Genomic DNA, 72,089 nt, shown 5'->3' with positions numbered 1-72,089 from the left:
TCTAGATTTTATATGAAGATATTCCCGTTTCCAGTGAAATCTTCACAGTTATCCAAATATCCAGTTGCAGATTCTACAAAAAAGTGTGTTTCCAAACTACTGTATCAATAGAAACATTCAACTCTGTTAGTTGAAGACACACATCACAATTAAGTTTCTGAGAATCCTTTTGTCTCCTTTTTGTGGGAAGATGTTTCCATTTTCACAATAGCCCCGAAATGGCTCGGAATGTCCACTTCCAGATACTGAAGAAAGATTGTTTCAAACCTGGTCTATGAAAGGGAATGTTCAGCTCTGTTTCTTGAATGCACATATCACAAAGCAGTTCCTGACAGTGCTTCTGTCTAGATTTTCGATGAACATATTCCCGTTTCCAGTGAAATCGATTGAGCTATCCAAATGTCCACTTACAGATTCTACAAAAAGAGTGTTTCCAAGCTGTTCTATCAAAAGAAAGGTTGAACTCTGTTAGTTGAGGACACACATCACAAAGAGGGTTCTGAGAATGCTTCTGTCTAGTTTTTTTATGTAGATATTCCCATTTCCAACGAAATCTTCACAGTTATCCAAATATCCACTTGCAGATTCTACAAAAACAGTGTTTCCAATCTGCTCTATCAAAAGAAAGGTTGAAATCCGTTAGTTGAGGACACACATCAGAAAGAAGTTTCTGAGAATGCTTCTATCTAGATTTTATATGAAGATATTCCCATTTCCAAAGAAATCTTCACAGTTATCCAAATATCCACTTGCAGATTCTACAAAAAGAGTGTTTCCAAACTGCTGTATCAGAAGAAATGTTCAACCCTGTTAGTTGAGGACACACATCCCAAATATGTTTCTGAGAATCCTTCAGTCTCGTTTTTATGGGAAGGTATTTCCGTTTTCACCATAGGCGTGAATGCGCTCAAAATGTCCACGTCCAGATGCTACCGAAAAACTGTATCAAACCTGGTTTATGAAAAGGAATGTTCAGCTCTGTGACTTGAATGCAGATATCACAAAGTAGTTTCTGACAGTGCTTCTGTCTAGAATTTTTGATGAAGATATTCCCGTTTCCAAAGAAATCGTCAGAGTTATCCAAATATCCTCTTACAGATTCTAAAAAAAGAGTGTTTCCAAACTGCTCTATCAAAAGAAAGGTTGAACTCTGTTAGTTAAGGACACACATCAGAAAGAAGTTTCTGATAATGCTTCTGTCTAGATTTCATATGAAGATATTCCCGTTTCCAATGAAATCTTCCCAGTTATCAAAATATCCTCCTTCAGATTCTACAAGAAGAGTGTTTCCAAACTGCTGTATCAAAGGAAAGGTTGAACTCTGTTAGTTGAGGACACACATCACAAAGAAGTTTCTGAGAATGATTCTGTCTAGATTTTATATGAAGATATTCCCGTTTCCAATGAAATCTTTAGAGGTATTCAAATATCCATTTACAGATTCTACAAAAAGCGTGTTCTCAAACTACTGTATCAAAAGAAAGGTTTTACGCTGTTAGTTGAGGACACACATCACGAAGAAGTTTCTGATAATGCTTCTCTCTAGATTTTATATGAAGATATTCCCGTTTCCAGTGAAATCTTCACAGTTATCCAAATATCCAGTTGCAGATTCTACAAAAAAGTGTGTTTCCAAACTACTGTATCAATAGAAACATTCAACTCTGTTAGTTGAAGACACACATCACAATTAAGTTTCTGAGAATCCTTTTGTCTCCTTTTTGTGGGAAGATGTTTCCATTTTCACAATAGCCCCGAAATGGCTCGGAATGTCCACTTCCAGATACTGAAGAAAGATTGTTTCAAACCTGGTCTATGAAAGGGAATGTTCAGCTCTGTTTCTTGAATGCACATATCACAAAGCAGTTCCTGACAGTGCTTCTGTCTAGATTTTCGATGAACATATTCCCGTTTCCAGTGAAATCGATTGAGCTATCCAAATGTCCACTTACAGATTCTACAAAAAGAGTGTTTCCAAGCTGTTCTATCAAAAGAAAGGTTGAACTCTGTTAGTTGAGGACACACATCACAAAGAGGGTTCTGAGAATGCTTCTGTCTAGTTTTTTTATGTAGACATTCCCATTTCCAATGAAATCTTCACAGTTATCCAAATATCCACTTGCAGATTCTACAAAAACAGTGTTTCCAATCTGCTCTATCAAAAGAAAGGTTGAAATCCGTTAGTTGAGGACACACATCAGAAAGAAGTTTCTGAGAATGCTTCTATCTAGATTTTATATGAAGATATTCCCATTTCCAAAGAAATCTTCACAGTTATCCAAATATCCACTTGCAGATTCTACAAAAAGAGTGTTTCCAAACTGCTGTATCAGAAGAAATGTTCAACCCTGTTAGTTGAGGACACACATCCCAAATATGTTTCTGAGAATCCTTCAGTCTCGTTTTTATGGGAAGGTATTTCCGTTTTCACCATAGGCGTGAATGCGCTCAAAATGTCCACGTCCAGATGCTACCGAAAAACTGTATCAAACCTGGTTTATGAAAAGGAATGTTCAGCTCTGTGACTTGAATGCAGATATCACAAAGTAGTTTCTGACAGTGCTTCTGTCCAGAATTTTTGATGAAGATATTCCCGTTTCCAACGAAATCGTCAGAGTTATCCAAATATCCTCTTACAGATTCTAAAAAAAGAGTGTTTCCAAACTGCTCTATCAAAAGAAAGGTTGAACTCTGTTAGTTAAGGACACACATCAGAAAGAAGTTTCTGAGAATGCTTCTGTCTAGATTTCATATGAAGATATTCCCGTTTCCAATGAAATCTTCCCAGTTATCAAAATATCCTCCTTCAGATTCTACAAGAAGAGTGTTTCCAAACTGCTGTATCAAAGGAAAGGTTGAACTCTGTTAGTTGAGGACACACATCACAAAGAAGTTTCTGAGAATGATTCTGTCTAGATTTTATATGAAGATATTCCCGTTTCCAATGAAATCTTTAGAGGTATTCAAATATCCATTTACAGATTCTACAAAAAGCGTGTTCTCAAACTACTGTATCAAAAGAAAGGTTTTACGATGTTAGTTGAGGACACACATCACGAAGAAGTTTCTGATAATGCTTCTCTCTAGATTTTATATGAAGATATTCCCGTTTCCAGTGAAATCTTCACAGTTATCCAAATATCCAGTTGCAGATTCTACAAAAAAGTGTGTTTCCAAACTACTGTATCAATAGAAACATTCAACTCTGTTAGTTGAAGACACACATCACAATTAAGTTTCTGAGAATCCTTTTGTCTCCTTTTTATGGGAAGATGTTTCCATTTTCACAATAGCCCCGAAATGGCTCGGAATGTCCACTTCCAGATACTGAAGAAAGATTGTTTCAAACCTGGTCTATGAAAGGGAATGTTCAGCTCTGTTTCTTGAATGCACATATCACAAAGCAGTTCCTGACAGTGCTACTGTCTAGATTTTCGATGAACATATTCCCGTTTCCAGTGAAATCGATTGAGCTATCCAAATGTCCACTTACAGATTCTACAAAAAGAGTGTTTCCAAGCTGTTCTATCAAAAGAAAGGTTGAACTCTGTTAGTTGAGGACACACATCACAAAGAGGGTTCTGAGAATGCTTCTGTCTAGTTTTTTTTATGTAGATATTCCCATTTCCAACGAAATCTTCACAGTTATCCAAATATCCACTTGCAGATTCTACAAAAACAGTGTTTCCAATCTGCTCTATCAAAAGAAAGGTTGAAATCCGTTAGTTGAGGACACACATCAGAAAGAAGTTTCTGAGAATGCTTCTATCTAGATTTTATATGAAGATATTCCCATTTCCAAAGAAATCTTCACAGTTATCCAAATATCCACTTGCAGATTCTACAAAAAGAGTGTTTCCAAACTGCTGTATCAGAAGAAATGTTCAACTCTGTTAGTTGAGGACACACATCCCAAATATGTTTCTGAGAATCCTTCAGTCTCGTTTTTATGGGAAGGTATTTCCGTTTTCACCATAGGCGTGAATGCGCTCAAAATGTCCACGTCCAGATGCTACCGAAAAACTGTATCAAACCTGGTTTATGAAAAGGAATGTTCAGCTCTGTGACTTGAATGCAGATATCACAAAGTAGTTTCTGACAGTGCTTCTGTCCAGAATTTTTGATGAAGATATTCCCGTTTCCAACGAAATCGTCAGAGTTATCCAAATATCCTCTTACAGATTCTAAAAAAAGAGTGTTTCCAAACTGCTCTATCAAAAGAAAGGTTGAACTCTGTTAGTTAAGGACACACATCAGAAAGAAGTTTCTGAGAATGCTTCTGTCTAGATTTCATATGAAGATATTCCCGTTTCCAATGAAATCTTCCCAGTTATCAAAATATCCTCCTTCAGATTCTACAAGAAGAGTGTTTCCAAACTGCTGTATCAAAGGAAAGGTTGAACTCTGTTAGTTGAGGACACACATCACAAAGAAGTTTCTGAGAATGATTCTGTCTAGATTTTATATGAAGATATTCCCGTTTCCAATGAAATCTTTAGAGGTATTCAAATATCCATTTACAGATTCTACAAAAAGCGTGTTCTCAAACTACTGTATCAAAAGAAAGGTTTTACGCTGTTAGTTGAGGACACACATCACGAAGAAGTTTCTGATAATGCTTCTCTCTAGATTTTATATGAAGATATTCCCGTTTCCAGTGAAATCTTCACAGTTATCCAAATATCCAGTTGCAGATTCTACAAAAAAGTGTGTTTCCAAACTACTGTATCAATAGAAACATTCAACTCTGTTAGTTGAAGACACACATCACAATTAAGTTTCTGAGAATCCTTTTGTCTCCTTTTTGTGGGAAGATGTTTCCATTTTCACAATAGCCCCGAAATGGCTCGGAATGTCCACTTCCAGATACTGAAGAAAGATTGTTTCAAACCTGGTCTATGAAAGGGAATGTTCAGCTCTGTTTCTTGAATGCACATATCACAAAGCAGTTCCTGACAGTGCTTCTGTCTAGATTTTCGATGAACATATTCCCGTTTCCAGTGAAATCGATTGAGCTATCCAAATGTCCACTTACAGATTCTACAAAAAGAGTGTTTCCAAGCTGTTCTATCAAAAGAAAGGTTGAACTCTGTTAGTTGAGGACACACATCACAAAGAGGGTTCTGAGAATGCTTCTGTCTAGTTTTTTTTATGTAGATATTCCCATTTCCAACGAAATCTTCACAGTTATCCAAATATCCACTTGCAGATTCTACAAAAACAGTGTTTCCAATCTGCTCTATCAAAAGAAAGGTTGAAATCCGTTAGCTGAGGACACACATCAGAAAGAAGTTTCTGAGAATGCTTCTATCTAGATTTTATATGAAGATATTCCCATTTCCAAAGAAATCTTCACAGTTATCCAAATATCCACTTGCAGATTCTACAAAAAGAGTGTTTCCAAACTGCTGTATCAGAAGAAATGTTCAACTCTGTTAGTTGAGGACACACATCCCAAATATGTTTCTGAGAATCCTTCAGTCTCGTTTTTATGGGAAGGTATTTCCGTTTTCACCATAGGCGTGAATGCGCTCAAAATGTCCACGTCCAGATGCTACCGAAAAACTGTATCAAACCTGGTTTATGAAAAGGAATGTTCAGCTCTGTGACTTGAATGCAGATATCACAAAGTAGTTTCTGACAGTGCTTCTGTCCAGAATTTTTGATGAAGATATTCCCGTTTCCAACGAAATCGTCAGAGTTATCCAAATATCCTCTTACAGATTCTAAAAAAAGAGTGTTTCCAAACTGCTCTATCAAAAGAAAGGTTGAACTCTGTTAGTTAAGGACACACATCAGAAAGAAGTTTCTGATAATGCTTCTGTCTAGATTTCATATGAAGATATTCCCGTTTCCAATGAAATCTTCCCAGTTATCAAAATATCCTCCTTCAGATTCTACAAGAAGAGTGTTTCCAAACTGCTGTATCAAAGGAAAGGTTGAACTCTGTTAGTTGAGGACACACATCACAAAGAAGTTTCTGAGAATGATTCTGTCTAGATTTTATATGAAGATATTCCCGTTTCCAATGAAATCTTTAGAGGTATTCAAATATCCATTTACAGATTCTACAAAAAGCGTGTTCTCAAACTACTGTATCAAAAGAAAGGTTTTACGCTGTTAGTTGAGGACACACATCACGAAGAAGTTTCTGATAATGCTTCTCTCTATATTTATATGAAGATATTCCCGTTTCCAGTGAAATCTTCACAGTTATCCAAATATCCAGTTGCAGATTCTACAAAAAAGTGTGTTTCCAAACTACTGTATCAATAGAAACATTCAACTCTGTTAGTTGAAGACACACATCACAATTAAGTTTCTGAGAATCCTTTTGTCTCCTTTTTGTGGGAAGATGTTTCCATTTTCACAATAGCCCCGAAATGGCTCGGAATGTCCACTTCCAGATACTGAAGAAAGATTGTTTCAAACCTGGTCTATGAAAGGGAATGTTCAGCTCTGTTTCTTGAATGCACATATCACAAAGCAGTTCCTGACAGTGCTTCTGTCTAGATTTTCGATGAACATATTCCCGTTTCCAGTGAAATCGATTGAGCTATCCAAATGTCCACTTACAGATTCTACAAAAAGAGTGTTTCCAAGCTGTTCTATCAAAAGAAAGGTTGAACTCTGTTAGTTGAGGACACACATCACAAAGAGGGTTCTGAGAATGCTTCTGTCTAGTTTTTTTATGTAGATATTCCCATTTCCAACGAAATCTTCACAGTTATCCAAATATCCACTTGCAGATTCTACAAAAACAGTGTTTCCAATCTGCTCTATCAAAAGAAAGGTTGAAATCCGTTAGTTGAGGACACACATCAGAAAGAAGTTTCTGAGAATGCTTCTATCTAGATTTTATATGAAGATATTCCCATTTCCAAAGAAATCTTCACAGTTATCCAAATATCCACTTGCAGATTCTACAAAAAGAGTGTTTCCAAACTGCTGTATCAGAAGAAATGTTCAACCCTGTTAGTTGAGGACACACATCCCAAATATGTTTCTGAGAATCCTTCAGTCTCGTTTTTATGGGAAGGTATTTCCGTTTTCACCATAGGCGTGAATGCGCTCAAAATGTCCACGTCCAGATGCTACCGAAAAACTGTATCAAACCTGGTTTATGAAAAGGAATGTTCAGCTCTGTGACTTGAATGCAGATATCACAAAGTAGTTTCTGACAGTGCTTCTGTCTAGAATTTTTGATGAAGATATTCCCGTTTCCAAAGAAATCGTCAGAGTTATCCAAATATCCTCTTACAGATTCTAAAAAAAGAGTGTTTCCAAACTGCTCTATCAAAAGAAAGGTTGAACTCTGTTAGTTAAGGACACACATCAGAAAGAAGTTTCTGATAATGCTTCTGTCTAGATTTCATATGAAGATATTCCCGTTTCCAATGAAATCTTCCCAGTTATCAAAATATCCTCCTTCAGATTCTACAAGAAGAGTGTTTCCAAACTGCTGTATCAAAGGAAAGGTTGAACTCTGTTAGTTGAGGACACACATCACAAAGAAGTTTCTGAGAATGATTCTGTCTAGATTTTATATGAAGATATTCCCGTTTCCAATGAAATCTTTAGAGGTATTCAAATATCCATTTACAGATTCTACAAAAAGCGTGTTCTCAAACTACTGTATCAAAAGAAAGGTTTTACGCTGTTAGTTGAGGACACACATCACGAAGAAGTTTCTGATAATGCTTCTCTCTAGATTTTATATGAAGATATTCCCGTTTCCAGTGAAATCTTCACAGTTATCCAAATATCCAGTTGCAGATTCTACAAAAAAGTGTGTTTCCAAACTACTGTATCAATAGAAACATTCAACTCTGTTAGTTGAAGACACACATCACAATTAAGTTTCTGAGAATCCTTTTGTCTCCTTTTTGTGGGAAGATGTTTCCATTTTCACAATAGCCCCGAAATGGCTCGGAATGTCCACTTCCAGATACTGAAGAAAGATTGTTTCAAACCTGGTCTATGAAAGGGAATGTTCAGCTCTGTTTCTTGAATGCACATATCACAAAGCAGTTCCTGACAGTGCTTCTGTCTAGATTTTCGATGAACATATTCCCGTTTCCAGTGAAATCGATTGAGCTATCCAAATGTCCACTTACAGATTCTACAAAAAGAGTGTTTCCAAGCTGTTCTATCAAAAGAAAGGTTGAACTCTGTTAGTTGAGGACACACATCACAAAGAGGGTTCTGAGAATGCTTCTGTCTAGTTTTTTTATGTAGACATTCCCATTTCCAATGAAATCTTCACAGTTATCCAAATATCCACTTGCAGATTCTACAAAAACAGTGTTTCCAATCTGCTCTATCAAAAGAAAGGTTGAAATCCGTTAGTTGAGGACACACATCAGAAAGAAGTTTCTGAGAATGCTTCTATCTAGATTTTATATGAAGATATTCCCATTTCCAAAGAAATCTTCACAGTTATCCAAATATCCACTTGCAGATTCTACAAAAAGAGTGTTTCCAAACTGCTGTATCAGAAGAAATGTTCAACCCTGTTAGTTGAGGACACACATCCCAAATATGTTTCTGAGAATCCTTCAGTCTCGTTTTTATGGGAAGGTATTTCCGTTTTCACCATAGGCGTGAATGCGCTCAAAATGTCCACGTCCAGATGCTACCGAAAAACTGTATCAAACCTGGTTTATGAAAAGGAATGTTCAGCTCTGTGACTTGAATGCAGATATCACAAAGTAGTTTCTGACAGTGCTTCTGTCCAGAATTTTTGATGAAGATATTCCCGTTTCCAACGAAATCGTCAGAGTTATCCAAATATCCTCTTACAGATTCTAAAAAAAGAGTGTTTCCAAACTGCTCTATCAAAAGAAAGGTTGAACTCTGTTAGTTAAGGACACACATCAGAAAGAAGTTTCTGAGAATGCTTCTGTCTAGATTTCATATGAAGATATTCCCGTTTCCAATGAAATCTTCCCAGTTATCAAAATATCCTCCTTCAGATTCTACAAGAAGAGTGTTTCCAAACTGCTGTATCAAAGGAAAGGTTGAACTCTGTTAGTTGAGGACACACATCACAAAGAAGTTTCTGAGAATGATTCTGTCTAGATTTTATATGAAGATATTCCCGTTTCCAATGAAATCTTTAGAGGTATTCAAATATCCATTTACAGATTCTACAAAAAGCGTGTTCTCAAACTACTGTATCAAAAGAAAGGTTTTACGCTGTTAGTTGAGGACACACATCACGAAGAAGTTTCTGATAATGCTTCTCTCTAGATTTTATATGAAGATATTCCCGTTTCCAGTGAAATCTTCACAGTTATCCAAATATCCAGTTGCAGATTCTACAAAAAAGTGTGTTTCCAAACTACTGTATCAATAGAAACATTCAACTCTGTTAGTTGAAGACACACATCACAATTAAGTTTCTGAGAATCCTTTTGTCTCCTTTTTATGGGAAGATGTTTCCATTTTCACAATAGCCCCGAAATGGCTCGGAATGTCCACTTCCAGATACTGAAGAAAGCTTGTTTCAAACCTGGTCTATGAAAGGGAATGTTCAGCTCTGTTTCTTGAATGCACATATCACAAAGCAGTTCCTGACAGTGCTACTGTCTAGATTTTCGATGAACATATTCCCGTTTCCAGTGAAATCGATTGAGCTATCCAAATGTCCACTTACAGATTCTACAAAAAGAGTGTTTCCAAGCTGTTCTATCAAAAGAAAGGTTGAACTCTGTTAGTTGAGGACACACATCACAAAGAGGGTTCTGAGAATGCTTCTGTCTAGTTTTTTTTATGTAGATATTCCCATTTCCAACGAAATCTTCACAGTTATCCAAATATCCACTTGCAGATTCTACAAAAACAGTGTTTCCAATCTGCTCTATCAAAAGAAAGGTTGAAATCCGTTAGTTGAGGACACACATCAGAAAGAAGTTTCTGAGAATGCTTCTATCTAGATTTTATATGAAGATATTCCCATTTCCAAAGAAATCTTCACAGTTATCCAAATATCCACTTGCAGATTCTACAAAAAGAGTGTTTCCAAACTGCTGTATCAGAAGAAATGTTCAACTCTGTTAGTTGAGGACACACATCCCAAATATGTTTCTGAGAATCCTTCAGTCTCGTTTTTATGGGAAGGTATTTCCGTTTTCACCATAGGCGTGAATGCGCTCAAAATGTCCACGTCCAGATGCTACCGAAAAACTGTATCAAACCTGGTTTATGAAAAGGAATGTTCAGCTCTGTGACTTGAATGCAGATATCACAAAGTAGTTTCTGACAGTGCTTCTGTCCAGAATTTTTGATGAAGATATTCCCGTTTCCAACGAAATCGTCAGAGTTATCCAAATATCCTCTTACAGATTCTAAAAAAAGAGTGTTTCCAAACTGCTCTATCAAAAGAAAGGTTGAACTCTGTTAGTTAAGGACACACATCAGAAAGAAGTTTCTGAGAATGCTTCTGTCTAGATTTCATATGAAGATATTCCCGTTTCCAATGAAATCTTCCCAGTTATCAAAATATCCTCCTTCAGATTCTACAAGAAGAGTGTTTCCAAACTGCTGTATCAAAGGAAAGGTTGAACTCTGTTAGTTGAGGACACACATCACAAAGAAGTTTCTGAGAATGATTCTGTCTAGATTTTATATGAAGATATTCCCGTTTCCAATGAAATCTTTAGAGGTATTCAAATATCCATTTACAGATTCTACAAAAAGCGTGTTCTCAAACTACTGTATCAAAAGAAAGGTTTTACGCTGTTAGTTGAGGACACACATCACGAAGAAGTTTCTGATAATGCTTCTCTCTAGATTTTATATGAAGATATTCCCGTTTCCAGTGAAATCTTCACAGTTATCCAAATATCCAGTTGCAGATTCTACAAAAAAGTGTGTTTCCAAACTACTGTATCAATAGAAACATTCAACTCTGTTAGTTGAAGACACACATCACAATTAAGTTTCTGAGAATCCTTTTGTCTCCTTTTTGTGGGAAGATGTTTCCATTTTCACAATAGCCCAGAAATGGCTCGGAATGTCCACTTCCAGATACTGAAGAAAGATTGTTTCAAACCTGGTCTATGAAAGGGAATGTTCAGCTCTGTTTCTTGAATGCACATATCACAAAGCAGTTCCTGACAGTGCTTCTGTCTAGATTTTCGATGAACATATTCCCGTTTCCAGTGAAATCGATTGAGCTATCCAAATGTCCACTTACAGATTCTACAAAAAGAGTGTTTCCAAGCTGTTCTATCAAAAGAAAGGTTGAACTCTGTTAGTTGAGGACACACATCACAAAGAGGGTTCTGAGAATGCTTCTGTCTAGTTTTTTTATGTAGATATTCCCATTTCCAACGAAATCTTCACAGTTATCCAAATATCCACTTGCAGATTCTACAAAAACAGTGTTTCCAATCTGCTCTATCAAAAGAAAGGTTGAAATCCGTTAGTTGAGGACACACATCAGAAAGAAGTTTCTGAGAATGCTTCTATCTAGATTTTATATGAAGATATTCCCATTTCCAAAGAAATCTTCACAGTTATCCAAATATCCACTTGCAGATTCTACAAAAAGAGTGTTTCCAAACTGCTGTATCAGAAGAAATGTTCAACCCTGTTAGTTGAGGACACACATCCCAAATATGTTTCTGAGAATCCTTCAGTCTCGTTTTTATGGGAAGGTATTTCCGTTTTCACCATAGGCGTGAATGCGCTCAAAATGTCCACGTCCAGATGCTACCGAAAAACTGTATCAAACCTGGTTTATGAAAAGGAATGTTCAGCTCTGTGACTTGAATGCAGATATCACAAAGTAGTTTCTGACAGTGCTTCTGTCTAGAATTTTTGATGAAGATATTCCCGTTTCCAAAGAAATCGTCAGAGTTATCCAAATATCCTCTTACAGATTCTAAAAAAAGAGTGTTTCCAAACTGCTCTATCAAAAGAAAGGTTGAACTCTGTTAGTTAAGGACACACATCAGAAAGAAGTTTCTGATAATGCTTCTGTCTAGATTTCATATGAAGATATTCCCGTTTCCAATGAAATCTTCCCAGTTATCAAAATATCCTCCTTCAGATTCTACAAGAAGAGTGTTTCCAAACTGCTGTATCAAAGGAAAGGTTGAACTCTGTTAGTTGAGGACACACATCACAAAGAAGTTTCTGAGAATGATTCTGTCTAGATTTTATATGAAGATATTCCCGTTTCCAATGAAATCTTTAGAGGTATTCAAATATCCATTTACAGATTCTACAAAAAGCGTGTTCTCAAACTACTGTATCAAAAGAAAGGTTTTACGCTGTTAGTTGAGGACACACATCACGAAGAAGTTTCTGATAATGCTTCTCTCTAGATTTTATATGAAGATATTCCCGTTTCCAGTGAAATCTTCACAGTTATCCAAATATCCAGTTGCAGATTCTACAAAAAAGTGTGTTTCCAAACTACTGTATCAATAGAAACATTCAACTCTGTTAGTTGAAGACACACATCACAATTAAGTTTCTGAGAATCCTTTTGTCTCCTTTTTGTGGGAAGATGTTTCCATTTTCACAATAGCCCCGAAATGGCTCGGAATGTCCACTTCCAGATACTGAAGAAAGATTGTTTCAAACCTGGTCTATGAAAGGGAATGTTCAGCTCTGTTTCTTGAATGCACATATCACAAAGCAGTTCCTGACAGTGCTTCTGTCTAGATTTTCGATGAACATATTCCCGTTTCCAGTGAAATCGATTGAGCTATCCAAATGTCCACTTACAGATTCTACAAAAAGAGTGTTTCCAAGCTGTTCTATCAAAAGAAAGGTTGAACTCTGTTAGTTGAGGACACACATCACAAAGAGGGTTCTGAGAATGCTTCTGTCTAGTTTTTTTATGTAGACATTCCCATTTCCAATGAAATCTTCACAGTTATCCAAATATCCACTTGCAGATTCTACAAAAACAGTGTTTCCAATCTGCTCTATCAAAAGAAAGGTTGAAATCCGTTAGTTGAGGACACACATCAGAAAGAAGTTTCTGAGAATGCTTCTATCTAGATTTTATATGAAGATATTCCCATTTCCAAAGAAATCTTCACAGTTATCCAAATATCCACTTGCAGATTCTACAAAAAGAGTGTTTCCAAACTGCTGTATCAGAAGAAATGTTCAACCCTGTTAGTTGAGGACACACATCCCTAATATGTTTCTGAGAATCCTTCAGTCTCGTTTTTATGGGAAGGTATTTCCGTTTTCACCATAGGCGTGAATGCGCTCAAAATGTCCACGTCCAGATGCTACCGAAAAACTGTATCAAACCTGGTTTATGAAAAGGAATGTTCAGCTCTGTGACTTGAATGCAGATATCACAAAGTAGTTTCTGACAGTGCTTCTGTCCAGAATTTTTGATGAAGATATTCCCGTTTCCAACGAAATCGTCAGAGTTATCCAAATATCCTCTTACAGATTCTAAAAAAAGAGTGTTTCCAAACTGCTCTATCAAAAGAAAGGTTGAACTCTGTTAGTTAAGGACACACATCAGAAAGAAGTTTCTGAGAATGCTTCTGTCTAGATTTCATATGAAGATATTCCCGTTTCCAATGAAATCTTCCCAGTTATCAAAATATCCTCCTTCAGATTCTACAAGAAGAGTGTTTCCAAACTGCTGTATCAAAGGAAAGGTTGAACTCTGTTAGTTGAGGACACACATCACAAAGAAGTTTCTGAGAATGATTCTGTCTAGATTTTATATGAAGATATTCCCGTTTCCAATGAAATCTTTAGAGGTATTCAAATATCCATTTACAGATTCTACAAAAAGCGTGTTCTCAAACTACTGTATCAAAAGAAAGGTTTTACGCTGTTAGTTGAGGACACACATCACGAAGAAGTTTCTGATAATGCTTCTCTCTAGATTTTATATGAAGATATTCCCGTTTCCAGTGAAATCTTCACAGTTATCCAAATATCCAGTTGCAGATTCTACAAAAAAGTGTGTTTCCAAACTACTGTATCAATAGAAACATTCAACTCTGTTAGTTGAAGACACACATCACAATTAAGTTTCTGAGAATCCTTTTGTCTCCTTTTTGTGGGAAGATGTTTCCATTTTCACAATAGCCCCGAAATGGCTCGGAATGTCCACTTCCAGATACTGAAGAAAGATTGTTTCAAACCTGGTCTATGAAAGGGAATGTTCAGCTCTGTTTCTTGAATGCACATATCACAAAGCAGTTCCTGACAGTGCTTCTGTCTAGATTTTCGATGAACATATTCCCGTTTCCAGTGAAATCGATTGATCTATCCAAATGTCCACTTACAGATTCTACAAAAAGAGTGTTTCCAAGCTGTTCTATCAAAAGAAAGGTTGAACTCTGTTAGTTGAGGACACACATCACAAAGAGGGTTCTGAGAATGCTTCTGTCTAGTTTTTTTATGTAGATATTCCCATTTCCAACGAAATCTTCACAGTTATCCAAATATCCACTTGCAGATTCTACAAAAACAGTGTTTCCAATCTGCTCTATCAAAAGAAAGGTTGAAATCCGTTAGTTGAGGACACACATCAGAAAGAAGTTTCTGAGAATGCTTCTATCTAGATTTTATATGAAGATATTCCCATTTCCAAAGAAATCTTCACAGTTATCCAAATATCCACTTGCAGATTCTACAAAAAGAGTGTTTCCAAACTGCTGTATCAGAAGAAATGTTCAACCCTGTTAGTTGAGGACACACATCCCAAATATGTTTCTGAGAATCCTTCAGTCTCGTTTTTATGGGAAGGTATTTCCGTTTTCACCATAGGCGTGAATGCGCTCAAAATGTCCACGTCCAGATGCTACCGAAAAACTGTATCAAACCTGGTTTATGAAAAGGAATGTTCAGCTCTGTGACTTGAATGCAGATATCACAAAGTAGTTTCTGACAGTGCTTCTGTCTAGAATTTTTGATGAAGATATTCCCGTTTCCAAAGAAATCGTCAGAGTTATCCAAATATCCTCTTACAGATTCTAAAAAAAGAGTGTTTCCAAACTGCTCTATCAAAAGAAAGGTTGAACTCTGTTAGTTAAGGACACACATCAGAAAGAAGTTTCTGATAATGCTTCTGTCTAGATTTCATATGAAGATATTCCCGTTTCCAATGAAATCTTCCCAGTTATCAAAATATCCTCCTTCAGATTCTACAAGAAGAGTGTTTCCAAACTGCTGTATCAAAGGAAAGGTTGAACTCTGTTAGTTGAGGACACACATCACAAAGAAGTTTCTGAGAATGATTCTGTCTAGATTTTATATGAAGATATTCCCGTTTCCAATGAAATCTTTAGAGGTATTCAAATATCCATTTACAGATTCTACAAAAAGCGTGTTCTCAAACTACTGTATCAAAAGAAAGGTTTTACGCTGTTAGTTGAGGACACACATCACGAAGAAGTTTCTGATAATGCTTCTCTCTAGATTTTATATGAAGATATTCCCGTTTCCAGTGAAATCTTCACAGTTATCCAAATATCCAGTTGCAGATTCTACAAAAAAGTGTGTTTCCAAACTACTGTATCAATAGAAACATTCAACTCTGTTAGTTGAAGACACACATCACAATTAAGTTTCTGAGAATCCTTTTGTCTCCTTTTTGTGGGAAGATGTTTCCATTTTCACAATAGCCCCGAAATGGCTCGGAATGTCCACTTCCAGATACTGAAGAAAGATTGTTTCAAACCTGGTCTATGAAAGGGAATGTTCAGCTCTGTTTCTTGAATGCACATATCACAAAGCAGTTCCTGACAGTGCTTCTGTCTAGATTTTCGATGAACATATTCCCGTTTCCAGTGAAATCGATTGAGCTATCCAAATGTCCACTTACAGATTCTACAAAAAGAGTGTTTCCAAGCTGTTCTATCAAAAGAAAGGTTGAACTCTGTTAGTTGAGGACACACATCACAAAGAGGGTTCTGAGAATGCTTCTGTCTAGTTTTTTTATGTAGACATTCCCATTTCCAATGAAATCTTCACAGTTATCCAAATATCCACTTGCAGATTCTACAAAAACAGTGTTTCCAATCTGCTCTATCAAAAGAAAGGTTGAAATCCGTTAGTTGAGGACACACATCAGAAAGAAGTTTCTGAGAATGCTTCTATCTAGATTTTATATGAAGATATTCCCATTTCCAAAGAAATCTTCACAGTTATCCAAATATCCACTTGCAGATTCTACAAAAAGAGTGTTTCCAAACTGCTGTATCAGAAGAAATGTTCAACCCTGTTAGTTGAGGACACACATCCCAAATATGTTTCTGAGAATCCTTCAGTCTCGTTTTTATGGGAAGGTATTTCCGTTTTCACCATAGGCGTGAATGCGCTCAAAATGTCCACGTCCAGATGCTACCGAAAAACTGTATCAAACCTGGTTTATGAAAAGGAATGTTCAGCTCTGTGACTTGAATGCAGATATCACAAAGTAGTTTCTGACAGTGCTTCTGTCCAGAATTTTTGATGAAGATATTCCCGTTTCCAACGAAATCGTCAGAGTTATCCAAATATCCTCTTACAGATTCTAAAAAAAGAGTGTTTCCAAACTGCTCTATCAAAAGAAAGGTTGAACTCTGTTAGTTAAGGACACACATCAGAAAGAAGTTTCTGAGAATGCTTCTGTCTAGATTTCATATGAAGATATTCCCGTTTCCAATGAAATCTTCCCAGTTATCAAAATATCCTCCTTCAGATTCTACAAGAAGAGTGTTTCCAAACTGCTGTATCAAAGGAAAGGTTGAACTCTGTTAGTTGAGGACACACATCACAAAGAAGTTTCTGAGAATGATTCTGTCTAGATTTTATATGAAGATATTCCCGTTTCCAATGAAATCTTTAGAGGTATTCAAATATCCATTTACAGATTCTACAAAAAGCGTGTTCTCAAACTACTGTATCAAAAGAAAGGTTTTACGCTGTTAGTTGAGGACACACATCACGAAGAAGTTTCTGATAATGCTTCTCTCTAGATTTTATATGAAGATATTCCCGTTTCCAGTGAAATCTTCACAGTTATCCAAATATCCAGTTGCAGATTCTACAAAAAAGTGTGTTTCCAAACTACTGTATCAATAGAAACATTCAACTCTGTTAGTTGAAGACACACATCACAATTAAGTTTCTGAGAATCCTTTTGTCTCCTTTTTGTGGGAAGATGTTTCCATTTTCACAATAGCCCCGAAATGGCTCGGAATGTCCACTTCCAGATACTGAAGAAAGATTGTTTCAAACCTGGTCTATGAAAGGGAATGTTCAGCTCTGTTTCTTGAATGCACATATCACAAAGCAGTTCCTGACAGTGCTTCTGTCTAGATTTTCGATGAACATATTCCCGTTTCCAGTGAAATCGATTGAGCTATCCAAATGTCCACTTACAGATTCTACAAAAAGAGTGTTTCCAAGCTGTTCTATCAAAAGAAAGGTTGAACTCTGTTAGTTGAGGACACACATCACAAAGAGGGTTCTGAGAATGCTTCTGTCTAGTTTTTTTATGTAGATATTCCCATTTCCAACGAAATCTTCACAGTTATCCAAATATCCACTTGCAGATTCTACAAAAACAGTGTTTCCAATCTGCTCTATCAAAAGAAAGGTTGAAATCCGTTAGTTGAGGACACACATCAGAAAGAAGTTTCTGAGAATGCTTCTATCTAGATTTTATATGAAGATATTCCCATTTCCAAAGAAATCTTCACAGTTATCCAAATATCCACTTGCAGATTCTACAAAAAGAGTGTTTCCAAACTGCTGTATCAGAAGAAATGTTCAACCCTGTTAGTTGAGGACACACATCCCAAATATGTTTCTGAGAATCCTTCAGTCTCGTTTTTATGGGAAGGTATTTCCGTTTTCACCATAGGCGTGAATGCGCTCAAAATGTCCACGTCCAGATGCTACCGAAAAACTGTATCAAACCTGGTTTATGAAAAGGAATGTTCAGCTCTGTGACTTGAATGCAGATATCACAAAGTAGTTTCTCACAGTGCTTCTGTCCAGAATTTTTGATGAAGATATTCCCGTTTCCAATGAAATCGTCAGAGTTATCCAAATATCCTCTTACAGATTCTAAAAAAAGAGTGTTTCCAAACTGCTCTATCAAAAGAAAGGTTGAACTCTGTTAGTTAAGGACACACATCAGAAAGAAGTTTCTGAGAATGCTTCTGTCTAGATTTCATATGAAGATATTCCCGTTTCCAATGAAATCTTCCCAGTTATCAAAATATCCTCCTTCAGATTCTACAAGAAGAGTGTTTCCAAACTGCTGTATCAAAGGAAAGGTTGAACTCTGTTAGTTGAGGACACACATCACAAAGAAGTTTCTGAGAATGATTCTGTCTAGATTTTATATGAAGATATTCCCGTTTCCAATGAAATCTTTAGAGGTATTCAAATATCCATTTACAGATTCTACAAAAAGCGTGTTCTCAAACTACTGTATCAAAAGAAAGGTTTTACGCTGTTAGTTGAGGACACACATCACGAAGAAGTTTCTGATAATGCTTCTCTCTAGATTTTATATGAAGATATTCCCGTCTCCAGTGAAATCTTCACAGTTATCCAAATATCCAGTTGCAGATTCTACAAAAAAGTGTGTTTCCAAACTACTGTATCAATAGAAACATTCAACTCTGTTAGTTGAAGACACACATCACAATTAAGTTTCTGAGAATCCTTTTGTCTCCTTTTTGTGGGAAGATGTTTCCATTTTCACAATAGCCCCGAAATGGCTCGGAATGTCCACTTCCAGATACTGAAGAAAGATTGTTTCAAACCTGGTCTATGAAAGGGAATGTTCAGCTCTGTTTCTTGAATGCACATATCACAAAGCAGTTCCTGACAGTGCTTCTGTCTAGATTTTCGATGAACATATTCCCGTTTCCAGTGAAATCGATTGAGCTATCCAAATGTCCACTTACAGATTCTACAAAAAGAGTGTTTCCAAGCTGTTCTATCAAAAGAAAGGTTGAACTCTGTTAGTTGAGGACACACATCACAAAGAGGGTTCTGAGAATGCTTCTGTCTAGTTTTTTTATGTAGATATTCCCATTTCCAACGAAATCTTCACAGTTATCCAAATATCCACTTGCAGATTCTACAAAAACAGTGTTTCCAATCTGCTCTATCAAAAGAAAGGTTGAAATCCGTTAGTTGAGGACACACATCAGAAAGAGGTTTCTGAGAATGCTTCTATCTAGATTTTATATGAAGATATTCCCATTTCCAAAGAAATCTTCACAGTTATCCAAATATCCACTTGCAGATTCTACAAAAAGAGTGTTTCCAAACTGCTGTATCAGAAGAAATGTTCAACCCTGTTAGTTGAGGACACAGATCCCAAATATGTTTCTGAGAATCCTTCAGTCTCGTTTTTATGGGAAGGTATTTCCGTTTTCACCATAGGCGTGAATGCGCTCAAAATGTCCACGTCCAGATGCTACCGAAAAACTGTATCAAACCTGGTTTATGAAAAGGAATGTTCAGCTCTGTGACTTGAATGCAGATATCACAAAGTAGTTTCTGACAGTGCTTCTGTCCAGAATTTTTGATGAAGATATTCCCGTTTCCAACGAAATCGTCAGAGTTATCCAAATATCCTCTTACAGATTCTAAAAAAAGAGTGTTTCCAAACTGCTCTATCAAAAGAAAGGTTGAACTCTGTTAGTTAAGGACACACATCAGAAAGAAGTTTCTGAGAATGCTTCTGTCTAGATTTCATATGAAGATATTCCCGTTTCCAATGAAATCTTCCCAGTTATCAAAATATCCTCCTTCAGATTCTACAAGAAGAGTGTTTCCAAACTGCTGTATCAAAGGAAAGGTTGAACTCTGTTAGTTGAGGACACACATCACAAAGAAGTTTCTGAGAATGATTCTGTCTAGATTTTATATGAAGATATTCCCGTTTCCAATGAAATCTTTAGAGGTATTCAAATATCCATTTACAGATTCTACAAAAAGCGTGTTCTCAAACTACTGTATCAAAAGAAAGGTTTTACGCTGTTAGTTGAGGACACACATCACGAAGAAGTTTCTGATAATGCTTCTCTCTAGATTTTATATGAAGATATTCCCGTCTCCAGTGAAATCTTCACAGTTATCCAAATATCCAGTTGCAGATTCTACAAAAAAGTGTGTTTCCAAACTACTGTATCAATAGAAACATTCAACTCTGTTAGTTGAAGACACACATCACAATTAAGTTTCTGAGAATCCTTTTGTCTCCTTTTTGTGGGAAGATGTTTCCTTTTTCACAATAGCCCCGAAATGGCTCGGAATGTCCACTTCCAGATACTGAAGAAAGATTGTTTCAAACCTGGTCTATGAAAGGGAATGTTCAGCTCTGTTTCTTGAATGCACATATCACAAAGCAGTTCCTGACAGTGCTTCTGTCTAGATTTTCGATGAACATATTCCCGTTTCCAGTGAAATCGATTGAGCTATCCAAATGTCCACTTACAGATTCTACAAAAAGAGTGTTTCCAAGCTGTTCTATCAAAAGAAAGGTTGAACTCTGTTAGTTGAGGACACACATCACAAAGAGGGTTCTGAGAATGCTTCTGTCTAGTTTTTTTATGTAGATATTCCCATTTCCAACGAAATCTTCACAGTTATCCAAATATCCACTTGCAGATTCTACAAAAACAGTGTTTCCAATCTGCTCTATCAAAAGAAAGGTTGAAATCCGTTAGTTGAGGACACACATCAGAAAGAAGTTTCTGAGAATGCTTCTATCTAGATTTTATATGAAGATATTCCCATTTCCAAAGAAATCTTCACAGTTATCCAAATATCCACTTGCAGATTCTACAAAAAGAGTGTTTCCAAACTGCTGTATCAGAAGAAATGTTCAACCCTGTTAGTTGAGGACACACATCCCAAATATGTTTCTGAGAATCCTTCAGTCTCGTTTTTATGGGAAGGTATTTCCGTTTTCACCATAGGCGTGAATGCGCTCAAAATGTCCACGTCCAGATGCTACCGAAAAACTGTATCAAACCTGGTTTATGAAAAGGAATGTTCAGCTCTGTGACTTGAATGCAGATATCACAAAGTAGTTTCTGACAGTGCTTCTGTCCAGAATTTTTGATGAAGATATTCCCGTTTCCAACGAAATCGTCAGAGTTATCCAAATATCCTCTTACAGATTCTAAAAAAAGAGTGTTTCCAAACTGCTCTATCAAAAGAAAGGTTGAACTCTGTTAGTTAAGGACACACATCAGAAAGAAGTTTCTGAGAATGCTTCTGTCTAGATTTCATATGAAGATATTCCCGTTTCCAATGAAATCTTCCCAGTTATCAAAATATCCTCCTTCAGATTCTACAAGAAGAGTGTTTCCAAACTGCTGTATCAAAGGAAAGGTTGAACTCTGTTAGTTGAGGACACACATCACAAAGAAGTTTCTGAGAATGATTCTGTCTAGATTTTATATGAAGATATTCCCGTTTCCAATGAAATCTTTAGAGGTATTCAAATATCCATTTACAGATTCTACAAAAAGCGTGTTCTCAAACTACTGTATCAAAAGAAAGGTTTTACGCTGTTAGTTGAGGACACACATCACGAAGAAGTTTCTGATAATGCTTCTCTCTAGATTTTATATGAAGATATTCCCGTCTCCAGTGAAATCTTCACAGTTATCCAAATATCCAGTTGCAGATTCTACAAAAAAGTGTGTTTCCAAACTACTGTATCAATAGAAACATTCAACTCTGTTAGTTGAAGACACACATCACAATTAAGTTTCTGAGAATCCTTTTGTCTCCTTTTTGTGGGAAGATGTTTCCATTTTCACAATAGCCCCGAAATGGCTCGGAATGTCCACTTCCAGATACTGAAGAAAGATTGTTTCAAACCTGGTCTATGAAAGGGAATGTTCAGCTCTGTTTCTTGAATGCACATATCACAAAGCAGTTCCTGACAGTGCTTCTGTCTAGATTTTCGATGAACATATTCCCGTTTCCAGTGAAATCGATTGAGCTATCCAAATGTCCACTTACAGATTCTACAAAAAGAGTGTTTCCAAGCTGTTCTATCAAAAGAAAGGTTGAACTCTGTTAGTTGAGGACACACATCACAAAGAGGGTTCTGAGAATGCTTCTGTCTAGTTTTTTTATGTAGATATTCCCATTTCCAACGAAATCTTCACAGTTATCCAAATATCCACTTGCAGATTCTACAAAAACAGTGTTTCCAATCTGCTCTATCAAAAGAAAGGTTGAAATCCGTTAGTTGAGGACACACATCAGAAAGAGGTTTCTGAGAATGCTTCTATCTAGATTTTATATGAAGATATTCCCATTTCCAAAGAAATCTTCACAGTTATCCAAATATCCACTTGCAGATTCTACAAAAAGAGTGTTTCCAAACTGCTGTATCAGAAGAAATGTTCAACCCTGTTAGTTGAGGACACAGATCCCAAATATGTTTCTGAGAATCCTTCAGTCTCGTTTTTATGGGAAGGTATTTCCGTTTTCACCATAGGCGTGAATGCGCTCAAAATGTCCACGTCCAGATGCTACCGAAAAACTGTATCAAACCTGGTTTATGAAAAGGAATGTTCAGCTCTGTGACTTGAATGCAGATATCACAAAGTAGTTTCTGACAGTGCTTCTGTCCAGAATTTTTGATGAAGATATTCCCGTTTCCAACGAAATCGTCAGAGTTATCCAAATATCCTCTTACAGATTCTAAAAAAAGAGTGTTTCCAAACTGCTCTATCAAAAGAAAGGTTGAACTCTGTTAGTTAAGGACACACATCAGAAAGAAGTTTCTGAGAATGCTTCTGTCTAGATTTCATATGAAGATATTCCCGTTTCCAATGAAATCTTCCCAGTTATCAAAATATCCTCCTTCAGATTCTACAAGAAGAGTGTTTCCAAACTGCTGTATCAAAGGAAAGGTTGAACTCTGTTAGTTGAGGACACACATCACAAAGAAGTTTCTGAGAATGATTCTGTCTAGATTTTATATGAAGATATTCCCGTTTCCAATGAAATCTTTAGAGGTATTCAAATATCCATTTACAGATTCTACAAAAAGCGTGTTCTCAAACTACTGTATCAAAAGAAAGGTTTTACGCTGTTAGTTGAGGACACACATCACGAAGAAGTTTCTGATAATGCTTCTCTCTAGATTTTATATGAAGATATTCCCGTCTCCAGTGAAATCTTCACAGTTATCCAAATATCCAGTTGCAGATTCTACAAAAAAGTGTGTTTCCAAACTACTGTATCAATAGAAACATTCAACTCTGTTAGTTGAAGACACACATCACAATTAAGTTTCTGAGAATCCTTTTGTCTCCTTTTTGTGGGAAGATGTTTCCTTTTTCACAATAGCCCCGAAATGGCTCGGAATGTCCACTTCCAGATACTGAAGAAAGATTGTTTCAAACCTGGTCTATGAAAGGGAATGTTCAGCTCTGTTTCTTGAATGCACATATCACAAAGCAGTTCCTGACAGTGCTTCTGTCTAGATTTTCGATGAACATATTCCCGTTTCCAGTGAAATCGATTGAGCTATCCAAATGTCCACTTACAGATTCTACAAAAAGAGTGTTTCCAAGCTGTTCTATCAAAAGAAAGGTTGAACTCTGTTAGTTGAGGACACACATCACAAAGAGGGTTCTGAGAATGCTTCTGTCTAGTTTTTTTATGTAGATATTCCCATTTCCAACGAAATCTTCACAGTTATCCAAATATCCACTTGCAGATTCTACAAAAACAGTGTTTCCAATCTGCTCTATCAAAAGAAAGGTTGAAATCCGTTAGTTGAGGACACACATCAGAAAGAAGTTTCTGAGAATGCTTCTATCTAGATTTTATATGAAGATATTCCCATTTCCAAAGAAATCTTCACAGTTATCCAAATATCCACTTGCAGATTCTACAAAAAGAGTGTTTCCAAACTGCTGTATCAGAAGAAATGTTCAACCCTGTTAGTTGAGGACACACATCCCAAATATGTTTCTGAGAATCCTTCAGTCTCGTTTTTATGGGAAGGTATTTCCGTTTTCACCATAGGCGTGAATGCGCTCAAAATGTCCACGTCCAGATGCTACCGAAAAACTGTATCAAACCTGGTTTATGAAAAGGAATGTTCAGCTCTGTGACTTGAATGCAGATATCACAAAGTAGTTTCTGACAGTGCTTCTGTCCAGAATTTTTGATGAAGATATTCCCGTTTCCAACGAAATCGTCAGAGTTATCCAAATATCCTCTTACAGATTCTAAAAAAAGAGTGTTTCCAAACTGCTCTATCAAAAGAAAGGTTGAACTCTGTTAGTTAAGGACACACATCAGAAAGAAGTTTCTGAGAATGCTTCTGTCTAGATTTCATATGAAGATATTCCCGTTTCCAATGAAATCTTCCCAGTTATCAAAATATCCTCCTTCAGATTCTACAAGAAGAGTGTTTCCAAACTGCTGTATCAAAGGAAAGGTTGAACTCTGTTAGTTGAGGACACACATCACAAAGAAGTTTCTGAGAATGATTCTGTCTAGATTTTATATGAAGATATTCCCGTTTCCAATGAAATCTTTAGAGGTATTCAAATATCCATTTACAGATTCTACAAAAAGCGTGTTCTCAAACTACTGTATCAAAAGAAAGGTTTTACGCTGTTAGTTGAGGACACACATCACGAAGAAGTTTCTGATAATGCTTCTCTCTAGATTTTATATGAAGATATTCCCGTCTCCAGTGAAATCTTCACAGTTATCCAAATATCCAGTTGCAGATTCTACAAAAAAGTGTGTTTCCAAACTACTGTATCAATAGAAACATTCAACTCTGTTAGTTGAAGACACACATCACAATTAAGTTTCTGAGAATCCTTTTGTCTCCTTTTTGTGGGAAGATGTTTCCATTTTCACAATAGCCCCGAAATGGCTCGGAATGTCCACTTCCAGATACTGAAGAAAGATTGTTTCAAACCTGGTCTATGAAAGGGAATGTTCAGCTCTGTTTCTTGAATGCACATATCACAAAGCAGTTCCTGACAGTGCTTCTGTCTAGATTTTCGATGAACATATTCCCGTTTCCAGTGAAATCGATTGAGCTATCCAAATGTCCACTTACAGATTCTACAAAAAGAGTGTTTCCAAGCTGTTCTATCAAAAGAAAGGTTGAACTCTGTTAGTTGAGGACACACATCACAAAGAGGGTTCTGAGAATGCTTCTGTCTAGTTTTTTTATGTAGATATTCCCATTTCCAACGAAATCTTCACAGTTATCCAAATATCCAGTTGCAGATTCTACAAAAACAGTGTTTCCAATCTGCTCTATCAAAAGAAAGGTTGAAATCCGTTAGTTGAGGACACACATCAGAAAGAAGTTTCTGAGAATGCTTCTATCTAGATTTTATATGAAGATATTCCCATTTCCAAAGAAATCTTCACAGTTATCCAAATATCCACTTGCAGATTCTACAAAAAGAGTGTTTCCAAACTGCTGTATCAGAAGAAATGTTCAACCCTGTTAGTTGAGGACACACATCCCAAATATGTTTCTGAGAATCCTTCAGTCTCGTTTTTATGGGAAGGTATTTCCGTTTTCACCATAGGCGTGAATGCGCTCAAAATGTCCACGTCCAGATGCTACCGAAAAACTGTATCAAACCTGGTTTATGAAAAGGAATGTTCAGCTCTGTGACTTGAATGCAGATATCACAAAGTAGTTTCTGACAGTGCTTCTGTCCAGAATTTTTGATGAAGATATTCCCGTTTCCAACGAAATCGTCAGAGTTATCCAAATATCCTCTTACAGATTCTAAAAAAAGAGTGTTTCCAAACTGCTCTATCAAAAGAAAGGTTGAACTCTGTTAGTTAAGGACACACATCAGAAAGAAGTTTCTGAGAATGCTTCTGTCTAGATTTCATATGAAGATATTCCCGTTTCCAATGAAATCTTCCCAGTTATCAAAATATCCTCCTTCAGATTCTACAAGAAGAGTGTTTCCAAACTGCTGTATCAAAGGAAAGGTTGAACTCTGTTAGTTGAGGACACACATCACAAAGAAGTTTCTGAGAATGATTCTGTCTAGATTTTATATGAAGATATTCCCGTTTCCAATGAAATCTTTAGAGGTATTCAAATATCCATTTACAGATTCTACAAAAAGCGTGTTCTCAAACTACTGTATCAAAAGAAAGGTTTTACGCTGTTAGTTGAGGACACACATCACGAAGAAGTTTCTGATAATGCTTCTCTCTAGATTTTATATGAAGATATTCCCGTCTCCAGTGAAATCTTCACAGTTATCCAAATATCCAGTTGCAGATTCTACAAAAAAGTGTGTTTCCAAACTACTGTATCAATAGAAACATTCAACTCTGTTAGTTGAAGACACACATCACAATTAAGTTTCTGAGAATCCTTTTGTCTCCTTTTTGTGGGAAGATGTTTCCTTTTTCACAATAGCCCCGAAATGGCTCGGAATGTCCACTTCCAGATACTGAAGAAAGATTGTTTCAAACCTGGTCTATGAAAGGGAATGTTCAGCTCTGTTTCTTGAATGCACATATCACAAAGCAGTTCCTGACAGTGCTTCTGTCTAGATTTTCGATGAACATATTCCCGTTTCCAGTGAAATCGATTGAGCTATCCAAATGTCCACTTACAGATTCTACAAAAAGAGTGTTTCCAAGCTGTTCTATCAAAAGAAAGGTTGAACTCTGTTAGTTGAGGACACACATCACAAAGAGGGTTCTGAGAATGCTTCTGTCTAGTTTTTTTATGTAGATATTCCCATTTCCAACGAAATCTTCACAGTTATCCAAATATCCACTTGCAGATTCTACAAAAACAGTGTTTCCAATCTGCTCTATCAAAAGAAAGGTTGAAATCCGTTAGTTGAGGACACACATCAGAAAGAAGTTTCTGAGAATGCTTCTATCTAGATTTTATATGAAGATATTCCCATTTCCAAAGAAATCTTCACAGTTATCCAAATATCCACTTGCAGATTCTACAAAAAGAGTGTTTCCAAACTGCTGTATCAGAAGAAATGTTCAACCCTGTTAGTTGAGGACACACATCCCAAATATGTTTCTGAGAATCCTTCAGTCTCGTTTTTATGGGAAGGTATTTCCGTTTTCACCATAGGCGTGAATGCGCTCAAAATGTCCACGTCCAGATGCTACCGAAAAACTGTATCAAACCTGGTTTATGAAAAGGAATGTTCAGCTCTGTGACTTGAATGCAGATATCACAAAGTAGTTTCTGACAGTGCTTCTGTCCAGAATTTTTGATGAAGATATTCCCGTTTCCAACGAAATCGTCAGAGTTATCCAAATATCCTCTTACAGATTCTAAAAAAAGAGTGTTTCCAAACTGCTCTATCAAAAGAAAGGTTGAACTCTGTTAGTTAAGGACACACATCAGAAAGAAGTTTCTGAGAATGCTTCTGTCTAGATTTCATATGAAGATATTCCCGTTTCCAATGAAATCTTCCCAGTTATCAAAATATCCTCCTTCAGATTCTACAAGAAGAGTGTTTCCAAACTGCTGTATCAAAGGAAAGGTTGAACTCTGTTAGTTGAGGACACACATCACAAAGAAGTTTCTGAGAATGATTCTGTCTAGATTTTATATGAAGATATTCCCGTTTCCAATGAAATCTTTAGAGGTATTCAAATATCCATTTACAGATTCTACAAAAAGCGTGTTCTCAAACTACTGTATCAAAAGAAAGGTTTTACGCTGTTAGTTGAGGACACACATCACGAAGAAGTTTCTGATAATGCTTCTCTCTAGATTTTATATGAAGTTATTCCCATTTCCAGTGAAATCTTCACAGTTATCCAAATATCCAGTTGCAGATTCTACAAAAAAGTGCGTTTCCAAACTACTGTATCAATAGAAACATTCAACTCTGTTAGTTGAAGACACACATCACAATTAAGTTTCTGAGAATCCTTTTGTCTCCTTTTTATGGGAAGATGTTTCCATTTTCACAATAGCCCCGAAATGGCTCGGAATGTCCACTTCCAGATACTGAAGAAAGATTGTTTCAAACCTGGTCTATGAAAGGGAATGTTCAGCTCTGTTTCTTGAATGCACATATCACAAAGCAGTTCCTGTCAGTGCTTCTGTCTAGATTTTCGATGAACATATTCCCGTTTCCAATGAAATCGATTGAGCTATCCAAATGTCCACTTACAGATTGTACAAAAAGAGTGTTTCCAAGCTGTTCTATCAAAAGAAAGGTTGAACTCTGTTAGTTGAGGACACACATCACAAAGTGCGTTCTGAGAATGCTTCTGTCTAGTTTTTTTATGTAGATATTCCCATTTCCAACGAAATCTTCACAGTTATCCAAATATCCACTTGCAGATTCTACAAAAACAGTGTTTCCAATCTGCTCTATCAAAAGAAAGGTTGAAATCCGTTAGTTGAGGACACACATCAGAAAGAAGTTTCTGAGAATGCTTCTATCTAGATTTTATATGAAGATATTCCCATTTCCAAAGAAATCTTCACAGTTATCCAAATATCCACTTGCAGATTCTACAAAAAGAGTGTTTCCAAACTGCTGTATCAGAAGAAATGTTCAACCCTGTTAGTTGAGGACACACATCCCAAATATGTTTCTGAGAATCCTTCAGTCTCGTTTTTATGGGAAGGTATTTCCGTTTTCACCATAGGCGTGAATGCACTCAAAATGTCCACGTCCAGATGCTACCGAAAAACTGTATCAAACCTGGTTTATGAAAAGGAATGTTCAGCTCTGTGACTTGAATGCAGATATCACAAAGTAGTTTCTGACAGTGCTTCTGTCCAGAATTTTTGATGAAGATATTCCCGTTTCCAACGAAATCGTCAGAGTTATCCAAATATCCTCTTACAGATTCTAAAAAAAGAGTGTTTCCAAACTGCTCTATCAAAAGAAAGGTTGAACTCTGTTAGTTAAGGACACACATCAGAAAGAAGTTTCTGAGAATGCTTCTGTCTAGATTTCATATGAAGATATTCCCGTTTCCAATGAAATCTTCCCAGTTATCAAAATATCCTCCTTCAGATTCTACAAGAAGAGTGTTTCCAAACTGCTGTATCAAAGGAAAGGTTGAACTCTGTTAGTTGAGGACACACATCACAAAGAAGTTTCTGAGAATGATTCTGTCTAGATTTTATATGAAGATATTCCCGTTTCCAATGAAATCTTTAGAGGTATTCAAATATCCATTTACAGATTCTACAAAAAGCGTGTTCTCAAACTACTGTATCAAAAGAAAGGTTTTACGCTGTTAGTTGAGGACACACATCACGAAGAAGTTTCTGATAATGCTTCTCTCTAGATTTTATATGAAGATATTCCCGTTTCCAGTGAAATCTTCACAGTTATCCAAATATCCAGTTGCAGATTCTACAAAAAAGTGTGTTTCCAAACTACTGTATCAATAGAAACATTCAACTCTGTTAGTTGAAGACACACATCACAATTAAGTTTCTGAGAATCCTTTTGTCTCCTTTTTATGGGAAGATGTTTCCATTTTCACAATAGCCCCGAAATGGCTCGGAATGTCCACTTCCAGATACTGAAGAAAGATTGTTTCAAACCTGGTCTATGAAAGGGAATGTTCAGCTCTGTTTCTTGAATGCACATATCACAAAGCAGTTCCTGACAGTGCTTCTGTCTAGATTTTCGATGAACATATTCCCGTTTCCAATGAAATCGATTGAGCTATCCAAATGTCCACTTACAGATTCTACAAGAAGAGTGTTTCCAAGCTGTTCTATCAAAAGAAAGGTTGAACTCTGTTAGTTGAGGACACACATCGCAAAGAGCGTTCTGAGAATGCTTCTGTCTAGTTTTTTTATGTAGATATTCCCATTTCCAACGAAATCTTCACAGTTATCCAAATATCCACTTGCAGATTCTACAAAAACAGTGTTTCCAATCTGCTCTATCAAAAGAAAGGTTGAAATCCGTTAGTTGAGGACACACATCAGAAAGAAGTTTCTGAGAATGCTTCTATCTAGATTTTATATGAAGATATTCCCATTTCCAAAGAAATCTTCACAGTTATCCAAATATCCACTTGCAGATTCTACAAAAAGAGTGTTTCCAAACTGCTGTATCAGAAGAAATGTTCAACCCTGTTAGTTGAGGACACACATCCCAAATATGTTTCTGAGAATCCTTCAGTCTCGTTTTTATGGGAAGGTATTTCCGTTTTCACCATAGGCGTGAATGCGCTCAAAATGTCCACGTCCAGATGCTACCGAAAAACTGTATCAAACCTGGTTTATGAAAAGGAATGTTCAGCTCTGTGACTTGAATGCAGATATCACAAAGTAGTTTCTGACAGTGCTTCTGTCCAGAATTTTTGATGAAGATATTCCCGTTTCCAACGAAATCGTCAGAGTTATCCAAATATCCTCTTACAGATTCTAAAAAAAGAGTGTTTCCAAACTGCTCTATCAAAAGAAAGGTTGAACTCTGTTAGTTAAGGACACACATCAGAAAGAAGTTTCTGAGAATGCTTCTGTCTAGATTTCATATGAAGATATTCCCGTTTCCAATGAAATCTTCCCAGTTATCAAAATATCCTCCTTCAGATTCTACAAGAAGAGTGTTTCCAAACTGCTGTATCAAAGGAAAGGTTGAACTCTGTTAGTTGAGGACACACATCACAAAGAAGTTTCTGAGAATGATTCTGTCTAGATTTTATATGAAGATATTCCCGTTTCCAATGAAATCTTTAGAGGTATTCAAATATCCATTTACAGATTCTACAAAAAGCGTGTTCTCAAACTACTGTATCAAAAGAAAGGTTTTACGCTGTTAGTTGAGGACACACATCACGAAGAAGTTTCTGATAATGCTTCTCTCTAGATTTTATATGAAGATATTCCCGTTTCCAGTGAAATCTTCACAGTTATCCAAATATCCAGTTGCAGATTCTACAAAAAAGTGTGTTTCCAAACTACTGTATCAATAGAAACATTCAACTCTGTTAGTTGAAGACACACATCACAATTAAGTTTCTGAGAATCCTTTTGTCTCCTTTTTATGGGAAGATGTTTCCATTTTCACAATAGCCCCGAAATGGCTCGGAATGTCCACTTCCAGATACTGAAGAAAGATTGTTTCAAACCTGGTCTATGAAAGGGAATGTTCAGCTCTGTTTCTTGAATGCACATATCACAAAGCAGTTCCTGACAGTGCTTCTGTCTAGATTTTCGATGAACATATTCCCGTTTCCAATGAAATCGATTGAGCTATCCAAATGTCCACTTACAGATTCTACAAGAAGAGTGTTTCCAAGCTGTTCTATCAAAAGAAAGGTTGAACTCTGTTAGTTGAGGACACACATCACAAAGAGCGTTCTGAGAATGCTTCTGTCTAGTTTTTTTATGTAGATATTCCCATTTCCAACGAAATCTTCACAGTTATCCAAATATCCACTTGCAGATTCTACAAAAACAGTGTTTCCAATCTGCTCTATCAAAAGAAAGGTTGAAATCCGTTAGTTGAGGACACACATCAGAAAGAAGTTTCTGAGAATGCTTCTATCTAGATTTTATATGAAGATATTCCCATTTCCAAAGAAATCTTCACAGTTATCCAAATATCCACTTGCAGATTCTACAAAAAGAGTGTTTCCAAACTGCTGTATCAGAAGAAATGTTCAACCCTGTTAGTTGAGGACACACATCCCAAATATGTTTCTGAGAATCCTTCAGTCTCGTTTTTATGGGAAGGTATTTCCGTTTTCACCATAGGCGTGAATGCGCTCAAAATGTCCACGTCCAGATGCTACCGAAAAACTGTATCAAACCTGGTTTATGAAAAGGAATGTTCAGCTCTGTGACTTGAATGCAGATATCACAAAGTAGTTTCTGACAGTGCTTCTGTCCAGAATTTTTGATGAAGATATTCCCGTTTCCAACGAAATCGTCAGAGTTATCCAAATATCCTCTTACAGATTCTAAAAAAAGAGTGTTTCCAAACTGCTCTATCAAAAGAAAGGTTGAACTCTGTTAGTTAAGGACACACATCAGAAAGAAGTTTCTGAGAATGCTTCTGTCTAGATTTCATATGAAGATATTCCCGTTTCCAATGAAATCTTCCCAGTTATCAAAATATCCTCCTTCAGATTCTACAAGAAGAGTGTTTCCAAACTGCTGTATCAAAGGAAAGGTTGAACTCTGTTAGTTGAGGACACACATCACAAAGAAGTTTCTGAGAATGATTCTGTCTAGATTTTATATGAAGATATTCCCGTTTCCAATGAAATCTTTAGAGGTATTCAAATATCCATTTACAGATTCTACAAAAAGCGTGTTCTCAAACTACTGTATCAAAAGAAAGGTTTTACGCTGTTAGTTGAGGACACACATCACGAAGAAGTTTCTGATAATGCTTCTCTCTAGATTTTATATGAAGATATTCCCGTTTCCAGTGAAATCTTCACAGTTATCCAAATATCCAGTTGCAGATTCTACAAAAAAGTGCGTTTCCAAACTACTGTATCAATAGAAACATTCAACTCTGTTAGTTGAAGACACACATCACAATTAAGTTTCTGAGAATCCTTTTGTCTCCTTTTTATGGGAAGATGTTTCCATTTTCACAATAGCCCCGAAATGGCTCGGAATGTCCACTTCCAGATACTGAAGAAAGATTGTTTCAAACCTGGTCTATGAAAGGGAATGTTCAGCTCTGTTTCTTGAATGCACATATCACAAAGCAGTTCCTGACAGTGCTTCTGTCTAGATTTTCGATGAACATATTCCCGTTTCCAATGAAATCGATTGAGCTATCCAAATGTCCACTTACAGATTCTACAAAAAGAGTGCTTCCAAGCTGTTCTATCAAAAGAAAGGTTGAACTCTGTTAGTTGAGGACACACATCACAAAGAGGGTTCTGAGAATGCTTCTGTCTAGTTTTTTTCTGTAGATATTCCCATTTCCAACGAAATCTTCACAGTTATCCAAATATCCACTTGCAGATTCTACAAAAACAGTGTTTCCAATCTGCTCTATCAAAAGAAAGGTTGAAATCCGTTAGTTGAGGACACACATCAGAAAGAAGTTTCTGAGAATGCTTCTATCTAGATTTTATATGAAGATATTCCCATTTCCAAAGAAATCTTCACAGTTATCCAAATATCCACTTGCAGATTCTACAAAAAGAGTGTTTCCAAACTGCTGTATCAGAAGAAATGTTCAACCCTGTTAGTTGAGGACACACATCCCAAATATGTTTCTGAGAATCCTTCAGTCTCGTTTTTATGGGAAGGTATTTCCGTTTTCACCATAGGCGTGAATGCGCTCAAAATGTCCACGTCCAGATGCTACCGAAAAACTGTATCAAACCTGGTTTATGAAAAGGAATGTTCAGCTCTGTGACTTGAATGCAGATATCACAAAGTAGTTTCTGACAGTGCTTCTGTCCAGAATTTTTGATGAAGATATTCCCGTTTCCAACGAAATCGTCAGAGTTATCCAAATATCCTCTTACAGATTCTAAAAAAAGAGTGTTTCCAAACTGCTCTATCAAAAGAAAGGTTGAACTCTGTTAGTTAAGGACACACATCAGAAAGAAGTTTCTGAGAATGCTTCTGTCTAGATTTCATATGAAGATATTCCCGTTTCCAATGAAATCTTCCCAGTTATCAAAATATCCTCCTTCAGATTCTACAAGAAGAGTGTTTCCAAACTGCTGTATCAAAGGAAAGGTTGAACTCTGTTAGTTGAGGACACACATCACAAAGAAGTTTCTGAGAATGATTCTGTCTAGATTTTATATGAAGATATTCCCGTTTCCAATGAAATCTTTAGAGGTATTCAAATATCCATTTACAGATTCTACAAAAAGCGTGTTCTCAAACTACTGTATCAAAAGAAAGGTTTTACGCTGTTAGTTGAGGACACACATCACGAAGAAGTTTCTGATAATGCTTCTCTCTAGATTTTATATGAAGATATTCCCGTTTCCAGTGAAATCTTCACAGTTATCCAAATATCCAGTTGCAGATTCTACAAAAAAGTGCGTGTCCAAACTACTGTATCAATAGAAACATTCAACTCTGTTAGTTGAAGACACACATCACAATTAAGTTTCTGAGAATCCTTTTGTCTCCTTTTTATGGGAAGATGTTTCCATTTTCACAATAGCCCCGAAATGGCTCGGAATGTCCACTTCCAGATACTGAAGAAAGATTGTTTCAAACCTGGTCTATGAAAGGGAATGTTCAGCTCTGTTTCTTGAATGCACATATCACAAAGCAGTTCCTGACAGTGCTTCTGTCTAGATTTTCGATGAACATATTCCCGTTTCCAATGAAATCGATTGAGCTATCCAAATGTCCACTTACAGATTCTACAAAAAGAGTGTTTCCAAGCTGTTCTATCAAAAGAAAGGTTGAACTCTGTTAGTTGAGGACACACATCACAAAGAGCGTTCTGAGAATGCTTCTGTCTAGTTTTTTTCTGTAGATATTCCCATTTCCAACGAAATCTTCACAGTTATCCAAATATCCACTTGCAGATTCTACAAAAACAGTGTTTCCAATCTGCTCTATCAAAAGAAAGGTTGAAATCCGTTAGTTGAGGACACACATCAGAAAGAAGTTTCTGAGAATGCTTCTATCTAGATTTTATATGAAGATATTCCCATTTCCAAAGAAATCTTCACAGTTATCCAAATATCCACTTGCAGATTCTACAAAAAGAGTGTTTCCAAACTGCTGTATCAGAAGAAATGTTCAACCCTGTTAGTTGAGGACACACATCCCAAATATGTTTCTGAGAATCCTTCAGTCTCGTTTTTATGGGAAGGTATTTCCGTTTTCACCATAGGCGTGAATGCGCTCAAAGTGTCCACATCCAGATGCTACCGAAAAACTGTATCAAACCTGGTTTATGAAAAGGAATGTTCAGCTCTGTGACTTGAATGCAGATATCACAAAGTAGTTTCTGACAGTGCTTCTGTCTAGAATTTTTGATGAAGATATTCCCGTTTCCAACGAAATCGTCAGAGTTATCCAAATATCCTCTTACAGATTCTAAAAAAAGAGTGTTTCCAAACTGCTCTATCAAAAGAAAGGTTGAACTCTGTTAGTTAAGGACACACATCAGAAAGAAGTTTCTGAGAATGCTTCTGTCTAGATTTCATATGAAGATATTCCCGTTTCCAATGAAATCTTCCCAGTTATCAAAATATCCTCCTTCAGATTCTACAAGAAGAGTGTTTCCAAACTGCTGTATCAAAGGAAAGGTTGAACTCTGTTAGTTGAGGACACACATCACAAAGAAGTTTCTGAGAATGATTCTGTCTAGATTTTATATGAAGATATTCCCGTTTCCAATGAAATCTTTAGAGGTATTCAAATATCCATTTACAGATTCTACAAAAAGCGTGTTCTCAAACTACTGTATCAAAAGAAAGGTTTTACGCTGTTAGTTGAGGACACACATCACGAAGAAGTTTCTGATAATGCTTCTCTCTAGATTTTATATGAAGATATTCCCGTTTCCAATGAAATCTTTAGAGGTATTCAAATATCCATTTACAGATTCTACAAAAAGCGTGTTCTCAAACTACTGTATCAAAAGAAAGGTTTTACGCTGTTAGTTGAGGACACACATCACGAAGAAGTTTCTGATAATGCTTCTCTCTAGATTTTATATGAAGATATTCCCGTTTCCAGTGAAATCTTCACAGTTATCCAAATATCCAGTTGCAGATTCTACAAAAAAGTGCGTTTCCAAACTACTGTATCAATAGAAACATTCAACTCTGTTAGTTGAAGACACACGTCACAATTAAGTTTCTGAGAATCCTTTTGTCTCCTTTTTATGGGAAGATGTTTCCATTTTCAAAATAGCCCCGAAATGGCTCGGAATGTCCACTTCCAGATACTGAAGAAAGATTGTTTCAAACCTGGTCTATGAAAGGGAATGTTCAGCTCTGTTTCTTGAATGCACATATCACAAAGCAGTTCCTGACAGTGCTTCTGTCTAGATATTCGATGAACATATTCCCGTTTCCAATGAAATCGATTGAGCTATCCAAATGTCCACTTACAGATTCTACAAAAAGAGTGTTTCCAAGCTGTTCTATCAAAAGAAAGGTAGAACTCTGTTAGTTGAGGACACACATCACAAAGAGGGTTCTGAGAATGCTTCTGTCTAGTTTTTTTATGTAGATATTCCCATTTCCAACGAAATCTTCACAGTTATCCAAATATCCACTTGCAGATTCTACAAAAACAGTGTTTCCAATCTGCTCTATCAAAAGAAAGGTTGAAATCCGTTAGTTGAGGACACACATCAGAAAGAAGTTTCTGAGAATGCTTCTATCTAGATTTTATATGAAGATATTCCCATTTCCAAAGAAATCTTCACAGTTATCCAAATATCCACTTGCAGATTCTACAAAAAGAGTGTTTCCAAACTGCTGTATCAGAAGAAATGTTCAACCCTGTTAGTTGAGGACACACATCCCAAATATGTTTCTGAGAATCCTTCAGTCTCGTTTTTATGGGAAGGTATTTCCGTTTTCACCATAGGCGTGAATGCGCTCAAAATGTCCACATCCAGATGCTACCGAAAAACTGTATCAAACCTGGTTTATGAAAAGGAATGTTCAGCTCTGTGACTTGAATGCAGATATTCCAAAGTAGTTTCTGACAGTGCTTCTGTCTAGAATTTTTGATGAAGATATTCCCGTTTCCAACGAAATCGTCAGAGTTATCCAAATATCCTCTTACAGATTCTAAAAAAAGAGTGTTTCCAAACTGCTCTATCAAAAGAAAGGTTGAACTCTGTTAGTTAAGGACACACATCAGAAAGAAGTTTCTGAGAATGCTTCTGTCTAGATTTCATATGAAGATACTCCCGTTTCCAATGAAATCTTCCCAGTTATCAAAATATCCTCCTTCAGATTCTACAAGAAGAGTGTTTCCAAACTGCTGTATCAAAGGAAAGGTTGAACTCTGTTAGTTGAGGACACACATCACAAAGAAGTTTCTGAGAATGATTCTGTCTAGATTTTATATGAAGATATTCCCGTTTCCAATGAAATCTTTAGAGGTATTCAAATATCCATTTACAGATTCTACAAAAAGCGTGTTCTCAAACTACTGTATCAAAAGAAATGTTTTACGCTGTTAGTTGAGGACACACATCACGAAGAAGTTTCTGATAATGCTTCTCTCTAGATTTTATATGAAGATATTCCCGTTTCCAGTGAAATCTTCACAGTTATCCAAATATCCAGTTGCAGATTCTACAAAAAAGTGCGTTTCCAAACTACTGTATCAATAGAAACATTCAACTCTGTTAGTTGAAGACACACATCACAATTAAGTTTCTGAGAATCCTTTTGTCTCCTTTTTATGGGAAGATGTTTCCATTTTCACAATAGCCCCGAAATGGCTCGGAATGTCCACTTCCAGATACTGAAGAAAGATTGTTTCAAACCTGGTCTATGAAAGGGAATGTTCAGCTCTGTTTCTTGAATGCACATATCACAAAGCAGTTCCTGACAGTGCTTCTGTCTAGATATTCGATGAACATATTCCCGTTTCCAATGAAATCGATTGAGCTATCCAAATGTCCACTTACAGATTCTACAAATGAGTGTTTCCAAGCTGTTCTATCAAAAGAAAGGTAGAACTCTGTTAGTTGAGGACACACATCACAAAGAGGGTTCTGAGAATGCTTCTGTCTAGTTTTTTTATGTAGATATTCCCATTTCCAACGAAATCTTCACAGTTATCCAAATATCCACTTGCAGATTCTACAAAAACAGTGTTTCCAATCTGCTCTATCAAAAGAAAGGTTGAAATCCGTTAGTTGAGGACACACATCAGAAAGAAGTTTCTGAGAATGCTTCTATCTAGATTTTATATGAAGATATTCCCATTTCCAAAGAAATCTTCACAGTTATCCAAATATCCACTTGCAGATTCTACAAAAAGAGTGTTTCCAAACTGCTGTATCAGAAGAAATGTTCAACCCTGTTAGTTGAGGACAAACATCCCAAATATGTTTCTGAGAATCCTTCAGTCTCGTTTTTATGGGAAGGTATTTCCGTTTTCACCATAGGAGTGAATGCGCTCAAAGTGTCCACATCCAGATGCTACCGAAAAACTGTATCAAACCTGGTTTATGAAAAGGAATGTTCAGCTCTGTGACTTGAATGCAGATATCACAAAGTAGTTTCTGACAGTGCTTCTGTCCAGAATTTTTGATGAAGATATTCCCGTTTCCAACGAAATCGTCAGAGTTATCCAAATATCCTCTTACAGATTCTAAAAAAAGAGTGTTTCCAAACTGCTCTATCAAAAGAAAGGTTGAACTCTGTTAGTTAAGGACACACATCAGAAAGAAGTTTCTGAGAATGCTTCTGTCTAGATTTCATATGAAGATATTCCCGTTTCCAATGAAATCTTCCCAGTTATCAAAATATCCTCCTTCAGATTCTACAAGAAGAGTGTTTCCAAACTGCTGTATCAAAGGAAAGGTTGAACTCTGTTAGTTGAGGACACACATCACAAAGAAGTTTCTGAGAATGATTCTGTCTAGATTTTATATGAAGATATTCCCGTTTCCAATGAAATCTTTAGAGGTATTCAAATATCCATTTACAGATTCTACAAAAAGCGTGTTCTCAAACTACTGTATCAAAAGAAAGGTTTTACGCTGTTAGTTGAGGACACACATCACGAAGAAGTTTCTGATAATGCTTCTCTCTAGATTTTATATGAAGATATTCCCGTTTCCAGTGAAATCTTCACAGTTATCCAAATATCCAGTTGCAGATTCTACAAAAAAGTGTGTTTCCAAACTACTGTATCAATAGAAACATTCAACTCTGTTAGTTGAAGACACACATCACAATTAAGTTTCTGAGAATCCTTTTGTCTCCTTTTTATGGGAAGATGTTTCCATTTTCACAATAGCCCCGAAATGGCTCGGAATGTCCACTTCCAGATACTGAAGAAAGATTGTTTCAAACCTGGTCTATGAAAGGGAATGTTCAGCTCTGTTTCTTGAATGCACATATCACAAAGCAGTTCCTGACAGTGCTTCTGTCTAGATTTTCGATGAACATATTCCCGTTTCCAATGAAATCGATTGAGCTATCCAAATGTCCACTTACAGATTCTACAAGAAGAGTGTTTCCAAGCTGTTCTATCAAAAGAAAGGTTGAACTCTGTTAGTTGAGGACACACATCACAAAGAGCGTTCTGAGAATGCTTCTGTCTAGTTTTTTTATGTAGATATTCCCATTTCCAACGAAATCTTCACAGTTATCCAAATATCCACTTGCAGATTCTACAAAAACAGTGTTTCCAATCTGCTCTATCAAAAGAAAGGTTGAAATCCGTTAGTTGAGGACACACATCAGAAAGAAGTTTCTGAGAATGCTTCTATCTAGATTTTATATGAAGATATTCCCATTTCCAAAGAAATCTTCACAGTTATCCAAATATCCACTTGCAGATTCTACAAAAAGAGTGTTTCCAAACTGCTGTATCAGAAGAAATGTTCAACCCTGTTAGTTGAGGACACACATCCCAAATATGTTTCTGAGAATCCTTCAGTCTCGTTTTTATGGGAAGGTATTTCCGTTTTCACCATAGGCGTGAATGCGCTCAAAATGTCCACGTCCAGATGCTACCGAAAAACTGTATCAAACCTGGTTTATGAAAAGGAATGTTCAGCTCTGTGACTTGAATGCAGATATCACAAAGTAGTTTCTGACAGTGCTTCTGTCCAGAATTTTTGATGAAGATATTCCCGTTTCCAACGAAATCGTCAGAGTTATCCAAATATCCTCTTACAGATTCTAAAAAAAGAGTGTTTCCAAACTGCTCTATCAAAAGAAAGGTTGAACTCTGTTAGTTAAGGACACACATCAGAAAGAAGTTTCTGAGAATGCTTCTGTCTAGATTTCATATGAAGATATTCCCGTTTCCAATGAAATCTTCCCAGTTATCAAAATATCCTCCTTCAGATTCTACAAGAAGAGTGTTTCCAAACTGCTGTATCAAAGGAAAGGTTGAACTCTGTTAGTTGAGGACACACATCACAAAGAAGTTTCTGAGAATGATTCTGTCTAGATTTTATATGAAGATATTCCCGTTTCCAATGAAATCTTTAGAGGTATTCAAATATCCATTTACAGATTCTACAAAAAGTGTGTTCTCAAACTACTGTATCAAAAGAAAGGTTTTACGCTGTTAGTTGAGGACACACATCACGAAGAAGTTTCTGATAATGCTTCTCTCTAGATTTTATATGAAGATATTCCCGTTTCCAGTGAAATCTTCACAGTTATCCAAATATCCAGTTGCAGATTCTACAAAAAAGTGCGTTTCCAAACTACTGTATCAATAGAAACATTCAACTCTGTTAGTTGAAGACACACATCACAATTAAGTTTCTGAGAATCCTTTTGTCTCCTTTTTATGGGAAGATGTTTCCATTTTCACAATAGCCCCGAAATGGCTCGGAATGTCCACTTCCAGATACTGAAGAAAGATTGTTTCAAACCTGGTCTATGAAAGGGAATGTTCAGCTCTGTTTCTTGAATGCACATATCACAAAGCAGTTCCTGACAGTGCTTCTGTCTAGATTTTCGATGAACATATTCCCGTTTCCAATGAAATCGATTGAGCTATCCAAATGTCCACTTACAGATTCTACAAAAAGAGTGTTTCCAAGCTGTTCTATCAAAAGAAAGGTTGAACTCTGTTAGTTGAGGACACACATCACAAAGAGCGTTCTGAGAATGCTTCTGTCTAGTTTTTTTATGTAGATATTCCCATTTCCAACGAAATCTTCACAGTTATCCAAATATCCACTTGCAGATTCTACAAAAACAGTGTTTCCAATCTGCTCTATCAAAAGAAAGGTTGAAATCCGTTAGTTGAGGACACACATCAGAAAGAAGTTTCTGAGAATGCTTCTATCTAGATTTTATATGAAGATATTCCCATTTCCAAAGAAATCTTCACAGTTATCCAAATATCCACTTGCAGATTCTACAAAAAGAGTGTTTCCAAACTGCTGTATCAGAAGAAATGTTCAACCCTGTTAGTTGAGGACACACATCCCAAATATGTTTCTGAGAATCCTTCAGTCTCGTTTTTATGGGAAGGTATTTCCGTTTTCACCATAGGCGTGAATGCGCTCAAAGTGTCCACATCCAGATGCTACCGAAAAACTGTATCAAACCTGGTTTATGAAAAGGAATGTTCAGCTCTGTGACTTGAATGCAGATATCACAAAGTAGTTTCTGACAGTGCTTCTGTCTAGAATTTTTGATGAAGATATTCCCGTTTCCAACGAAATCGTCAGAGTTATCCAAATATCCTCTTACAGATTCTAAAAAAAGAGTGTTTCCAAACTGCTCTATCAAAAGAAAGGTTGAACTCTGTTAGTTAAGGACACACATCAGAAAGAAGTTTCTGAGAATGCTTCTGTCTAGATTTCATATGAAGATATTCCCGTTTCCAATGAAATCTTCCCAGTTATCAAAATATCCTCCTTCAGATTCTACAAGAAGAGTGTTTCCAAACTGCTGTATCAAAGGAAAGGTTGAACTCTGTTAGTTGAGGACACACATCACAAAGAAGTTTCTGAGAATGATTCTGTCTAGATTTTATATGAAGATATTCCCGTTTCCAATGAAATCTTTAGAGGTATTCAAATATCCATTTACAGATTCTACAAAAAGCGTGTTCTCAAACTACTGTATCAAAAGAAAGGTTTTACGCTGTTAGTTGAGGACACACATCACGAAGAAGTTTCTGATAATGCTTCTCTCTAGATTTTATATGAAGATATTCCCGTTTCCAATGAAATCTTTAGAGGTATTAAAATATCCATTTACAGATTCTACAAAAAGCGTGTTCTCAAACTACTGTATCAAAAGAAAGGTTTTACGCTGTTAGTTGAGGACACACATCACGAAGAAGTTTCTGATAATGCTTCTCTCTAGATTTTATATGAAGATATTCCCGTTTCCAGTGAAATCTTCACAGTTATCCAAATATCCAGTTGCAGATTCTACAAAAAAGTGCGTTTCCAAACTACTGTATCAATAGAAACATTCAACTCTGTTAGTTGAAGACACACATCACAATTAAGTTTCTGAGAATCCTTTTGTCTCCTTTTTATGGGAAGATGTTTCCATTTTCACAATAGCCCCGAAATGGCTCGGAATGTCCACTTCCAGATACTGAAGAAAGATTGTTTCAAACCTGGTCTATGAAAGGGAATGTTCAGCTCTGTTTCTTGAATGCACATATCACAAAGCAGTTCCTGACAGTGCTTCTGTCTAGATTTTCGATGAACATATTCCCGTTTCCAATGAAATCGATTGAGCTATCCAAATGTCCACTTACAGATTCTACAAAAAGAGTGTTTCCAAGCTGTTCTATCAAAAGAAAGGTTGAACTCTGTTAGTTGAGGACACACATCACAAAGAGCGTTCTGAGAATGCTTCTGTCTAGTTTTTTTCTGTAGATATTCCCATTTCCAACGAAATCTTCACAGTTATCCAAATATCCACTTGCAGATTCTACAAAAACAGTGTTTCCAATCTGCTCTATCAAAAGAAAGGTTGAAATCCGTTAGTTGAGGACACACATCAGAAAGAAGTTTCTGAGAATGCTTCTATCTAGATTTTATATGAAGATATTCCCATTTCCAAAGAAATCTTCACAGTTATCCAAATATCCACTTGCAGATTCTACAAAAAGAGTGTTTCCAAACTGCTGTATCAGAAGAAATGTTCAACCCTGTTAGTTGAGGACACACATCCCAAATATGTTTCTGAGAATCCTTCAGTCTCGTTTTTATGGGAAGGTATTTCCGTTTTCACCATAGGCGTGAATGCGCTCAAAGTGTCCACATCCAGATGCTACCGAAAAACTGTATCAAACCTGGTTTATGAAAAGGAATGTTCAGCTCTGTGACTTGAATGCAGATATCACAAAGTAGTTTCTGACAGTGCTTCTGTCTAGAATTTTTGATGAAGATATTCCCGTTTCCAACGAAATCGTCAGAGTTATCCAAATATCCTCTTACAGATTCTAAAAAAAGAGTGTTTCCAAACTGCTCTATCAAAAGAAAGGTTGAACTCTGTTAGTTAAGGACACACATCAGAAAGAAGTTTCTGAGAATGCTTCTGTCTAGATTTCATATGAAGATATTCCCGTTTCCAATGAAATCTTCCCAGTTATCAAAATATCCTCCTTCAGATTCTACAAGAAGAGTGTTTCCAAACTGCTGTATCAAAGGAAAGGTTGAACTCTGTTAGTTGAGGACACACATCACAAAGAAGTTTCTGAGAATGATTCTGTCTAGATTTTATATGAAGATATTCCCGTTTCCAATGAAATCTTTAGAGGTATTCAAATATCCATTTACAGATTCTACAAAAAGCGTGTTCTCAAACTACTGTATCAAAAGAAAGGTTTTACGCTGTTAGTTGAGGACACACATCACGAAGAAGTTTCTGATAATGCTTCTCTCTAGATTTTATATGAAGATATTCCCGTTTCCAATGAAATCTTTAGAGGTATTCAAATATCCATTTACAGATTCTACAAAAAGCGTGTTCTCAAACTACTGTATCAAAAGAAAGGTTTTACGCTGTTAGTTGAGGACACACATCACGAAGAAGTTTCTGATAATGCTTCTCTCTAGATTTTATATGAAGATATTCCCGTTTCCAGTGAAATCTTCACAGTTATCCAAATATCCAGTTGCAGATTCTACAAAAAAGTGCGTTTCCAAACTACTGTATCAATAGAAACATTCAACTCTGTTAGTTGAAGACACACATCACAATTAAGTTTCTGAGAATCCTTTTGTCTCCTTTTTATGGGAAGATGTTTCCATTTTCACAATAGCCCCGAAATGGCTCAGAATGTCCACTTCCAGATACTGAAGAAAGATTGTTTCAAACCTGGTCTATGAAAGGGAATGTTCAGCTCTGCTTCTTGAATGCACATATCACAAAGCAGTTCCTGACAGTGCTTCTGTCTAGATATTCGATGAACATATTCCCGTTTCCAATGAAATCGATTGAGCTATCCAAATGTCCACTTACAGATTCTACAAAAAGAGTGTTTCCAAGCTGTTCTATCAAAAGAAAGGTAGAACTCTGTTAGTTGAGGACACACATCACAAAGAGGGTTCTGAGAATGCTTCTGTCTAGTTTTTTTATGTAGATATTCCCATTTCCAACGAAATCTTCACAGTTATCCAAATATCCACTTGCAGATTCTACAAAAACAGTGTTTCCAATCTGCTCTATCAAAAGAAAGGTTGAAATCCGTTAGTTGAGGACACACATCAGAAAGAAGTTTCTGAGAATGCTTCTATCTAGATTTTATATGAAGATATTCCCATTTCCAAAGAAATCTTCACAGTTATCCAAATATCCACTTGCAGATTCTACAAAAAGAGTGTTTCCAAACTGCTGTATCAGAAGAAATGTTCAACCCTGTTAGTTGAGGACACACATCCCAAATATGTTTCTGAGAATCCTTCAGTCTCGTTTTTATGGGAAGGTATTTCCGTTTTCACCATAGGCGTGAATGCGCTCAAAGTGTCCACATCCAGATGCTACCGAAAAACTGTATCAAACCTGGTTTATGAAAAGGAATGTTCAGCTCTGTGACTTGAATGCAGATATCACAAAGTAGTTTCTGACAGTGCTTCTGTCTAGAATTTTTGATGAAGATATTCCCGTTTCCAACGAAATCGTCAGAGTTATCCAAATATCCTCTTACAGATTCTAAAAAAAGAGTGTTTCCAAACTGCTCTATCAAAAGAAAGGTTGAACTCTGTTAGTTAAGGACACACATCAGAAAGAAGTTTCTGAGAATGCTTCTGTCTAGATTTCATATGAAGATATTCCCGTTTCCAATGAAATCTTCCCAGTTATCAAAATATCCTCCTTCAGATTCTACAAGAAGAGTGTTTCCAAACTGCTGTATCAAAGGAAAGGTTGAACTCTGTTAGTTGAGGACACACATCACAAAGAAGTTTCTGAGAATGATTCTGTCTAGATTTTATATGAAGATATTCCCGTTTCCAATGAAATCTTTAGAGGTATTCAAATATCCATTTACAGATTCTACAAAAAGCGTGTTCTCAAACTACTGTATCAAAAGAAAGGTTTTACGCTGTTAGTTGAGGACACACATCACGAAGAAGTTTCTGATAATGCTTCTCTCTAGATTTTATATGAAGATATTCCCGTTTCCAATGAAATCTTTAGAGGTATTCAAATATCCATTTACAGATTCTACAAAAAGCGTGTTCTCAAACTACTGTATCAAAAGAAAGGTTTTACGCTGTTAGTTGAGGACACACATCACGAAGAAGTTTCTGATAATGCTTCTCTCTAGATTTTATATGAAGATATTCCCGTTTCCAGTGAAATCTTCACAGTTATCCAAATATCCAGTTGCAGATTCTACAAAAAAGTGCGTTTCCAAACTACTGTATCAATAGAAACATTCAACTCTGTTAGTTGAAGACACACATCACAATTAAGTTTCTGAGAATCCTTTTGTCTCCTTTTTATGGGAAGATGTTTCCATTTTCACAATAGCCCCGAAATGGCTCGGAATGTCCACTTCCAGATACTGAAGAAAGATTGTTTCAAACCTGGTCTATGAAAGGGAATGTTCAGCTCTGTTTCTTGAATGCACATATCACAAAGCAGTTCCTGACAGTGCTTCTGTCTAGATATTCGATGAACATATTCCCGTTTCCAATGAAATCGATTGAGCTATCCAAATGTCCACTTACAGATTCTACAAAAAGAGTGTTTCCAAGCTGTTCTATCAAAAGAAAGGTAGAACTCTGTTAGTTGAGGACACACATCACAAAGAGGGTTCTGAGAATGCTTCTGTCTAGTTTTGTTATGTAGATATTCCCATTTCCAACGAAATCTTCACAGTTATCCAAATATCCACTTGCAGATTCTACAAAAACAGTGTTTCCAATCTGCTCTATCAAAAGAAAGGTTGAAATCCGTTAGTTGAGGACACACATCAGAAAGAAGTTTCTGAGAATGCTTCTATCTAGATTTTATATGAAGATATTCCCATTTCCAAAGAAATCTTCACAGTTATCCAAATATCCACTTGCAGATTCTACAAAAAGAGTGTTTCCAAACTGCTGTATCAGAAGAAATGTTCAACCCTGTTAGTTGAGGACACACATCCCAAATATGTTTCTGAGAATCCTTCAGTCTCGTTTTTATGGGAAGGTATTTCCGTTTTCACCATAGGCGTGAATGCGCTCAAAATGTCCACATCCAGATGCTACCGAAAAACTGTATCAAACCTGGTTTATGAAAAGGAATGTTCAGCTCTGTGACTTGAATGCAGATATTCCAAAGTAGTTTCTGACAGTGCTTCTGTCTAGAATTTTTGATGAAGATATTCCCGTTTCCAACGAAATCGTCAGAGTTATCCAAATATCCTCTTACAGATTCTAAAAAAAGAGTGTTTCCAAACTGCTCGATCAAAAGAAAGGTTGAACTCTGTTAGTTAAGGACACACATCAGAAAGAAGTTTCTGAGAATGCTTCTGTCTAGATTTCATATGAAGATATTCCCGTTTCCAATGAAATCTTCCCAGTTATCAAAATATCCTCCTTCAGATTCTACAAGAAGAGTGTTTCCAAACTGCTGTATCAAAGGAAAGGTTGAACTCTGTTAGTTGAGGACACACATCACAAAGAAGTTTCTGAGAATGATTCTGTCTAGATTTTATATGAAGATATTCCCGTTTCCAATGAAATCTTTAGAGGTATTCAAATATCCATTTACAGATTCTACAAAAAGCGTGTTCTCAAACTACTGTATCAAAAGAAAGGTTTTACGCTGTTAGTTGAGGACACACATCACGAAGAAGTTTCTGATAATGCTTCTCTCTAGATTTTATATGAAGATATTCCCGTTTCCAATGAAATCTTTAGAGGTATTAAAATATCCATTTACAGATTCTACAAAAAGCGTGTTCTCAAACTACTGTATCAAAAGAAAGGTTTTACGCTGTTAGTTGAGGACACACATCACGAAGAAGTTTCTGATAATGCTTCTCTCTAGATTTTATATGAAGATATTCCCGTTTCCAGTGAAATCTTCACAGTTATCCAAATATCCAGTTGCAGATTCTACAAAAAAGTGCGTTTCCAAACTACTGTATCAATAGAAACATTCAACTCTGTTAGTTGAAGACACACATCACAATTAAGTTTCTGAGAATCCTTTTGTCTCCTTTTTATGGGAAGATGTTTCCATTTTCACAATAGCCCCGAAATGGCTCGGAATGTCCACTTCCAGATACTGAAGAAAGATTGTTTCAAACCTGGTCTATGAAAGGGAATGTTCAGCTCTGTTTCTTGAATGCACATATCACAAAGCAGTTCCTGACAGTGCTTCTGTCTAGATATTCGATGAACATATTCCCGTTTCCAATGAAATCGATTGAGCTATCCAAATGTCCACTTACAGATTCTACAAATGAGTGTTTCCAAGCTGTTCTATCAAAAGAAAGGTAGAACTCTGTTAGTTGAGGACACACATCACAAAGAGGGTTCTGAGAATGCTTCTGTCTAGTTTTTTTATGTAGATATTCCCATTTCCAACGAAATCTTCACAGTTATCCAAATATCCACTTGCAGATTCTACAAAAACAGTGTTTCCAATCTGCTCTATCAAAAGAAAGGTTGAAATCCGTTAGTTGAGGACACACATCAGAAAGAAGTTTCTGAGAATGCTTCTATCTAGATTTTATATGAAGATATTCCCATTTCCAAAGAAATCTTCACAGTTATCCAAATATCCACTTGCAGATTCTACAAAAAGAGTGTTTCCAAACTGCTGTATCAGAAGAAATGTTCAACCCTGTTAGTTGAGGACAAACATCCCAAATATGTTTCTGAGAATCCTTCAGTCTCGTTTTTATGGGAAGGTATTTCCGTTTTCACCATAGGAGTGAATGCGCTCAAAGTGTCCACATCCAGATGCTACCGAAAAACTGTATCAAACCTGGTTTATGAAAAGGAATGTTCAGCTCTGTGACTTGAATGCAGATATCACAAAGTAGTTTCTGACAGTGCTTCTGTCCAGAATTTTTGATGAAGATATTCCCGTTTCCAACGAAATCGTCAGAGTTATCCAAATATCCTCTTACAGATTCTAAAAAAAGAGTGTTTCCAAACTGCTCTATCAAAAGAAAGGTTGAACTCTGTTAGTTAAGGACACACATCAGAAAGAAGTTTCTGAGAATGCTTCTGTCTAGATTTCATATGAAGATATTCCCGTTTCCAATGAAATCTTCCCAGTTATCAAAATATCCTCCTTCAGATTCTACAAGAAGAGTGTTTCCAAACTGCTGTATCAAAGGAAAGGTTGAACTCTGTTAGTTGAGGACACACATCACAAAGAAGTTTCTGAGAATGATTCTGTCTAGATTTTATATGAAGATATTCCCGTTTCCAATGAAATCTTTAGAGGTATTCAAATATCCATTTACAGATTCTACAAAAAGCGTGTTCTCAAACTACTGTATCAAAAGAAAGGTTTTACGCTGTTAGTTGAGGACACACATCACGAAGAAGTTTCTGATAATGCTTCTCTCTAGATTTTATATGAAGATATTCCCGTTTCCAGTGAAATCTTCACAGTTATCCAAATATCCAGTTGCAGATTCTACAAAAAAGTGTGTTTCCAAACTACTGTATCAATAGAAACATTCAACTCTGTTAGTTGAAGACACACATCACAATTAAGTTTCTGAGAATCCTTTTGTCTCCTTTTTATGGGAAGATGTTTCCATTTTCACAATAGCCCCGAAATGGCTCGGAATGTCCACTTCCAGATACTGAAGAAAGATTGTTTCAAACCTGGTCTATGAAAGGGAATGTTCAGCTCTGTTTCTTGAATGCACATATCACAAAGCAGTTCCTGACAGTGCTTCTGTCTAGATTTTCGATGAACATATTCCCGTTTCCAATGAAATCGATTGAGCTATCCAAATGTCCACTTACAGATTCTACAAGAAGAGTGTTTCCAAGCTGTTCTATCAAAAGAAAGGTTGAACTCTGTTAGTTGAGGACACACATCACAAAGAGCGTTCTGAGAATGCTTCTGTCTAGTTTTTTTATGTAGATATTCCCATTTCCAACGAAATCTTCACAGTTATCCAAATATCCACTTGCAGATTCTACAAAAACAGTGTTTCCAATCTGCTCTATCAAAAGAAAGGTTGAAATCCGTTAGTTGAGGACACACATCAGAAAGAAGTTTCTGAGAATGCTTCTATCTAGATTTTATATGAAGATATTCCCATTTCCAAAGAAATCTTCACAGTTATCCAAATATCCACTTGCAGATTCTACAAAAAGAGTGTTTCCAAACTGCTGTATCAGAAGAAATGTTCAACCCTGTTAGTTGAGGACACACATCCCAAATATGTTTCTGAGAATCCTTCAGTCTCGTTTTTATGGGAAGGTATTTCCGTTTTCACCATAGGCGTGAATGCGCTCAAAATGTCCACGTCCAGATGCTACCGAAAAACTGTATCAAACCTGGTTTATGAAAAGGAATGTTCAGCTCTGTGACTTGAATGCAGATATCACAAAGTAGTTTCTGACAGTGCTTCTGTCCAGAATTTTTGATGAAGATATTCCCGTTTCCAACGAAATCGTCAGAGTTATCCAAATATCCTCTTACAGATTCTAAAAAAAGAGTGTTTCCAAACTGCTCTATCAAAAGAAAGGTTGAACTCTGTTAGTTAAGGACACACATCAGAAAGAAGTTTCTGAGAATGCTTCTGTCTAGATTTCATATGAAGATATTCCCGTTTCCAATGAAATCTTCCCAGTTATCAAAATATCCTCCTTCAGATTCTACAAGAAGAGTGTTTCCAAACTGCTGTATCAAAGGAAAGGTTGAACTCTGTTAGTTGAGGACACACATCACAAAGAAGTTTCTGAGAATGATTCTGTCTAGATTTTATATGAAGATATTCCCGTTTCCAATGAAATCTTTAGAGGTATTCAAATATCCATTTACAGATTCTACAAAAAGTGTGTTCTCAAACTACTGTATCAAAAGAAAGGTTTTACGCTGTTAGTTGAGGACACACATCACGAAGAAGTTTCTGATAATGCTTCTCTCTAGATTTTATATGAAGATATTCCCGTTTCCAGTGAAATCTTCACAGTTATCCAAATATCCAGTTGCAGATTCTACAAAAAAGTGCGTTTCCAAACTACTGTATCAATAGAAACATTCAACTCTGTTAGTTGAAGACACACATCACAATTAAGTTTCTGAGAATCCTTTTGTCTCCTTTTTATGGGAAGATGTTTCCATTTTCACAATAGCCCCGAAATGGCTCGGAATGTCCACTTCCAGATACTGAAGAAAGATTGTTTCAAACCTGGTCTATGAAAGGGAATGTTCAGCTCTGTTTCTTGAATGCACATATCACAAAGCAGTTCCTGACAGTGCTTCTGTCTAGATTTTCGATGAACATATTCCCGTTTCCAATGAAATCGATTGAGCTATCCAAATGTCCACTTACAGATTCTACAAAAAGAGTGTTTCCAAGCTGTTCTATCAAAAGAAAGGTTGAACTCTGTTAGTTGAGGACACACATCACAAAGAGCGTTCTGAGAATGCTTCTGTCTAGTTTTTTTATGTAGATATTCCCATTTCCAACGAAATCTTCACAGTTATCCAAATATCCACTTGCAGATTCTACAAAAACAGTGTTTCCAATCTGCTCTATCAAAAGAAAGGTTGAAATCCGTTAGTTGAGGACACACATCAGAAAGAAGTTTCTGAGAATGCTTCTATCTAGATTTTATATGAAGATATTCCCATTTCCAAAGAAATCTTCACAGTTATCCAAATATCCACTTGCAGATTCTACAAAAAGAGTGTTTCCAAACTGCTGTATCAGAAGAAATGTTCAACCCTGTTAGTTGAGGACACACATCCCAAATATGTTTCTGAGAATCCTTCAGTCTCGTTTTTATGGGAAGGTATTTCCGTTTTCACCATAGGCGTGAATGCGCTCAAAGTGTCCACATCCAGATGCTACCGAAAAACTGTATCAAACCTGGTTTATGAAAAGGAATGTTCAGCTCTGTGACTTGAATGCAGATATCACAAAGTAGTTTCTGACAGTGCTTCTGTCTAGAATTTTTGATGAAGATATTCCCGTTTCCAACGAAATCGTCAGAGTTATCCAAATATCCTCTTACAGATTCTAAAAAAAGAGTGTTTCCAAACTGCTCTATCAAAAGAAAGGTTGAACTCTGTTAGTTAAGGACACACATCAGAAAGAAGTTTCTGAGAATGCTTCTGTCTAGATTTCATATGAAGATATTCCCGTTTCCAATGAAATCTTCCCAGTTATCAAAATATCCTCCTTCAGATTCTACAAGAAGAGTGTTTCCAAACTGCTGTATCAAAGGAAAGGTTGAACTCTGTTAGTTGAGGACACACATCACAAAGAAGTTTCTGAGAATGATTCTGTCTAGATTTTATATGAAGATATTCCCGTTTCCAATGAAATCTTTAGAGGTATTCAAATATCCATTTACAGATTCTACAAAAAGCGTGTTCTCAAACTACTGTATCAAAAGAAAGGTTTTACGCTGTTAGTTGAGGACACACATCACGAAGAAGTTTCTGATAATGCTTCTCTCTAGATTTTATATGAAGATATTCCCGTTTCCAATGAAATCTTTAGAGGTATTCAAATATCCATTTACAGATTCTACAAAAAGCGTGTTCTCAAACTACTGTATCAAAAGAAAGGTTTTACGCTGTTAGTTGAGGACACACATCACGAAGAAGTTTCTGATAATGCTTCTCTCTAGATTTTATATGAAGATATTCCCGTTTCCAGTGAAATCTTCACAGTTATCCAAATATCCAGTTGCAGATTCTACAAAAAAGTGCGTTTCCAAACTACTGTATCAATAGAAACATTCAACTCTGTTAGTTGAAGACACACATCACAATTAAGTTTCTGAGAATCCTTTTGTCTCCTTTTTATGGGAAGATGTTTCCATTTTCACAATAGCCCCGAAATGGCTCGGAATGTCCACTTCCAGATACTGAAGAAAGATTGTTTCAAACCTGGTCTATGAAAGGGAATGTTCAGCTCTGTTTCTTGAATGCACATATCACAAAGCAGTTCCTGACAGTGCTTCTGTCTAGATATTCGATGAACATATTCCCGTTTCCAATGAAATCGATTGAGCTATCCAAATGTCCACTTACAGATTCTACAAAAAGAGTGTTTCCAAGCTGTTCTATCAAAAGAAAGGTAGAACTCTGTTAGTTGAGGACACACATCACAAAGAGGGTTCTGAGAATGCTTCTGTCTAGTTTTTTTATGTAGATATTCCCATTTCCAACGAAATCTTCACAGTTATCCAAATATCCACTTGCAGATTCTACAAAAACAGTGTTTCCAATCTGCTCTATCAAAAGAAAGGTTGAAATCCGTTAGTTGAGGACACACATCAGAAAGAAGTTTCTGAGAATGCTTCTATCTAGATTTTATATGAAGATATTCCCATTTCCAAAGAAATCTTCACAGTTATCCAAATATCCACTTGCAGATTCTACAAAAAGAGTGTTTCCAAACTGCTGTATCAGAAGAAATGTTCAACCCTGTTAGTTGAGGACACACATCCCAAATATGTTTCTGAGAATCCTTCAGTCTCGTTTTTATGGGAAGGTATTTCCGTTTTCACCATAGGCGTGAATGCGCTCAAAATGTCCACATCCAGATGCTACCGAAAAACTGTATCAAACCTGGTTTATGAAAAGGAATGTTCAGCTCTGTGACTTGAATGCAGATATTCCAAAGTAGTTTCTGACAGTGCTTCTGTCTAGAATTTTTGATGAAGATATTCCCGTTTCCAACGAAATCGTCAGAGTTATCCAAATATCCTCTTACAGATTCTAAAAAAAGAGTGTTTCCAAACTGCTCGATCAAAAGAAAGGTTGAACTCTGTTAGTTAAGGACACACATCAGAAAGAAGTTTCTGAGAATGCTTCTGTCTAGATTTCATATGAAGATATTCCCGTTTCCAATGAAATCTTCCCAGTTATCAAAATATCCTCCTTCAGATTCTACAAGAAGAGTGTTTCCAAACTGCTGTATCAAAGGAAAGGTTGAACTCTGTTAGTTGAGGACACACATCACAAAGAAGTTTCTGAGAATGATTCTGTCTAGATTTTATATGAAGATATTCCCGTTTCCAATGAAATCTTTAGAGGTATTCAAATATCCATTTACAGATTCTACAAAAAGCGTGTTCTCAAACTACTGTATCAAAAGAAAGGTTTTACGCTGTTAGTTGAGGACACACATCACGAAGAAGTTTCTGATAATGCTTCTCTCTAGATTTTATATGAAGATATTCCCGTTTCCAATGAAATCTTTAGAGGTATTCAAATATCCATTTACAGATTCTGCAAAAAGCGTGTTCTCAAACTACTGTATCAAAAGAAAGGTTTTACGCTGTTAGTTGAGGACACACATCACGAAGAAGTTTCTGATAATGCTTCTCTCTAGATTTTATATGAAGATATTCCCGTTTCCAGTGAAATCTTCACAGTTATCCAAATATCCAGTTGCAGATTCTACAAAAAAGTGCGTTTCCAAACTACTGTATCAATAGAAACATTCAACTCTGTTAGTTGAAGACACACATCACAATTAAGTTTCTGAGAATCCTTTTGTCTCCTTTTTATGGGAAGATGTTTCCATTTTCACAATAGCCCCGAAATGGCTCGGAATGTCCACTTCCAGATACTGAAGAAAGATTGTTTCAAACCTGGTCTATGAAAGGGAATGTTCAGCTCTGTTTCTTGAATGCACATATCACAAAGCAGTTCCTGACAGTGCTTCTGTCTAGATATTCGATGAACATATTCCCGTTTCCAATGAAATCGATTGAGCTATCCAAATGTCCACTTACAGATTCTACAAAAAGAGTGTTTCCAAGCTGTTCTATCAAAAGAAAGGTAGAACTCTGTTAGTTGAGGACACACATCACAAAGAGGGTTCTGAGAATGCTTCTGTCTAGTTTTTTTATGTAGATATTCCCATTTCCAACGAAATCTTCACAGTTATCCAAATATCCACTTGCAGATTCTACAAAAACAGTGTTTCCAATCTGCTCTATCAAAAGAAAGGTTGAAATCCGTTAGTTGAGGACACACATCAGAAAGAAGTTTCTGAGAATGCTTCTATCTAGATTTTATATGAAGATATTCCCATTTCCAAAGAAATCTTCACAGTTATCCAAATATCCACTTGCAGATTCTACAAAAAGAGTGTTTCCAAACTGCTGTATCAGAAGAAATGTTCAACCCTGTTAGTTGAGGACACACATCCCAAATATGTTTCTGAGAATCCTTCAGTCTCGTTTTTATGGGAAGGTATTTCCGTTTTCACCATAGGCGTGAATGCGCTCAAAATGTCCACATCCAGATGCTACCGAAAAACTGTATCAAACCTGGTTTATGAAAAGGAATGTTCAGCTCTGTGACTTGAATGCAGATATTCCAAAGTAGTTTCTGACAGTGCTTCTGTCTAGAATTTTTGATGAAGATATTCCCGTTTCCAACGAAATCGTCAGAGTTATCCAAATATCCTCTTACAGATTCTAAAAAAAGAGTGTTTCCAAACTGCTCTATCAAAAGAAAGGTTGAACTCTGTTAGTTAAGGACACACATCAGAAAGAAGTTTCTGAGAATGCTTCTGTCTAGATTTCATATGAAGATACTCCCGTTTCCAATGAAATCTTCCCAGTTATCAAAATATCCTCCTTCAGATTCTACAAGAAGAGTGTTTCCAAACTGCTGTATCAAAGGAAAGGTTGAACTCTGTTAGTTGAGGACACACATCACAAAGAAGTTTCTGAGAATGATTCTGTCTAGATTTTATATGAAGATATTCCCGTTTCCAATGAAATCTTTAGAGGTATTCAAATATCCATTTACAGATTCTACAAAAAGCGTGTTCTCAAACTACTGTATCAAAAGAAAGGTTTTACGCTGTTAGTTGAGGACACACATCACGAAGAAGTTTCTGATAATGCTTCTCTCTAGATTTTATATGAAGATATTCCCGTTTCCAGTGAAATCTTCACAGTTATCCAAATATCCAGTTGCAGATTCTACAAAAAAGTGCGTTTCCAAACTACTGTATCAATAGAAACATTCAACTCTGTTAGTTGAAGACACACATCACAATTAAGTTTCTGAGAATCCTTTTGTCTCCTTTTTATGGGAAGATGTTTCCATTTTCACAATAGCCCCGAAATGGCTCGGAATGTCCACTTCCAGATACTGAAGAAAGATTGTTTCAAACCTGGTCTATGAAAGGGAATGTTCAGCTCTGTTTCTTGAATGCACATATCACAAAGCAGTTCCTGACAGTGCTTCTGTCTAGATATTCGATGAACATATTCCCGTTTCCAATGAAATCGATTGAGCTATCCAAATGTCCACTTACAGATTCTACAAATGAGTGTTTCCAAGCTGTTCTATCAAAAGAAAGGTAGAACTCTGTTAGTTGAGGACACACATCACAAAGAGGGTTCTGAGAATGCTTCTGTCTAGTTTTTTTATGTAGATATTCCCATTTCCAACGAAATCTTCACAGTTATCCAAATATCCACTTGCAGATTCTACAAAAACAGTGTTTCCAATCTGCTCTATCAAAAGAAAGGTTGAAATCCGTTAGTTGAGGACACACATCAGAAAGAAGTTTCTGAGAATGCTTCTATCTAGATTTTATATGAAGATATTCCCATTTCCAAAGAAATCTTCACAGTTATCCAAATATCCACTTGCAGATTCTACAAAAAGAGTGTTTCCAAACTGCTGTATCAGAAGAAATGTTCAACCCTGTTAGTTGAGGACACACATCCCAAATATGTTTCTGAGAATCCTTCAGTCTCGTTTTTATGGGAAGGTATTTCCGTTTTCACCATTGGCGTGAATGCGCTCAAAATGTCCACATCCAGATGCTACCGAAAAACTGTATCAAACCTGGTTTATGAAAAGGAATGTTCAGCTCTGTGACTTGAATGCAGATATCACAAAGTAGTTTCTGACAGTGCTTCTGTCCAGAATTTTTGATGAAGATATTCCCGTTTCCAACGAAATCGTCAGAGTTATCCAAATATCCTCTTACAGATTCTAAAAAAAGAGTGTTTCCAAACTGCTCTATCAAAAGAAAGGTTGAACTCTGTTAGTTAAGGACACACATCAGAAAGAAGTTTCTGAGAATGCTTCTGTCTAGATTTCATATGAAGATATTCCCGTTTAAAATGAAATCTTCCCAGTTATCAAAATATCCTCCTTCAGATTCTACAAGAAGAGTGTTTCCAAACTGCTGTATCAAAGGAAAGGTTGAACTCTGTTAGTTGAGGACACACATCACAAAGAAGTTTCTGAGAATGATTCTGTCTAGATTTTATATGAAGATATTCCCGTTTCCAATGAAATCTTTAGAGGTATTCAAATATCCATTTACAGATTCTACAAAAAGCGTGTTCTCAAACTACTGTATCAAAAGAAAGGTTTTACGCTGTTAGTTGAGGACACACATCACGAAGAAGTTTCTGATAATGCTTCTCTCTAGATTTTATATGAAGATATTCCCGTTTCCAGTGAAATCTTCACAGTTATCCAAATATCCAGTTGCAGATTCTACAAAAAAGTGCGTGTCCAAACTACTGTATCAATAGAAACATTCAACTCTGTTAGTTGAAGACACACATCACAATTAAGTTTCTGAGAATCCTTTTGTCTCCTTTTTATGGGAAGATGTTTCCATTTTCACAATAGCCCCGAAATGGCTCGGAATGTCCACTTCCAGATACTGAAGAAAGATTGTTTCAAACCTGGTCTATGAAAGGGAATGTTCAGCTCTGTTTCTTGAATGCACATATCACAAAGCAGTTCCTGACAGTGCTTCTGTCTAGATTTTCGATGAACATATTCCCGTTTCCAATGAAATCGATTGAGCTATCCAAATGTCCACTTACAGATTCTACAAAAAGAGTGTTTCCAAGCTGTTCTATCAAAAGAAAGGTTGAACTCTGTTAGTTGAGGACACACATCACAAAGAGCGTTCTGAGAATGCTTCTGTCTAGTTTTTTTATGTAGATATTCCCATTTCCAACGAAATCTTCACAGTTATCCAAATATCCACTTGCAGATTCTACAAAAACAGTGTTTCCAATCTGCTCTATCAAAAGAAAGGTTGAAATCCGTTAGTTGAGGACACACATCAGAAAGAAGTTTCTGAGAATGCTTCTATCTAGATTTTATATGAAGATATTCCCATTTCCAAAGAAATCTTCACAGTTATCCAAATATCCACTTGCAGATTCTACAAAAAGAGTGTTTCCAAACTGCTGTATCAGAAGAAATGTTCAACCCTGTTAGTTGAGGACACACATCCCAAATATGTTTCTGAGAATCCTTCAGTCTCGTTTTTATGGGAAGGTATTTCCGTTTTCACCATAGGCGTGAATGCGCTCAAAGTGTCCACATCCAGATGCTACCGAAAAACTGTATCAAACCTGGTTTATGAAAAGGAATGTTCAGCTCTGTGACTTGAATGCAGATATCACAAAGTAGTTTCTGACAGTGCTTCTGTCTAGAATTTTTGATGAAGATATTCCCGTTTCCAACGAAATCGTCAGAGTTATCCAAATATCCTCTTACAGATTCTAAAAAAAGAGTGTTTCCAAACTGCTCGATCAAAAGAAAGGTTGAACTCTGTTAGTTAAGGACACACATCAGAAAGAAGTTTCTGAGAATGCTTCTGTCTAGATTTCATATGAAGATATTCCCGTTTCCAATGAAATCTTCCCAGTTATCAAAATATCCTCCTTCAGATTCTACAAGAAGAGTGTTTCCAAACTGCTGTATCAAAGGAAAGGTTGAACTCTGTTAGTTGAGGACACACATCACAAAGAAGTTTCTGAGAATGATTCTGTCTAGATTTTATATGAAGATATTCCCGTTTCCAATGAAATCTTTAGAGGTATTCAAATATCCATTTACAGATTCTACAAAAAGCGTGTTCTCAAACTACTGTATCAAAAGAAAGGTTTTACGCTGTTAGTTGAGGACACACATCACGAAGAAGTTTCTGATAATGCTTCTCTCTAGATTTTATATGAAGATATTCCCGTTTCCAATGAAATCTTTAGAGGTATTCAAATATCCATTTACAGATTCTACAAAAAGCGTGTTCTCAAACTACTGTATCAAAAGAAAGGTTTTACGCTGTTAGTTGAGGACACACATCACGAAGAAGTTTCTGATAATGCTTCTCTCTAGATTTTATATGAAGATATTCCCGTTTCCAGTGAAATCTTCACAGTTATCCAAATATCCAGTTGCAGATTCTACAAAAAAGTGCGTTTCCAAACTACTGTATCAATAGAAACATTCAACTCTGTTAGTTGAAGACACACATCACAATTAAGTTTCTGAGAATCCTTTTGTCTCCTTTTTATGGGAAGATGTTTCCATTTTCACAATAGCCCCGAAATGGCTCGGAATGTCCACTTCCAGATACTGAAGAAAGATTGTTTCAAACCTGGTCTATGAAAGGGAATGTTCAGCTCTGTTTCTTGAATGCACATATCACAAAGCAGTTCCTGACAGTGCTTCTGTCTAGATATTCGATGAACATATTCCCGTTTCCAATGAAATCGATTGAGCTATCCAAATGTCCACTTACAGATTCTACAAAAAGAGTGTTTCCAAGCTGTTCTATCTAAAGAAAGGTAGAACTCTGTTAGTTGAGGACACACATCACAAAGAGGGTTCTGAGAATGCTTCTGTCTAGTTTTTTTATGTAGATATTCCCATTTCCAACGAAATCTTCACAGTTATCCAAATATCCACTTGCAGATTCTACAAAAACAGTGTTTCCAATCTGCTCTATCAAAAGAAAGGTTGAAATCCGTTAGTTGAGGACACACATCAGAAAGAAGTTTCTGAGAATGCTTCTATCTAGATTTTATATGAAGATATTCCCATTTCCAAAGAAATCTTCACAGTTATCCAAATATCCACTTGCAGATTCTACAAAAAGAGTGTTTCCAAACTGCTGTATCAGAAGAAATGTTCAACCCTGTTAGTTGAGGACACACATCCCAAATATGTTTCTGAGAATCCTTCAGTCTCGTTTTTATGGGAAGGTATTTCCGTTTTCACCATAGGCGTGAATGCGCTCAAAGTGTCCACATACAGATGCTACCGAAAAACTGTATCAAACCTGGTTTATGAAAAGGAATGTTCAGCTCTGTGACTTGAATGCAGATATTCCAAAGTAGTTTCTGACAGTGCTTCTGTCTAGAATTTTTGATGAAGATATTCCCGTTTCCAACGAAATCGTCAGAGTTATCCAAATATCCTCTTACAGATTCTAAAAAAAGAGTGTTTCCAAACTGCTCTATCAAAAGAAAGGTTGAACTCTGTTAGTTAAGGACACACATCAGAAAGAAGTTTCTGAGAATGCTTCTGTCTAGATTTCATATGAAGATACTCCCGTTTCCAATGAAATCTTCCCAGTTATCAAAATATCCTCCTTCAGATTCTACAAGAAGAGTGTTTCCAAACTGCTGTATCAAAGGAAAGGTTGAACTCTGTTAGTTGAGGACACACATCACAAAGAAGTTTCTGAGAATGATTCTGTCTAGATTTTATATGAAGATATTCCCGTTTCCAATGAAATCTTTAGAGGTATTCAAATATCCATTTACAGATTCTACAAAAAGCGTGTTCTCAAACTACTGTATCAAAAGAAAGGTTTTACGCTGTTAGTTGAGGACACACATCACGAAGAAGTTTCTGATAATGCTTCTCTCTAGATTTTATATGAAGATATTCCCGTTTCCAGTGAAATCTTCACAGTTATCCAAATATCCAGTTGCAGATTCTACAAAAAAGTGCGTTTCCAAACTACTGTATCAATAGAAACATTCAACTCTGTTAGTTGAAGACACACATCACAATTAAGTTTCTGAGAATCCTTTTGTCTCCTTTTTATGGGAAGATGTTTCCATTTTCACAATAGCCCCGAAATGGCTCGGAATGTCCACTTCCAGATACTGAAGAAAGATTGTTTCAAACCTGGTCTATGAAAGGGAATGTTCAGCTCTGTTTCTTGAATGCACATATCACAAAGCAGTTCCTGACAGTGCTTCTGTCTAGATATTCGATGAACATATTCCCGTTTCCAATGAAATCGATTGAGCTATCCAAATGTCCACTTACAGATTCTACAAATGAGTGTTTCCAAGCTGTTCTATCAAAAGAAAGGTAGAACTCTGTTAGTTGAGGACACACATCACAAAGAGGGTTCTGAGAATGCTTCTGTCTAGTTTTTTTATGTAGATATTCCCATTTCCAACGAAATCTTCACAGTTATCCAAATATCCACTTGCAGATTCTACAAAAACAGTGTTTCCAATCTGCTCTATCAAAAGAAAGGTTGAAATCCGTTAGTTGAGGACACACATCAGAAAGAAGTTTCTGAGAATGCTTCTATCTAGATTTTATATGAAGATATTCCCATTTCCAAAGAAATCTTCACAGTTATCCAAATATCCACTTGCAGATTCTACAAAAAGAGTGTTTCCAAACTGCTGTATCAGAAGAAATGTTCAACCCTGTTAGTTGAGGACACACATCCCAAATATGTTTCTGAGAATCCTTCAGTCTCGTTTTTATGGGAAGGTATTTCCGTTTTCACCATAGGCGTGAATGCGCTCAAAATGTCCACATCCAGATGCTACCGAAAAACTGTATCAAACCTGGTTTATGAAAAGGAATGTTCAGCTCTGTGACTTGAATGCAGATATCACAAAGTAGTTTCTGACAGTGCTTCTGTCCAGAATTTTTGATGAAGATATTCCCGTTTCCAACGAAATCGTCAGAGTTATCCAAATATCCTCTTACAGATTCTAAAAAAAGAGTGTTTCCAAACTGCTCTATCAAAAGAAAGGTTGAACTCTGTTAGTTAAGGACACACATCAGAAAGAAGTTTCTGAGAATGCTTCTGTCTAGATTTCATATGAAGATATTCCCGTTTAAAATGAAATCTTCCCAGTTATCAAAATATCCTCCTTCAGATTCTACAAGAAGAGTGTTTCCAAACTGCTGTATCAAAGGAAAGGTTGAACTCTGTTAGTTGAGGACACACATCACAAAGAAGTTTCTGAGAATGATTCTGTCTAGATTTTATATGAAGATATTCCCGTTTCCAATGAAATCTTTAGAGGTATTCAAATATCCATTTACAGATTCTACAAAAAGCGTGTTCTCAAACTACTGTATCAAAAGAAAGGTTTTACGCTGTTAGTTGAGGACACACATCACGAAGAAGTTTCTGATAATGCTTCTCTCTAGATTTTATATGAAGATATTCCCGTTTCCAGTGAAATCTTCACAGTTATCCAAATATCCAGTTGCAGATTCTACAAAAAAGTGCGTGTCCAAACTACTGTATCAATAGAAACATTCAACTCTGTTAGTTGAAGACACACATCACAATTAAGTTTCTGAGAATCCTTTTGTCTCCTTTTTATGGGAAGATGTTTCCATTTTCACAATAGCCCCGAAATGGCTCGGAATGTCCACTTCCAGATACTGAAGAAAGATTGTTTCAAACCTGGTCTATGAAAGGGAATGTTCAGCTCTGTTTCTTGAATGCACATATCACAAAGCAGTTCCTGACAGTGCTTCTGTCTAGATTTTCGATGAACATATTCCCGTTTCCAATGAAATCGATTGAGCTATCCAAATGTCCACTTACAGATTCTACAAAAAGAGTGTTTCCAAGCTGTTCTATCAAAAGAAAGGTTGAACTCTGTTAGTTGAGGACACACATCACAAAGAGCGTTCTGAGAATGCTTCTGTCTAGTTTTTTTCTGTAGATATTCCCATTTCCAACGAAATCTTCACAGTTATCCAAATATCCACTTGCAGATTCTACAAAAACAGTGTTTCCAATCTGCTCTATCAAAAGAAAGGTTGAAATCCGTTAGTTGAGGACACACATCAGAAAGAAGTTTCTGAGAATGCTTCTATCTAGATTTTATATGAAGATATTCCCATTTCCAAAGAAATCTTCACAGTTATCCAAATATCCACTTGCAGATTCTACAAAAAGAGTGTTTCCAAACTGCTGTATCAGAAGAAATGTTCAACCCTGTTAGTTGAGGACACACATCCCAAATATGTTTCTGAGAATCCTTCAGTCTCGTTTTTATGGGAAGGTATTTCCGTTTTCACCATAGGCGTGAATGCGCTCAAAGTGTCCACATCCAGATGCTACCGAAAAACTGTATCAAACCTGGTTTATGAAAAGGAATGTTCAGCTCTGTGACTTGAATGCAGATATCACAAAGTAGTTTCTGACAGTGCTTCTGTCTAGAATTTTTGATGAAGATATTCCCGTTTCCAACGAAATCGTCAGAGTTATCCAAATATCCTCTTACAGATTCTAAAAAAAGAGTGTTTCCAAACTGCTCTATCAAAAGAAAGGTTGAACTCTGTTAGTTAAGGACACACATCAGAAAGAAGTTTCTGAGAATGCTTCTGTCTAGATTTCATATGAAGATATTCCCGTTTCCAATGAAATCTTCCCAGTTATCAAAATATCCTCCTTCAGATTCTACAAGAAGAGTGTTTCCAAACTGCTGTATCAAAGGAAAGGTTGAACTCTGTTAGTTGAGGACACACATCACAAAGAAGTTTCTGAGAATGATTCTGTCTAGATTTTATATGAAGATATTCCCGTTTCCAATGAAATCTTTAGAGGTATTCAAATATCCACTTAAAGATTCTACAAAAAGCGTGTTCTCAAACTACTGTATCAAAAGAAAGGTTTTACGCTGTTAGTTGAGGACACACATCACGAAGAAGTTTCTGATAATGCTTCTCTCTAGATTTTATATGAAGATATTCCCGTTTCCAATGAAATCTTTAGAGGTATTCAAATATCCATTTACAGATTCTACAAAAAGCGTGTTCTCAAACTACTGTATCAAAAGAAAGGTTTTACGCTGTTAGTTGAGGACACACATCACGAAGAAGTTTCTGATAATGCTTCTCTCTAGATTTTATATGAAGATATTCCCGTTTCCAGTGAAATCTTCACAGTTATCCAAATATCCAGTTGCAGATTCTACAAAAAAGTGCGTTTCCAAACTACTGTATCAATAGAAACATTCAACTCTGTTAGTTGAAGACACACATCACAATTAAGTTTCTGAGAATCCTTTTGTCTCCTTTTTATGGGAAGATGTTTCCATTTTCACAATAGCCCCGAAATGGCTCGGAATGTCCACTTCCAGATACTGAAGAAAGATTGTTTCAAACCTGGTCTATGAAAGGGAATGTTCAGCTCTGTTTCTTGAATGCACATATCACAAAGCAGTTCCTGACAGTGCTTCTGTCTAGATTTTCGATGAACATATTCCCGTTTCCAATGAAATCGATTGAGCTATCCAAATGTCCACTTACAGATTCTACAAAAAGAGTGTTTCCAAGCTGTTCTATCAAAAGAAAGGTTGAACTCTGTTAGTTGAGGACACACATCACAAAGAGCGTTCTGAGAATGCTTCTGTCTAGTTTTTTTATGTAGATATTCCCATTTCCAACGAAATCTTCACAGTTATCCAAATATCCACTTGCAGATTCTACAAAAACAGTGTTTCCAATCTGCTCTATCAAAAGAAAGGTTGAAATCCGTTAGTTGAGGACACACATCAGAAAGAAGTTTCTGAGAATGCTTCTATCTAGATTTTATATGAAGATATTCCCATTTCCAAAGAAATCTTCACAGTTATCCAAATATCCACTTGCAGATTCTACAAAAAGAGTGTTTCCAAACTGCTGTATCAGAAGAAATGTTCAACCCTGTTAGTTGAGGACACACATCCCAAATATGTTTCTGAGAATCCTTCAGTCTCGTTTTTATGGGAAGGTATTTCCGTTTTCACCATAGGCGTGAATGCGCTCAAAGTGTCCACATCCAGATGCTACCGAAAAACTGTATCAAACCTGGTTTATGAAAAGGAATGTTCAGCTCTGTGACTTGAATGCAGATATCACAAAGTAGTTTCTGACAGTGCTTCTGTCTAGAATTTTTGATGAAGATATTCCCGTTTCCAACGAAATCGTCAGAGTTATCCAAATATCCTCTTACAGATTCTAAAAAAAGAGTGTTTCCAAACTGCTCTATCAAAAGAAAGGTTGAACTCTGTTAGTTAAGGACACACATCAGAAAGAAGTTTCTGAGAATGCTTCTGTCTAGATTTCATATGAAGATATTCCCGTTTCCAATGAAATCTTCCCAGTTATCAAAATATCCTCCTTCAGATTCTACAAGAAGAGTGTTTCCAAACTGCTGTATCAAAGGAAAGGTTGAACTCTGTTAGTTGAGGACACACATCACAAAGAAGTTTCTGAGAATGATTCTGTCTAGATTTTATATGAAGATATTCCCGTTTCCAATGAAATCTTTAGAGGTATTCAAATATCCATTTACAGATTCTACAAAAAGCGTGTTCTCAAACTACTGTATCAAAAGAAAGGTTTTACGCTGTTAGTTGAGGACACACATCACGAAGAAGTTTCTGATAATGCTTCTCTCTAGATTTTATATGAAGATATTCCCGTTTCCAGTGAAATCTTCACAGTTATCCAAATATCCAGTTGCAGATTCTACAAAAAAGTGCGTTCCCAAACTACTGTATCAATAGAAACATTCAACTCTGTTAGTTGAAGACACACATCACAATTAAGTTTCTGAGAATCCTTTTGTCTCCTTTTTATGGGAAGATGTTTCCATTTTCACAATAGCCCCGAAATGGCTCGGAATGTCCACTTCCAGATACTGAAGAAAGATTGTTTCAAACCTGGTCTATGAAAGGGAATGTTCAGCTCTGTTTCTTGAATGCACATATCACAAAGCAGTTCCTGACAGTGCTTCTGTCTAGATTTTCGATGAACATATTCCCGTTTCCAATGAAATCGATTGAGCTATCCAAATGTCCACTTACAGATTCTACAAAAAGAGTGTTTCCAAGCTGTTCTATCAAAAGAAAGGTTGAACTCTGTTAGTTGAGGACACACATCACAAAGAGCGTTCTGAGAATGCTTCTGTCTAGTTTTTTTATGTAGATATTCCCATTTCCAACGAAATCTTCACAGTTATCCAAATATCCACTTGCAGATTCTACAAAAACAGTGTTTCCAATCTGCTCTATCAAAAGAAAGGTTGAAATCCGTTAGTTGAGGACACACATCAGAAAGAAGTTTCTGAGAATGCTTCTATCTAGATTTTATATGAAGATATTCCCATTTCCAAAGAAATCTTCACAGTTATCCAAATATCCACTTGCAGATTCTACAAAAAGAGTGTTTCCAAACTGCTGTATCAGAAGAAATGTTCAACCCTGTTAGTTGAGGACACACATCCCAAATATGTTTCTGAGAATCCTTCAGTCTCGTTTTTATGGGAAGGTATTTCCGTTTTCACCATAGGCGTGAATGCGCTCAAAGTGTCCACATCCAGATGCTACCGAAAAACTGTATCAAACCTGGTTTATGAAAAGGAATGTTCAGCTCTGTGACTTGAATGCAGATATCACAAAGTAGTTTCTGACAGTGCTTCTGTCTAGAATTTTTGATGAAGATATTCCCGTTTCCAACGAAATCGTCAGAGTTATCCAAATATCCTCTTACAGATTCTAAAAAAAGAGTTTTTCCAAACTGCTCTATCAAAAGAAAGGTTGAACTCTGTTAGTTAAGGACACACATCAGAAAGAAGTTTCTGAGAATGCTTCTGTCTAGATTTCATATGAAGATATTCCCGTTTCCAATGAAATCTTCCCAGTTATCAAAATATCCTCCTTCAGATTCTACAAGAAGAGTGTTTCCAAACTGCTGTATCAAAGGAAAGGTTGAACTCTGTTAGTTGAGGACACACATCACAAAGAAGTTTCTGAGAATGATTCTGTCTAGATTTTATATGAAGATATTCCAGTTTCCAATGAAATCTTTAGAGGTATTCAAATATCCATTTACAGATTCTACAAAAAGCGTGTTCTCAAACTACTGTATCAAAAGAAAGGTTTTACGCTGTTAGTTGAGGACACACATCACGAAGAAGTTTCTGATAATGCTTCTCTCTAGATTTTATATGAAGATATTCCCGTTTCCAATGAAATCTTTAGAGGTATTCAAATATCCATTTACAGATTCTACAAAAAGCGTGTTCTCAAACTACTGTATCAAAAGAAAGGTTTTACGCTGTTAGTTGAGGACACACATCACGAAGAAGTTTCTGATAATGCTTCTCTCTAGATTTTATATGAAGATATTCCCGTTTCCAGTGAAATCTTCACAGTTATCCAAATATCCAGTTGCAGATTCTACAAAAAAGTGCGTTTCCAAACTACTGTATCAATAGAAACATTCAACTCTGTTAGTTGAAGACACACATCACAATTAAGTTTCTGAGAATCCTTTTGTCTCCTTTTTATGGGAAGATGTTTCCATTTTCACAATAGCCCCGAAATGGCTCGGAATGTCCACTTCCAGATACTGAAGAAAGATTGTTTCAAACCTGGTCTATGAAAGGGAATGTTCAGCTCTGTTTCTTGAATGCACATATCACAAAGCAGTTCCTGACAGTGCTTCTGTCTAGATTTTCGATGAACATATTCCCGTTTCCAATGAAATCGATTGAGCTATCCAAATGTCCACTTACAGATTCTACAAAAAGAGTGTTTCCAAGCTGTTCTATCAAAAGAAAGGTTGAACTCTGTTAGTTGAGGACACACATCACAAAGAGCGTTCTGAGAATGCTTCTGTCTAGTTTTTTTATGTAGATATTCCCATTTCCAACGAAATCTTCACAGTTATCCAAATATCCACTTGCAGATTCTACAAAAACAGTGTTTCCAATCTGCTCTATCAAAAGAAAGGTTGAAATCCGTTAGTTGAGGACACACATCAGAAAGAAGTTTCTGAGAATGCTTCTATCTAGATTTTATATGAAGATATTCCCATTTCCAAAGAAATCTTCACAGTTATCCAAATATCCACTTGCAGATTCTACAAAAAGAGTGTTTCCAAACTGCTGTATCAGAAGAAATGTTCAACCCTGTTAGTTGAGGACACACATCCCAAATATGTTTCTGAGAATCCTTCAGTCTCGTTTTTATGGGAAGGTATTTCCGTTTTCACCATAGGCGTGAATGCGCTCAAAGTGTCCACATCCAGATGCTACCGAAAAACTGTATCAAACCTGGTTTATGAAAAGGAATGTTCAGCTCTGTGACTTGAATGCAGATATCACAAAGTAGTTTCTGACAGTGCTTCTGTCTAGAATTTTTGATGAAGATATTCCCGTTTCCAACGAAATCGTCAGAGTTATCCAAATATCCTCTTACAGATTCTAAAAAAAGAGTGTTTCCAAACTGCTCTATCAAAAGAAAGGTTGAACTCTGTTAGTTAAGGACACACATCAGAAAGAAGTTTCTGAGAATGCTTCTGTCTAGATTTCATATGAAGATATTCCCGTTTCCAATGAAATCTTCCCAGTTATCAAAATATCCTCCTTCAGATTCTACAAGAAGAGTGTTTCCAAACTGCTGTATCAAAGGAAAGGTTGAACTCTGTTAGTTGAGGACACACATCACAAAGAAGTTTCTGAGAATGATTCTGTCTAGATTTTATATGAAGATATTCCCGTTTCCAATGAAATCTTTAGAGGTATTCAAATATCCATTTACAGATTCTACAAAAAGCGTGTTCTCAAACTACTGTATCAAAAGAAAGGTTTTACGCTGTTAGTTGAGGACACACATCACGAAGAAGTTTCTGATAATGCTTCTCTCTAGATTTTATATGAAGATATTCCCGTTTCCAGTGAAATCTTCACAGTTATCCAAATATCCAGTTGCAGATTCTACAAAAAAGTGCGTTTCCAAACTACTGTATCAATAGAAACATTCAACTCTGTTAGTTGAAGACACACATCACAATTAAGTTTCTGAGAATCCTTTGTCTCCTTTTTATGGGAAGATGTTTCCATTTTCACAATAGCCCCGAAATGGCTCGGAATGTCCACTTCCAGATACTGAAGAAAGATTGTTTCAAACCTGGTCTATGAAAGGGAATGTTCAGCTCTGTTTCTTGAATGCACATATCACAAAGCAGTTCCTGACAGTGCTTCTGTCTAGATTTTCGATGAACATATTCCCGTTTCCAATGAAATCGATTGAGCTATCCAAATGTCCACTTACAGATTCTACAAAAAGAGTGTTTCCAAGCTGTTCTATCAAAAGAAAGGTTGAACTCTGTTAGTTGAGGACACACATCACAAAGAGCGTTCTGAGAATGCTTCTGTCTAGTTTTTTTATGTAGATATTCCCATTTCCAACGAAATCTTCACAGTTATCCAAATATCCACTTGCAGATTCTACAAAAACAGTGTTTCCAATCTGCTCTATCAAAAGAAAGGTTGAAATCCGTTAGTTGAGGACACACATCAGAAAGAAGTTTCTGAGAATGCTTCTATCTAGATTTTATATGAAGATATTCCCATTTCCAAAGAAATCTTCACAGTTATCCAAATATCCACTTGCAGATTCTACAAAAAGAGTGTTTCCAAACTGCTGTATCAGAAGAAATGTTCAACCCTGTTAGTTGAGGACACACATCCCAAATATGTTTCTGAGAATCCTTCAGTCTCGTTTTTATGGGAAGGTATTTCCGTTTTCACCATAGGCGTGAATGCGCTCAAAGTGTCCACATCCAGATGCTACCGAAAAACTGTATCAAACCTGGTTTATGAAAAGGAATGTTCAGCTCTGTGACTTGAATGCAGATATCACAAAGTAGTTTCTGACAGTGCTTCTGTCTAGAATTTTTGATGAAGATATTCCCGTTTCCAACGAAATCGTCAGAGTTATCCAAATATCCTCTTACAGATTCTAAAAAAAGAGTGTTTCCAAACTGCTCTATCAAAAGAAAGGTTGAACTCTGTTAGTTAAGGACACACATCAGAAAGAAGTTTCTGAGAATGCTTCTGTCTAGATTTCATATGAAGATATTCCCGTTTCCAATGAAATCTTCCCAGTTATCAAAATATCCTCCTTCAGATTCTACAAGAAGAGTGTTTCCAAACTGCTGTATCAAAGGAAAGGTTGAACTCTGTTAGTTGAGGACACACATCACAAAGAAGTTTCTGAGAATGATTCTGTCTAGATTTTATATGAAGATATTCCCGTTTCCAATGAAATCTTTAGAGGTATTCAAATATCCATTTACAGATTCTACAAAAAGCGTGTTCTCAAACTACTGTATCAAAAGAAAGGTTTTACGCTGTTAGTTGAGGACACACATCACGAAGAAGTTTCTGATAATGCTTCTCTCTAGATTTTATATGAAGATATTCCCGTTTCCAGTGAAATCTTCACAGTTATCCAAATATCCAGTTGCAGATTCTACAAAAAAGTGCGTTTCCAAACTACTGTATCAATAGAAACATTCAACTCTGTTAGTTGAAGACACACATCACAATTAAGTTTCTGAGAATCCTTTGTCTCCTTTTTATGGGAAGATGTTTCCATTTTCACAATAGCCCCGAAATGGCTCGGAATGTCCACTTCCAGATACTGAAGAAAGATTGTTTCAAACCTGGTCTATGAAAGGGAATGTTCAGCTCTGTTTCTTGAATGCACATATCACAAAGCAGTTCCTGACAGTGCTTCTGTCTAGATTTTCGATGAACATATTCCCGTTTCCAATGAAATCGATTGAGCTATCCAAATGTCCACTTACAGATTCTACAAAAAGAGTGTTTCCAAGCTGTTCTATCAAAAGAAAGGTTGAACTCTGTTAGTTGAGGACACACATCACAAAGAGCGTTCTGAGAATGCTTCTGTCTAGTTTTTTTATGTAGATATTCCCATTTCCAATGAAATCTTCACAGTTATCCAAATATCCACTTGCAGATTCTACAAAAACAGTGTTTCCAATCTGCTCTATCAAAAGAAAGGTTGAAATCCGTTAGTTGAGGACACACATCAGAAAGAAGTTTCTGAGAATGCTTCTATCTAGATTTTATATGAAGATATTCCCATTTCCAAAGAAATCTTCACAGTTATCCAAATATCCACTTGCAGATTCTACAAAAAGAGTGTTTCCAAACTGCTGTATCAGAAGAAATGTTCAACCCTGTTAGTTGAGGACACACATCCCAAATATGTTTCTGAGAATCCTTCAGTCTCGTTTTTATGGGAAGGTATTTCCGTTTTCACCATAGGCGTGAATGCGCTCAAAGTGTCCACATCCAGATGCTACCGAAAAACTGTATCAAACCTGGTTTATGAAAAGGAATGTTCAGCTCTGTGACTTGAATGCAGATATCACAAAGTAGTTTCTGACAGTGCTTCTGTCTAGAATTTTTGATGAAGATATTCCCGTTTCCAACGAAATCGTCAGAGTTATCCAAATATCCTCTTACAGATTCTAAAAAAAGAGTGTTTCCAAACTGCTCTATCAAAAGAAAGGTTGAACTCTGTTAGTTAAGGACACACATCAGAAAGAAGTTTCTGAGAATGCTTCTGTCTAGATTTCATATGAAGATATTCCCGTTTCCAATGAAATCTTCCCAGTTATCAAAATATCCTCCTTCAGATTCTACAAGAAGAGTGTTTCCAAACTGCTGTATCAAAGGAAAGGTTGAACTCTGTTAGTTGAGGACACACATCACAAAGAAGTTTCTGAGAATGATTCTGTCTAGATTTTATATGAAGATATTCCCGTTTCCAATGAAATCTTTAGAGGTATTCAAATATCCATTTACAGATTCTACAAAAAGCGTGTTCTCAAACTACTGTATCAAAAGAAAGGTTTTACGCTGTTAGTTGAGGACACACATCACGAAGAAGTTTCTGATAATGCTTCTCTCTAGATTTTATATGAAGATATTCCCGTTTCCAGTGAAATCTTCACAGTTATCCAAATATCCAGTTGCAGATTCTACAAAAAAGTGCGTTTCCAAACTACTGTATCAATAGAAACATTCAACTCTGTTAGTTGAAGACACACATCACAATTAAGTTTCTGAGAATCCTTTTGTCTCCTTTTTATGGGAAGATGTTTCCATTTTCACAATAGCCCCGAAATGGCTCGGAATGTCCACTTCCAGATACTGAAGAAAGATTGTTTCAAACCTGGTCTATGAAAGGGAATGTTCAGCTCTGTTTCTTGAATGCACATATCACAAAGCAGTTCCTGACAGTGCTTCTGTCTAGATTTTCGATGAACATATTCCCGTTTCCAATGAAATCGATTGAGCTATCCAAATGTCCACTTACAGATTCTACAAAAAGAGTGTTTCCAAGCTGTTCTATCAAAAGAAAGGTTGAACTCTGTTAGTTGAGGACACACATCACAAAGAGCGTTCTGAGAATGCTTCTGTCTAGTTTTTTTATGTAGATATTCCCATTTCCAACGAAATCTTCACAGTTATCCAAATATCCACTTGCAGATTCTACAAAAACAGTGTTTCCAATCTGCTCTATCAAAAGAAAGGTTGAAATCCGTTAGTTGAGGACACACATCAGAAAGAAGTTTCTGAGAATGCTTCTATCTAGATTTTATATGAAGATATTCCCATTTCCAAAGAAATCTTCACAGTTATCCAAATATCCACTTGCAGATTCTACAAAAAGAGTGTTTCCAAACTGCTGTATCAGAAGAAATGTTCAACCCTGTTAGTTGAGGACACACATCCCAAATATGTTTCTGAGAATCCTTCAGTCTCGTTTTTATGGGAAGGTATTTCCGTTTTCACCATAGGCGTGAATGCGCTCAAAATGTCCACATCCAGATGCTACCGAAAAACTGTATCAAACCTGGTTTATGAAAAGGAATGTTCAGCTCTGTGACTTGAATGCAGATATCACAAAGTAGTTTCTGACAGTGCTTCTGTCTAGAATTTT

The sequence above is a fragment of the Gorilla gorilla genome, chromosome 15 (assembly GCF_029281585.2).
Source record: "Gorilla gorilla gorilla isolate KB3781 chromosome 15, NHGRI_mGorGor1-v2.1_pri, whole genome shotgun sequence".
Lineage (NCBI taxonomy): Eukaryota > Metazoa > Chordata > Mammalia > Primates > Hominidae > Gorilla > Gorilla gorilla.
Note: the sequence above shows the minus strand (reverse complement) of the source record.